At 42.1% G+C, this 72089-nt stretch overlaps 2 protein-coding genes across 6 annotated transcripts; one reads left to right on the top strand and one right to left on the bottom strand.

The window, feature by feature from the left end:
• Positions 1 to 5110: 5110 nt before the first annotated feature.
• Positions 5111 to 18702, top strand: SIRT1 (sirtuin 1). Its single transcript, XM_056849983.1, has 8 exons — positions 5111 to 5222; positions 6854 to 7095; positions 8946 to 9098; positions 10361 to 10508; positions 12351 to 12430; positions 14408 to 14594; positions 15201 to 15770; positions 17794 to 18702. The coding sequence occupies exons 2-8, from the start codon at positions 6883 to 6885 to the stop codon at positions 18111 to 18113; spliced, it is 1671 nt and encodes a 556-aa protein (XP_056705961.1). The 5' UTR covers positions 5111 to 5222; positions 6854 to 6882; the 3' UTR covers positions 18114 to 18702.
• A 16068-nt stretch (positions 18703 to 34770) lies between these two features.
• Positions 34771 to 71039, bottom strand: HERC4 (HECT and RLD domain containing E3 ubiquitin protein ligase 4). Of its 5 annotated transcripts, XM_056849451.1 has the most exons (24): positions 70761 to 71039; positions 68818 to 68977; positions 64731 to 64807; positions 63970 to 64191; positions 63438 to 63529; positions 61049 to 61179; positions 59558 to 59718; positions 59071 to 59147; positions 55391 to 55512; positions 53597 to 53656; positions 53374 to 53485; positions 52715 to 52904; positions 50964 to 51136; positions 49174 to 49293; positions 46275 to 46298; positions 45759 to 45857; positions 40717 to 40884; positions 40013 to 40156; positions 39021 to 39187; positions 38516 to 38582; positions 38253 to 38335; positions 37467 to 37650; positions 36658 to 36760; positions 34771 to 35414 (listed from the first exon to the last, which is right to left on the bottom strand). In XM_056849451.1, exons 1-24 carry the CDS (start codon positions 71008 to 71010, stop codon positions 35206 to 35208), a joined length of 3195 nt encoding a protein of 1064 aa, XP_056705429.1. In that variant the 5' UTR covers positions 71011 to 71039; the 3' UTR covers positions 34771 to 35205. The 5 variants fall into 5 exon arrangements, 2 of the variants coding, with proteins under 2 accessions (XP_056705429.1, XP_056705430.1); XM_056849452.1 differs by lacking the exon at positions 46275 to 46298; XR_008933325.1 differs by lacking the exons at positions 34771 to 35414; positions 36658 to 36760; positions 37467 to 37650; positions 38253 to 38335; positions 38516 to 38582 and having other exon boundaries at positions 39052 to 39187; positions 40013 to 40143.
• Positions 71040 to 72089: the final 1050 nt, after the last annotated feature.

Here is a 72089-nt window from a genome sequence, read left to right as displayed (position 1 = left end):
CTGAGCTTCCCTCCCCGGAAGCCCTTTTTTACACCTGTAAACCCTTGTACGTTTTACAGCTGTCAAGGTTCGTTTGCAAAACAATTCGCTGCCTGATCCATATTCACTCTGGAGTAAGCCCCACTGGCTTCAATAGGATTTCCTCCCCGGAAATAATGGCGAACAACTTTAAAGAAAAGGGCAAGAGTCCAGTAGCACCTTAAAGACTAACAAAAATATTTTCTGGTGGGGTATGAGCTTTTGTGAGCCACAGCTCACTTCTTCAGATACAGCTAGGATGTGAATCCATCTGTCTTTAAGTAGAGGAGAGTGAATTCAGACAAGCATTAGTATGTAAATGTTAACAGTCTGTAAATGTGAATAGCAGGCGTGATGGGATTAGGTGTGGTACGCAGAAGAGTCTGTGATGTCCAGGGGAGAGATGGGTGTGGAGAAATCAGCATTGGTAATGAGCCATGAATGCAAGGTCTTTATTCAGCCCAGGTAAATGCATTGTCTTTAGTTTGAATATCAACTGTAATTCAGCAGTTTCTCTTTCCAATCTCCCTTTGAAATTCCTTTGTAAGAGAACTGCTACTCTTAAATCTGCAACAAAATGTCCTGGAAGGTTGAAATGTTGTCCCACTGGTTTTTTAATATTGTGGTTTCTGATGTCAGACTTATGTCCATTTAATCTTTGTCTAAGAGACTGACCTGTTTGTCCAATGTAGATTGTGGAAGGGCATTGCTGGCATGTGATGGCATAAATCACATTAGAAGATGAGCAGGAGTATGAACCTGAGATAGTATGGCTGACATTGGTGGGACCAGAGATGATGTTCCTAGAATCTATATGAGGGCAAAGTTGGCACCTTGGTTTGTTGCAGGCCTTGGTGCCAGAGTCCATGTTCCTGTTAAGTAGTTTATATCATGGGTGAGAAGTTTTAGGCTAACCTAAAACAACTTCTCAGCCATGATGATAAACTACTTAACAGGAACATGGATTCTGGCACCCACTAATGTCAGTCATACTATCTCAGGTTCTCCACACCCATCTGTCCCCTGGACTTCACAGTCTCTTCTGCATACCACACCTAATCCCATCACGCCTGCTATTCACATTTACATACTGTTAACATTTACATACTAATGCTTGTCTGAATTCACTCTCCTCTGCTTAAAGACAGATGGATTCACATTCTAGCTCAGGGATGAAGAACCTTAGGCCCGGGGGCCATATGTGGCCCCCGAGGACATTTTTTGTGGCCCTCGGGAGCTCCGGGGCCCTGCTGCAGAGGCGCAGTGCAGGGCAGCCCTCCCTGAGGGTGTTCCTGGGGCCAAGGCTTGCAGGAGCACTGCGGCACCCTTTGGACCTCCTCTCGCCGACTGACTGCTGTTGGTCGGAAGGCTTTTCTCTCTCCCTCTCTTTCTGTCTCCCTCCGTCCTTTTCTTTCTCCCCCTCTCTCCATTTCGTTCTCCCTCTCTCCCTTTCCCTCTTTCTCTGTTTTCCTTCCTCCCTCGAAAGCGGGCTGTGCCCCCCAGGTACCTCGTTTGCTTGGGCCCACCGCTGGCGGCCCTCCCGCCTTGGAGGAGGGGGAGCGGAGGCACCCTCCAGGCCTTCTCTGCGTGGCCTGCCCTGGGGTTGCCAACCTCCAGGTGGTGGCTGGAGACCTGGCAACCCTAGCTCTCCCCCCCCCCACCGGGAGATGTACACCTGGTACGGCCCCCGAATGATGTTATAAATGTGCAAATGGCCCTTGGCAGGAAAAAGGTCCCCCACCCCTGTTCTAGCTGTATCTGAAGAAGTGAGCTGCGGCTCGCGAAAGCTCACCCCCTGCCAGAAAATATTTCTGTTAGTCTTTAAGGTGCTCCTGGACTCTTGCCCTTTTCTACTACTGCAGACAGACTTAACACGGCTACCCACTGTGAATAACCTTAAGGGAAGCCGCGACTGGCGCGGCTGCGGCCTCCGCCTTGCGCGCCAAGCCGTTCTAACCGCACGGGCGCTTCGTTCTCGCAGGCTGAGGCGACGGGCGAGGGTCACGTGACGGGGCTCTGCGTCGGCGGCTCGCGCTCGCGCTCGCGCCCGCCCCCTCCCCGTCACGTGACCCGGTTTGTTGTTGTTGCGGCCCGGAGCTGGGCGGCTGCCCGCGTGGGCGTCGGCGCGGTCACGTGCCGCGTTTAAATCTCTCCCCGAGGTGGGGGAGGGGCGGGGGCTGCCGACGGCGGAGGCGCCGCCGCTGGCTGGGCCGGGGCCGGGCGAGGGGCGGGGGAGCGGTTGCTCCGGCTCCAAGATGGCGGACGGGGAGACGCCACTCCTCCAGCCCCGGAGCGGGGGCCGCGGCGGCGCCTCGACGAGCCCCGAGCCGCCTCTCAAGCGCCAGCGGCGGAGCTCGCCTGACAGTTCCGAGCCGGGCGGCGCGGCTGAGGAGGGGACCGGCCCGGCGGCGGAGGCGGCGGAGGCGCCCCTCCCGGGAAGCCAGGCCCGACCGGAGAGGAAGGAGGGCGGCGGCGGCGGCGACCCCCTCCGCCACACTGAAGCGGCGGCGACGGGCGGGGAAGGACGGAGCGACGCGCACCACGGGCTGAGGCCCTGCGGCCCGGCCCGAGAGGAGCCGCCTGCGCCGCGCCAAGCGCAGCAGCCGCGGCGGCGGCCGGGCCGAGGGGAGGGAGCGGAGGCGGCGCCCGCCGGAGACGCAGCGGAGGCGGCCATTGGCTGCGGCCCGGCGCAGTGTTCAAACGGGGCCGCCGCGGCTCCGAGAGCCGGTGAGAAGCAGTCGCGGCCCCCCCCTTTCCCCGCGGAGGTGGGCAGGGAGGCGGCAGCCCCGCTGCGTCCCGGGGACTTCTTCCCTCTGCTAGGCCTGGGGCGAGTGGGGGGGCGGGGGGACGCGGGCGGGGGGGGTTCGGGGCGGGGGGACGCGGGCGGGGGGGGTTCGGGGCGGGGGGGCGCCGAGTCATCCGCGCCTGGCCCCGCCCCTCCCGTCCACCTGTCGCGCAGGGGGGGGAAGGGAGGGAGGGGTGGTGGTCAGTTGAGGCCGCCCGGCGTCCAGCCCGATCTTGGACGTCGACTCGTCATTGAGCCTCGCTCGGTTCAGTGAACCGCACCCGGTAAAGTATTGCATAGACCGACAATCCTATACTCCCCCCCCCACTAAAATGGAAGGCGACCCTGAATGTAAGATGATCCCCCCCCACCCTACCCTGTAACTATATTCACAAAGATAATTCACAGTGGGTCGCCGTGTTAGTCTGTCTGCAGTAGTAGAAAAGGGCAAGAGTCCAGGAGCACCTTAAAGTAGCACCTTAGTAGAAAAGGGCAAGAGCACCTTAAAGACTAACAAAAATATTTCCTGGCAGGGTATGAGCTTTCGTGAGCTGATACAGTTGATATTCAAACTAAAGCCAATGCGTTCACCTGGGCTGAATAAAGACCTTGCATTCATGGCTCATTACCAATGCTGATTTCTCCACACCCATCTCTCCCCTGGACATCACAGACTCTTCTGCGTACCACGCCTAATGCCATCACTCCTGCTATTCATATTTACATACTGTTAACATTTACATACGAATGCTTGTCTGAATTCACTCTCCTCTACTTAAAGACAGATGGATTCACATCCTAGCTGTATCTGAAGAAGTGAGCTGTGGCTCACGAAAGCTCGGACCCTGCCAGAAAATATTTTTGTTAGCCTTTAAGGTGCTACTGGACTCTTGCTCTTTTCTATATTCACAAAGGTTGGACATAACTAACTTGTATAATCCCATTCTTTTTATGGCATACCTAGGGAAAAATGCCCTGACCTGGATGGCCCAGGCTAGCCTGATCTCGTCAGATCTCAGAAGCTAAGCAGGGTCAGCCCTGGTTAGTATTTGGATGGGAGACCACCAAGGAAGTCCAGGGTTGCTGTGCAGAGGAAGGCACTGGCAAACCACCTCTCTTAGTCTCTTGCCAGGAAAACCCCAAAAGTGGTTGCCAGAAGTCGGCTGCGACTTGAAGGCACTTTACACACACACACACACACACACACACGGAAAATAGTCTTGCATTTGTGTAAATACTGTAGTAATTTGTAACCACAATGTGTTTTTTTCCTTATGGTTACAGTTACTAAAGAGTTCTCCAACGATGGGCTCTGCCCTCCCCCCATCTTGGGAGCATGAGTAAACTCCTAATTGAATTCTGGGCTGCCTTGTGAACAGATATGCATATAACTGGTCTATGTAAGTTTGGAGGAAAATATTAGGGATTTGTGACCATAGGGCTAGGAAGTGGTACCAGCTTCACATTAACCATTACAGTCTCCAAGGGTGTGAGCTTATAGATGCATAGAGTGATTTATTTAATCATACCTGTTTTGCAGCGTATGGAGATAAGTACTCCTCCCACCACCCCTTTTTAGTATGATGACCTAGGGTGCAATCCTAAACAGAGTTACATTCTTCAATTGATAGCACTGTTAAGCAGGTCTACTTAGAACCCTGCACAGTGAGGCTTACTCACAGGAAAGTGGTTTTAGGATTGCACTAGTAGGTGCTAGTAGATGAAGCTAAAAACCACAGATCAGGCTTCTGCTTGAGCAGCTGTGCATCAGAAAATCTGCTTTTAAGTGTGTTGAACAAAAAGAAGTTATGTATTTATTAGAGTAATCTGTGGCCTCAGTCAATAGCATTTTGAACTGTTCTTTAAGGGAAACTTAGTGAAACTTACAGAACTTCAGGCATAGTTTTGTTTTTTACGCTGGACTTTAAAATCTGGTCAAATAACCTTTGTACTAATGAGGTTCTCGGTTCTGCTACATTATAATGATAAAATACATCTGCCAAATTTACTTTCATGGCTGTAGAGGGACTTGTTCTCTTTACCCGCATACTGATTTCTCCATCTCTCTGTAAATACCTGCTTGCATTTTTCAGTATGTATACCCAGAACTCTGGTCATATTCCCAATGTTTTCCCACATAGTAATTCAGCTTCAGATGCGTCTTTAGGAAATATGTGCTTATGTAATGGTAGTTAACATATGAAAATTTAATAACTGAAACATACTTCTGAATATTAAATCTGACACCCGAGATAGTTTCTATCTGATAACTGTTTTTTCTCTGCTGGGTGCTGTTTTACAGACAACGTACTTCTTAGTGATGAAATTATTGCAAATGGTTTCCATTCCTGTGAGAGTGATGAAGATGACAGAGCCTCTCATGCGAGCTCTAGCGACTGGACTCCGAGGCCACGTATAGGTGGGCATTTAAATTATATTTTTGTGTGTGGAAAGTGCTCCTCTCTCTTCCCCCCCACCAGTCAAATAACCCCCAGGCATCTGTGATATTGTTATCCCCTGTACATAAATCATGGTACACTGTATATTCTATACATTTTGCTATTCACTTTGTATGAGTAGCAGCAGACCTCAGGTGAGCTGAATGACCCGATGCATCTGGCCCCACTATAACTTACTAGCACAGAGTTGTGCCTGCTTCTGTCAGGATTTGCTGTTGGGACTCTTGGCACTGCTGGATGGTGGCTGTGTGCTCTTTTTCTCTTTTGCCTCTTGGCTTTTAAGTGTCACTGATCATTAATCTCAGAGGGAAAACACGTGCAGAACTACCATACAGTGATATTTTTCTGTGTCATTAGTACTGGCTTGAAACTGCCATTTGGGGTCTCAGTATGGAGAGGCCATAGGGAATCGTGATCTGTATTGTGAAAGAGGCTACCTTCAAACATCACAACCTTTATAGAGGATGGACACTGACTTCTTGCTCACCATATTCACAGGTGGAATGAAAACAGGGCTTCCTGAATGGGAAAGCCTTCAGATGAATTCCAGTTTGCCTTTAGATTCCCAGTTTATGGGGAAGGAAACAAATTTCCACTTTGCTAGGTACCTGCGTTCAGACATCACTGCAAACTGAAGTTTAAAATCTCTGTGTTTGGAAAACCTTCACTCATTCACATTCTGGATGCAGGGGGAGGAAAGGGAGTATGCAGTTAATGACAAATGGTCTTGTCCTAATGTTTGAACACAGACAGAAGAGGTGAAAATCCACATTAGCAGAGAGGGAAGCATGTGATTTTTCTCCTGAATAGCTATTTACGTAGCTGTGTTCTCAGTTTGAGGGTCTAAAACACAATTGAAAGGCACAAGACATAGCATGAGTGTAAAAATATCATATTTGGAATAAAACATAACAGTGAATGTAGGGCTGATTAATTGGAGCTGTAACAGTTACATTTATGGTTATCTCAATAGAAATTAAGCATGAAAACATTGAAATTTAAGTTCTAAACAACTAATGAAATTAAAACACTGCTAAACAAGTGGAATCTGCTGCATATGTTCTGCTCCATTGTGAACTTGGTTTCTATCCTTGTGAGCAACTTATCGAGTCGCTTCTGAAGAAATGTACTATTGGAAATGATGAGGGGCTGGTTCGTTATCTATTGAATTATTTTAGGCCGCACATCACAGTGGGGGTCGCCAGATTTTTGGGAACTGTTTTAAAATTTTGAATGTCGACTGGCCACAGTTGACGGGTTGATATTTTATTGATATTTATTGATATGTTATTGATATTCTCCTTTTGTTTATGAATGTTAATATTTTGCTTCTATGCCAATAAAGGTTTGGATGATGGATGAGGATGAAATTAAAACACATACAAATGATTGTAATAACCAAAACATACAAAGCAAAAGAGAAAAATCAGTTCTCATTGTAGGTGCGCATGTGAAATAGATTAAGATCCACTGTATCACCTCTCTGTTAAAAATGAGACCACAAGTGCAGTCACAGAAGTTGCTGCAACATTCTCATTCGATTTGAGCATACCGTATCAGCCAAATCACGTGTATTTTGTTTCTATGACAGGACCCTACACTTTTGTCCAGCAACATCTCATGATAGGAACAGATCCACGTGCAATTCTGAAAGACTTGTTGCCAGAAACTATTCCTCCCCCTGAACTGGATGATATGACATTGTGGCAAATAGTTATTAATATTCTATCTGAACCTCCTAAAAGAAAAAAGCGGAAGGATATTAATACTATGGAGGATGCTGTGAAACTCCTGCAAGAATGCAAAAAAATAATTGTTTTAACTGGAGCTGGGGTATGTATTTCATATATTTAATAGAACAGATCATTACTTGAATTTTGAATTAGTCTCATGTAGCTCCAAGACTGATTGCTCATCATAGCCTACAAGAGGGTCTGTGTGATGATTTATACATAAAATAAAAATAAACAGAATAATAATAATACAAAACATTAAAAAAAAGAAAATACAAAAGGGTATCTATATAAACTTATCAATACATTTACAATTACAGAGTATATAAAACTGGAAAAACTAAGATACCCCTTTGACCCTCCTTAAAAAAGTGACCCATCACCCGACTTCCATAGAAGTGTCTTAACAGTATTGAAGATATTATTAACTATAAAATATAAATTTATTAAATCTAATTTCTACAACTCTCTAAGTAAAATAGTAAAGTCCATTTTTGCCAGTTTAGTCTTAAAGGTAAAAAGGTAAGCAAGCACCGGGTTATTACTAACCCATGGGGTGACATCACATCCTGACGTTTACTAGGCAGACTATGTTTACGGGGTAGTTTACCATTGCCTTCTCCAGTCATCTACACTTTACCCCCAGCAAGCTGGGTACTCATTTTACCTACCTTGAAAGGATGGAAGGCTGAGTCAACCTTGAGCCGATTACCTGAAACTGACTTCCGGCGGGATCGAACTCAGGTCATGAGCAGAGCTTTTGACTGCAGTACTGCAGCTTACCACTCTTCACCACTGCACCTTCGTAGGTCTTAGTCCAGACTAATTCTGCATAGGATAACACTTGAAACTTTTGATCCTGCTGAGTGAAGCAGTGTTGAGTTCTGTATCCTACCCTCAGCACCTTGTTTCCTTCCTCTCATTTTGTCTTTGATTCCTTTGAAGCACCAGTAACTGCCAGTTTGTTTCCCAGAGTACTGTACAAGGAGCTCTTTCAGAATAGATTACAGATGAAAGAGGCTGAGTATTTACAGACCTGCTTTTCTAGCATTGGCCAAAAACTGTGACAAGAGCAATTGAAAGGATTTTAAAAAGAAAGCAGGGCAGAACGTGGCAGCTGTATCAGTTTGACTTGTATACTATGCCACATTTGCTCAAGTTGAAAGGAAATGCTTACACTATGACGTGCAGCGCAATCCTAAGGGTGGGGGGGACACATGGCGCAGCCACAGTGCAGCTGCGATTGGTTTGCTGCGTTGCGGCGAGCAAGCCAATCAGGAAATCCCCCCAAGACCTATGGCACTGCTCTATGCAGTTCCATGGGGTTACGCCAACATTTTTGCAGATGTAAGTTTACACCGGCAAAAGGGCTTAGGGAGCTGACTAATGTCTGCCCTGCCCCTTTGGTGCCAGCGTGAGCCCGTGCTGGAGGAGTGCTGCCACTGAGACAGTGCCGGTGCCTGTGTGGCAGTGCCATGTTGCTCCCCGGCGTTAGTGCTTATTTGCACAATGCAAGTGGCACTAATGCTGGTGCAAAGGTACACCAGCTACTAAACTAATCCCCCCCTTAGATTGCACTGTAAATGCCCTAAATAAGCTCATGCTGTAGATTTTCTTTGGAACTGAGTTGATATCTCTTAAGTAGGTACAAAAAATAATTTATGTGGAAGTGGTTGGACTGTGCTTTAATTTTTTCCCTGTGGTACCGTAGTCTACATGTTCTTTATACTAGATTCTCTAAATGGTTTGACAGTGCGTACAGATGAATTAGAATTTTCTTCTGTGTAACCATATAATAAAAAAGTTGTGAAGAAAAGGAACATTTCTTTTGTCAAAAGAAAATGAGCACTTACATTTTGCAGCATGTTATTCCAATTTTCAGAAGTTATAAGCAGCAAGTACAATTGCATCTAAATACACATTTGATACTACTTTATGAAAATATTTCAGGTATCTGTTTCTTGTGGAATTCCTGACTTCCGATCTAGAGATGGTATCTATGCACGCCTTGCAGTTGATTTCCCTGATCTTCCAGATCCTCAAGCCATGTTTGACATTGAATATTTCCGAAAAGATCCAAGGCCATTTTTTAAGTTTGCAAAGGTGCGTCTTCTTTTTCTTTGATCCTGCTTAGCATGCAAATAGACTTTTAACTTGTCTGCACACTTACACTGTATCTAAACCAAAGACATTTCCGTCCTTCCCCATGCCTTTATCACTACACTATGCCAACTAGTAATGCTTAGGAAGAGAGCCTATGTGTAGGATTATGCCTGAGGAGAGCCAATTTCAAATCTCCACTCGCCATGACACATTGGGTGACCCTGGGCCAGTCATTCTCTCTCATCCCACCCTATCTCACAGGCTTGTTGTGAGGATAAAACAGAACTATGGAACTCTTTGTAGGAAAGATAGGAGATGTACTAAATAAATACAAAAGGTGCATGCTGTGAATGATACTCGAGGGTAATATTACAAATAATCACATTAAATGTTCATTGGAAAGTGTCTGAGAACAATGTTCTGTACAATGCCATGGGGTAAATAACAGAATTCCCTCAAATAGCCAACTTCATGGTCAGTGACTATGAGGCAGTGACAGGGGCCCACCAGCAGGAAAAGTTGAGGTTTTTCATTATTGGAGACTTTCTCTAGGTATACCGCCCCCATTTGTTTTGAAGAACAATAATCTACTCTGGTGGGCTGCTAAGGACTGCATGCATGCTCATGGCCCACAAAACATTGAAAACTAGTGAATCATTTAAAGGGGCTAAAAGAAAGGCCCTCAGCATGTGCATCAGTGTTTAAATATTGTTGTGATTTATGCCCCGATACAGCATACTCTTGAGTTTTTGTTTGAGGGAGAATATTTAACTAAATAAAATGAGAGTAATTCCTCTAATGCTAGAAAAAGTTGAAGGCCGTAGGAAAAAAGAAAGACCCAACATGAGATGGATTGATTCTATAAAGGAATCCATGGTCCTCAGTTTGCAAGACCCGAGCAAGGCTGTTAACATTAGGACGTTTTGGAGGACATTGATTCATAGGGTCGCCATTAATTGGAAGTGACTTGATGGCTCTCAACACACACAATTCCTGTAATCATTTGCATTTTAAGCTTCAGATTATGCCAGTATTGGTTAGTTATCTCCATTCAGATATTGTATTACAACAGTACTGAACGCAAGCCTAAAGCTTAACACAAACTGAAATTAGCCTAACGTATTTGTTGCTAAAATCTTGACACTAGAATTTTGGCAACAATCGCTATTGTTGAGTGCCTGATAAGAATAACTGACATTTCTAGATAGAAAAGAAAGGGGCAGCCGCCAAGTTATTTACATAATTCTTTCTAAATTCTATAGGAAATATATCCTGGACAGTTTCAGCCATCTCTCTGTCATAAATTTATAGCGCTGATGGACAAAGAAAGAAAACTACTTCGCAATTATACTCAGAATATAGATACACTGGAACAAGTTGCAGGAATTCAAAGGATAATCCAATGTCATGGTCAGTCAAGCTTCAGTTATTTTCTATTCTAGCTCTAGGGGTTATGTTGATGTGCATGATGGTGGGTGCAAAGTTTGGGTGCAAATGTGTCGTCCTGCATGAAAAAAGCATTCTGCACTCATGGAAAGGCTGCTTTGTACTGTGTGCCTGAATAAAGCACAGGGAAAGGGAAACTAATTCCAAAGATGTATGCTTGGATGTATACGAGAATGCACAACAGGTTTGTTCAGCCTCTTCTACAAGAATAGGAATTTTTGTATAATCTACTCTTTATAGTGTGAACTCCTGCATAAATTCTTGTGCATACTTTTATGGAACAGCATCAGTGACTGTTCCTTTCCATTCACAGTTCTCTGGCTCCAACCTAGTTAATTTTCCAATTTATTTCATAGAGAATATAAGGTAGGATCAATATATTGACCATCCTGTTTCTAAATTTGGAAAAAATTGGGCCATACCTCCATAACGATGAATTGTTTTGTCATTTCTTTGCCTTGAATTTTCAGCTTTCATTTAATAAAAGTCACTAGACTTTCAGCTTTATGGAGAGAAAAAATATGTAGGCAGTATTTTGTCCAGCTGCTAAGTAGTAAACCTTCTTCCAACTTCTAGTGTTCTGGCAAGCAAGAATGAAGCGTTGAAATAAAAAGTACTCAGTAATTTTCTTTTTTAATTTGTTGTTTTTTTGGTATAATATTTCCCCCTCCCCCTGTAGCCTTATGCTGCCTCGCATCATATAATTTATGTTTGTGGGATAGTGATATAGAAAGTAGCCATGCTTAGAACATGTACATGGTCACATTATGAGAAAGTTGAGGGCAGCAGGAAAAGAGGAAGACCCAACAAGAGATGGGTTGACTCAATAAAGGAAGCCACAACCCTCAATTTGCAAGATCTGAGCAAGGCTGTCAAAGCTAGGACATTTTGGAGGACTTTGATTCATAGGGTCGCCATGAGTCGGAAGTGACTTGATGGCACTTAACACACACAGATGTTATTTCCCAATTTTCTTGTTAGTGTGCCTTAGAGCCATTGTGGCTTTTGCAAAATCCCATATCAACTGAGCCTGTGTTTGTTCAGAAGTGGTATGTTAATGTTGCATTGTTTCTTATTGTTGCTACCCACCTAGGATGCCAGGAAGAAAGGCAGGTATATTAGTATTTTAAAGTATATAAGTTCTACTGATTTAAAAAGAATTTCCACTCAAGGAAGGAATTGAACCCTTGGATAGTGAAATAATGGGGGTTACTGCACTTGTATTAAGAGTTTGAAAATGTTATAAAAAATACTGTTCGCACTTTGTTTGGCCCCTTTAGCTGTGAAGACGTCTTCCAACCCTTTAAAAATCCTTTTAAAGCGGTGTTTTTTATAACATTTTCAAACTCTTAATACATTGCTGGGAATACAAAGTGCAGTAACCCCCAATGACTCTTAAAATAAGCTGGGGGGAAATTAAGTGTTACATTTGATGGTACTTCCAGGGTCCATACTAAAACGTGGCAGATAAGAGTCTCCTGATGGGCAGAGGTAAAAGGAATTCACTGTAAAAGGAATTCTCTGAACAAACAAAATACCAGTAATCCTCTTTATCTGTGTGCAAAATCAAAGCAACTATAATATTGCTTCCAGATTCTCTGACCACAAAAAGCTAAATGTGTCTTATGCTACAATCATATGCACATCTACTTAAGAAGTAAACCCTATTGAACTTATTGGGCCTTGGTTCTGAGTAAGTATGCATAGGATTGAGCTGTTAAAATTGTTCTGGTAACTTGAATACTCAAATTTGTATGATATTTCAGTAAGGGTCTAATTTTTCACTTTGCTTCATGTATTTTTCAGGCTCCTTTGCAACAGCTTCTTGCCTAATCTGTAAATACAAGGTTGATTGTGAAGTTGTTCGTGAAGACATTTTTAATCAGGTAAGACTAATACTGTCTTAGAATTATTAAGGTTTTTTCTTTGAGACTTACAACTTAAATCTCTAGAAATGTAGGGTTCTCTGGGCTTCCATGTTAACCCTAAAGCCAAATTAAGTGTAGCAGTTCAAAGATGCATGACTCCATTTACAAAAAACTAATTCTAAGACCAGTAATATTCTTGATAAAACCTTAACAGATGAGAAGTGTTCTGCAGAGTTGTGTGCAAAAGACCTAGCAAATCATTTTATCATGAGCAATTTTGTTTCTGTTGGCTTGCATAATTTTTGAAATATGTAGAATGCTTTACACTTTCTTTCTTATAAATATTATTTACCGGAATATCCCATTTTTCCCAATTTGTTGTTGAGCTGAGATTTGAATCCTGGTCCAAGTCAACTGTAACTATTCACATCATTTTCTCCTTGTTGTCCTGGGACAGTCCCAGGGTTGCCTTAGTGGACATGAAGTTCTGAGTAAGGCCAAACAAAGAAGACTGGGCATGGATATTGACATCTCCCAAGATAAAAAATGTAGGCATCTCCCAACACCAGTCCAGCAACTCTCTGCCAGCTCACTTAGAGAGTTTAATGGGAAGACTGCCAGACAGTATATACCAGCAGGATCACTGATCCGTCCCTGGAATGCCACATAAGGTACAAACAAACTCTGTCCAAGCAATTCCTCCATGGATTGATGGAATGCACAGAGAGGGAGGGCACGCATGAATGCACTGGCTTGCCTGCGCCAGCTGATGAGTAGAATGCCTATGTAGAGGCCCATAAATACGCTTCCTCCCCATGAATTGGCAACATTCAGAAAGCAGCATCCCCATGAGGGAGCATACATGTGGACACTGCCTCCGTACATTAGGGGGCAGGGCCAGCACATGACAATTGGATCCAGATACCATCTGTACTACGTTAGCCGCAAAAAAGAGAAAAATTCCTAGAAAGCTATCACCAAACCCCTTCCCCCATCCCACAAATCAAAACTGATCAAAGACTGAGCACCATCCCAGAACAAGCTGTGATAGAATTTGACTACTTGTGTCTTACAGCCAGGTTTTGACTGAACTGGAGAGATTCATATTTTCCTCCACAATCATATCATGAAAGGGAGAGATACTGTTCTTTATAGTCCTGGTTGTACCACTGCAGAGTAGGCAAGTTATTAAAAATCCAGAACCTAAGGGAAGGATAAGCAGAAGAGGAAGCAGTTTGAAAATAAGGACTGAAGAGACCAGGAAATGAGAAAGAGAGGCTAATGAGTAAAGGTGATGCTTGGAGGATTGTAGGGTAGGACTTATGAGACATAGAGCCTAGAGCTTGTCACAGATGTGCTGTCAAGGATGGTTCCGTATAAAGGAGTTGTGTCAGTTGTGGCTTGTGATCTGGCAACCCTTAAGGGCCAAGAAATAATGGATTTGACGTAACACACTGGTTAATTGGAAGTACCAGCTAATTTCTTGGAAGCAGGCTTTCAGTTCTTTTAAACTTAATATGATCATGAGAAGCAGTGGTGTCTTTCTCCTACCCTCAACAGGAAAGCTCAAGTGACACTTTTTATGCAATTTACTTTTAGAACTTTGTGAAACTATTATCTACACAATTTGAGATTAATGTGTAACATCAGTAGGTTATTTCTCTGAGATACCTTCCAAGAACTGTCAATGATTTTGCTAATAATGCTTTTAATGTAGTGTGTATGCATGTAGAAGAGGTCTGATGGAAAATTAAGTTGTAAATTGTTCATTATGGATGCTCAGGTATTATGAATAAAATTCCATAAAATGTTCAGGACTCTACTGGGTGTAATTAGTGTTGTAGCAGCTGAAATGAAATCTAGAGCAGTTGTGTGTGTTACATCCTCAAAATATGTTATGGAGGTTTGATCTTCTCCACAAAAAATCTGTTGCAACGAATGCACTGAAAGAATGTGTTTATAAAATTAAACACTAATCCAGCCGTCTGTATGCAGGTTGTTCCTAGGTGCCCCAGGTGTCCACCCGATGAACCCCTCGCCATCATGAAGCCAGAAATAGTGTTCTTTGGTGAAAATCTACCTGAGCAGTTTCATAGGGCCATGAAATATGACAAAGATGAGGTTGATCTTCTTATTGTTATTGGGTCTTCACTTAAAGTAAGACCTGTAGCATTGATTCCAAGTAAGTGCTCATTGCTTACTTATTTGGGGGGGGGGTTTCATGCTGTAGATTAAAAATGTATGGGTAACAATTCATACAACTTGTGTACTGTACAGTGCAGAGAGACAAATGGATTTAGGGAGCTTCCTAGATTGAATGTAGTGGTTAAGAGCAGTGGTTTGGAGCAGTGGACTCTGATCTGAAGAACCGGGTTTGATTCCCCACTCCTCCACATGAGCGGCTAGTCTGGTGAACTGGATTTGTTTCCTCACTCCTACACACAAAGCCAGCTGGGTGACCTTGGGCAAGTTACAGCTCTGTAGAGCTCTCTCAGCCCCACCTGTTGTGGGGTGTCTTGTGGGGATCCATAGGGTGTCTGTTGTGGGGAGGGGAAGGGAAGGTGATTGTAAGCCAGTTTGAGTCTCCCTTAAGTGGTAGAGGAAGTCGGCATATAAAAACCAACTCTTCTTCCACTGTAGAAGCAATGAGTGTATTTGTATATATGTATCTAGTATACTCTGGAATGTAACAAGTAGTACTAAAAATTGTTGAACAAGCTGATTCATATCAGTTGCCATAAAACTCATTTTAAAATTAATGTTAATAACTTTTTTCTTTAAATTGTAGGTTCCATCCCCCATGAAGTGCCTCAGATTTTAATTAATAGGGAACCATTGCCTCATCTACACTTCGATGTGGAACTTCTTGGTGACTGTGATGTAATTATCAATGAATTATGTCATAGGATGGGTGGCGAATATACAAAACTTTGTAACAGCTTGGTCAAACTTTCAGAAATAACCGAGAAACCTCCACGAGTGCACAAGGAACTTGAAAAACACTTAGCTGAGTTACCACCAACTCCTCTTAACATTTCTGAATATTCTAGTTCACCTGACAGAATGGCACCACAGGATTCTCGGGTGGTACACTCAGAGCACTCCTTTGAATATAAAGCAGGAAATTCTGATGTTGCCTTGGTGCCTAAAGAGAACTGTGTAGAAGGGAAAACACATGAAGTTCAAAATTCTTTAGAAAACGCAGAAAGTCTTACTGACCAGTTAGAAAACCCAGAACATGTAAAAGAAAATGGATCTAACCAAAGTGAAAACAAGGAAAGAGTTTTATCTGTTGAAACACTGAGAAAAAGTTGGATTAACCGATGTGCAAAAGAGCAGATAAGCAAGCGACTTGATGGTAAGTTTTGACTTCTTCTAAACACAATGAGTTGAATACTATGAAGTGCTCGCAGAAGCAGATCTTTCCTGCCTCCCCCTTCCCAGAGCAGTCCCCTGAGCTCTCAAGAGAGCTGATAGCAGAAGGTGCAGGTTGTACATGGCCAAAAAGACTACGTGGTCCAGAGAGCTGCAGTAAGGAAGGGAAACAGAAATCTCACTTGTGCCCTAATGAACCCTTTTGCACCAATGGAAGCATCACCAGCAGAAGAGGATGGTGGGAATATGGGAGTGATTTCACCTGGTCCCCTCTCCTTTACTGTGGTCCCCCAGGATGTATGGTTTTTTTGCACAGGTCCCATGAACTCCACCAAAAGTTATGCTCTTGCTTCACAGGATCCAATCCTATGAGTTTCCAAACTATAGGTCCTTAGCTTGAATAATGTCAAGATAACAAAGTAAGGAAGGAACAGCACTGTTAACATTTTGTCATTTAGTAGTTACAAGCATTAGCAAACATACCTCCACACACAGGTATGAACCTCTGGTACTTGTGTTGGCCCAATGTTATAGGAAACAGAGAAATTATTTGACTGAACCAGCTAGTTATTTAAAGGTTTGCAAACTTACAAGCTACGTGTAGGCAATATCACACAGTTAAAACTGACAGCGCCTTCCTAAGTAGGTCTGCTCAAGTCTGTTATGTGGGGCTTTACTCCCAGGAAAGTGGCATTGTAAGGTTTGCAATTAACCAGTATGCTTTCCCAAATAATCTTCAGCTTTCCTAATATAATGACTGGTTTATCTCTACTTTTCTCTCTTGCAAGACTCTAAATACAAATGAAATGAAATGAAGATAATGATTTTCTAGTGTTCATGTATTCACTTGTTCTACTTTTCTTATTTGCTACTTTGCCTCTGGTGTCTCATTGGCCATGACTCCAAGGAAAATGCAAATTGTAATTAACATAGTCTGTTGTAGAATTGTGGTGTTCTAATCTAAATGAACAATCTTATGCCCAAATTTTAGCTCTGTAACTGATGATAAACATTTTCATTGAAAGCTTGTACTGTTTTAAGTGATTAGTTTGTTCAGTAAAAATTGTTTCATCTGGCTAGATCAGTGGTTCTTATACTTTTTGAAGTGGTTCCCACTTCAAAATTTACTATATTTTTCAGGACCTACTTCAGAATTTAATGTAGTTGTTGGTACTCACTTGCAAAGGAACTTCATGGTACTTCTTCTAAAAGAAAAAGGAAAAAAAAGAACGCAGGAGTCTAAAGTTTATATTATTTTCCATGATTAGTAATTCTAAATATATAGCTTTATTGTATTTTATGGTCATTTTGCACATGCAAACCCAAATTTGCATTTGAGCTTCCTGTCCCGGCTCATTCTGTTCCTCCTTCTCCCTTCTGGCCTTGTGTCCTACCTGTAAGAGAGTTGCAACCCACTTTTGGATCCAGAACCACAGAACTGATTGGCCTGATGATTGTAATATACTCTGTGTAGGGCTGCCTTCTAAGACCTCTCAGAAACTTTGACTTCTCCAAAATGCTGTGATAAGGGTGCAGTGATAGCATTATGGCGGTTACTGCTTTGGTTTCCTGTCCCTTTCTAGGTGTAGTTCAAAGTGCTAGCTTTGACTTGTATAAAACCTAAGCATCCTGTGCTGAGAGCATCTGAAGAGCTGTTTGCTCCTTCAGCTTGCTGTGAATCTGCCCTATACATTTAGATCCTTTGGAGAATTACATACATGAATTAATAGGAGAATTTTAAAGCATCTATTTAGATTCTTCTAGAAGGGGAAAGGAAGTTATGCTGTGGTAAGGATGGGCACACCACACCATGCTGTAGGACTTCTTCACTGGAATCCTACAGCCCTTTTACCAACAATTCTACATCACTAGGCTTTTGCTTACAGCAATTCCCTTGCCTAGAGCCAACAGAGTGTATAGCTATTGCATGTTTCAAAATGTTATATAGGGGGTTTTTTTATTATTCACTCTGAAATAACTGTTCTTGCTGATCAAATGTGTTTCAGGTACTCAATACTTGTTTTTACCCCCAAATCGCTATATTTTCCATGGTGCTGAGGTATACTCAGATTCTGAAGATGATGTCATATCCTCCAGCTCCTGTGGAAGTAGCAGCGATAGTGGGTCCTGTCATAGTCCAAGCTTAGACATAGAAGATGAAAGTGAAATTGAAGAATTCTATAATGGCATAGAAGATGATGATGTTCCTGACAGAGAAGAGGAGAATGGCTTTGAGGAAGATGGAACTGACCTTCAGGAATCTGTTGATGAGTCAACTTCTGTAAATGACACTGTAGGACTTGAGCATCCAGCAGACAAGCTGTAAAATAATTACTGATTCCAGGAACTTTTCCACCAGCATTAGAAATTTTGGCATGTCAGAACGAATGTGTACTGAATTTAGTGCAAGGGATAAGGATGTAATGTTTATACACAACTAGAATAGATTTTCATGCATAGTTTTCTAACTTTTCAAATCAATTCTATAAAGGCACACTCAACACTAACTGATCTTATGTTTTGAATTTTGAAGAAGGTACTAAGTATCTTTTACTGTCACTGCATTCAGGTTTATTAAGTTAATCTGTGTGATCTGCGTGTATATATACAGTATTTTTGCTTAACAAATTTCAGCATATTATTTTTAAACAGTTTGAAAAAGCCATTGGAATGTTAATGTAATATAAAGGGAACAGCTAATCTAGACCAAAGAAGGGTATCTTCCACTCCTCTCTTGCTTTGTTATATTTAAAGCCCGCTTATATTTTTCCTAATTCTCTTACTGCATAATCTGTTCAACACTGGTATTTCCCCAGAATTTCTATGGCAGCTATGTTTGTTTTAACATTGCTCTTCCTATTGAGATGCATGTGAGCATACTGAAAATTAATTAGTCATCACAGCAAGCACCTAATTTTTTTATTACTAGAAAGTGCTTAAAAAACTTCCTGTGGATATGTGCTAGTGCCTATGGCTTGCACAACTGTAGCAAGAAAGTGTTCAAGTAAATGAAGTCATCAGACTTGTTTTGATTGAAACAACAGATCTTGATGCAGGATGTTAATACACAAAGATGCTTAGTGTAAAAGATCCTTTATATACACTGCCAAGATGTGAATATGCAAATGTACTGAAAGTGTATATAATGAGGAAGTAATGCTACCCAAATACAAAAGTTGCTTCTGTACTTTTAACACCTTACACAGGCATTGGTAATGAGTTACTTAGGCTTCCACTGTAATACGTAAATAACAGTTTAAGCATGATTTCAAATGTGCTGCCTGAAGCCCTTCCACTTTGGTTTGGAAGCCTTAATATCATTTGTCAGTACAGTTCTTTTAAGCAGCTTCAGAATCCCCCCCCCCCCCCATACTGCCTAGAGGCTGCCTGGACATGGATGTCGCAAATGTTTCCAACTGCAGACTGTTTGCACCCATAATTTGTTTCCTATTTCTGCATTAGAGAAGTTTTGCATTTCTTCTGAAACCACTTTCAACCGTGTCCCAAAAGAGCTCCACCAGTCATCATTGAAGTGCATTGCTTTAATATTTATTCCATTTTGAAATATGTATAGTAGCTGTCCTTTTAAGCAACTAAAACATCTGTTTTGTAACACAGCATTAACAAAGTGTTCAGAATAGCCTTCTGTGTTCATCTATGTTGGCATGTTTTCTCATGGCCCAGGTTCTAAATGCCAGAACTTAGCGGGCTACACTAAAGAATGCAATATGTTTAGCTTTGCTTGCATGTCAAAATGTATTTGTGCTATAGGAGATATTTTAAATGGAAAGATTTTGTTTTTAAATTATTTTTACAGTGTGGATTGTTTTCTGCTTTTATATTGTATATAGTGTCTTTTATGTAACCAACTGGCAAATGTTTTGTAGAAGACGGTTTAAAAATGACTGGCTCTCTTCCTGCAACTTTTGAAATATAAAACCAGTGTTTTATACTCGTACAGTTTGTTTTAAAGTCTATTAAATTGTCATTTAACGTTTGGTTTCTGTTAAGAATGTGTGTGCAAAGACTCTTCTCATGAAAGCTGTCTTGCCAGTGAATATGAAATAGAGTGCAGCTGGTAAAAAGCTTTAGAGTGGCGTGCTTCCCCTGCCACCCACCCCTAACACTGAATACTGTTTCCATATTACTCAGCAGGTACTTGGAGGGGCACTTGAGTGCACTGTGTGGTGGGGATGCCAAGATGGATTAAGGATTCTGTAGCTATATCACCTATACTGTTGTCAAACAGTCTCGCTTCCTGAACTGACCTCAGGAGATGTGTCTCCTCTTCCCCTCCCCCCCCCCTCAACAACTGTTTTGGTAAGCTTCAGTATCCATGTAGAAGCTCATTCATAGGGGAGAATGATCTGAAGATGGAAGAGCTTTGTATAATTATTATTGGACTGGTGAATTACCTGCTGGAGTTTAAACTCCTAGGAACTTAACAATAAGACAGCTTCTGAAGAAGCCTTCCTTGAACTCTACAGATCTGGATCACTTCCAACCATGCTCAACTATCCCTTATTTGTGCATATTCCTGGTATGGGAGTCTCAATGAGTCTCTTCAGTGGTATTTACTTAGATCATTTTTGGACTGGATAATTTGATCCTTTTTACCTGCTTTGGTTACCCTTAGGTGATGACCTACACTAATAATTGGACAAAGTTCTGAACCTCTGCCATTCTTAAACTGCTGACCATGATATCTTTCTGGATTGCTTAAATGGGGTGGGAGTTAAAGCATGGAATTAGAGTGGTTCTAGTCATTCTTGGAGGATAGATTCCTGAAAGGTAGTACTGGAAGACTATTAACAGTAATTAACTAAGGACTTTCAATTGAAAATGCTTTGAAAATATTTTTTATTTAGAGGTTAGCTGAGTCCATGCACGAAAGCAGTTGATCATTTTGGACAAGCCTCTACCAACTGTACTGACTTTACATTTAAAGAAACTGTTATTAAAATTGGTTCAGAAGTAATGCACAGTGCTTATGAGTCTCCTCCCACCCCCAATCACCTCTCATTAGCAAATTATGTACCAATGTTCCTGATAATTGAAAATTGTTATAAATACCACTCACTATCTGACTTCACTGGTTAGCTCCCAAAAGGCAGAATGATTCCATTAAATAAACTGATCATATGCACAATCAGTAAAACTGTAGCTTAGGTGTCAGGCCCCTTACCCTTGTAGTATCCAAGGCAGCAACAGTTCTAGCAATATATTTTTGTTCATCGTTTAATAATCTAGAGACAACAGTTACTTGAACAGTACCTTCCTGCTGTGTTTCATACAACTTATAAAACAGATAGTGAACTGGATCTTCTACCGTCCAATAATTGCATGCACACAAACAATCCTCAGATGAATTTTCTTTAATCTCCCCTGTAAAACTATGGGTTCATAGCCACAAGTCTTAAAATGTTAAAGGTATCTGATCAGGCAGGGTTCACAGCAGCCATCTGTTTTTATTTTTCCACCTCCAGAATTTCCTCTTTTATTCTGTGATTTACATGTAGGCTGCTTTCACAAAGATACATTTCTCTGTGTAGCTCTCACAGGAACAAAGGCAAATGCATTTGCAGTAGCAATGGAGCACCCACACAGCACTTAAGCCCATATGGTTAATAAATGAGGAATTGCTACCTGCTGTAGTATTATATCATAACATCCTAGCATCGTTTACTAGTTCCCAGTTGTTTTTTAAAAGCCTCTATAGCCTTTTTCATGTCAGGATTATAAGGGGAAAGGCACAGGCTGCATTTTTCACCTTAACTGGACAACTACATTTATTTACTTCATTTATACCCCACCTTTCTCCCTAATGAGGACCCAGAGTGGCTTACACTCATCTCTCCTCCATTTTATCTTGATAACAATTCTGTGAGGTAGGTTAGGCTGAAAGTATGTGACTGGCCCAAGGTCACCTAGCAAGTTCCCATGGCCAAGTGGGGATTTGACCATGGGTCTTCCGGATCCTAGTCCAACACTCTAACTACTCCATTATATTGTCTCTAAAAGGATTAGACCTACGTTTAAAAAAATGGAATCTGGGAACCAGTGGATCACGGCAATAGATCATTACAGCATGACAGCGATCTACCAGTTCCTGCTTTTTTTTCTTTTCAAAACCTAAAAACATCCTCCAGTGTGTGTGGGGTATAGCTGTGAGTGCTTAAGCAACGAAAATGTGTCGATGTGGGCAGGACCTGCAAAAATGCACACCTTCCTGTCCCCATGGAATCCAAAGGTGGTTTTGACTGCGGTCTTTCCAAACCAAGTTTGGGAAAAATCGTAGCAAAACGGGGAGGAGGAAACAAGCAAGAAAAAGGATGGCACCATGTGGCAGCTCCTAAAAATAGCGCTGCTGCAAGGAAGTCAAGGAGAAAGAAACCTAGATTTGTCAATTTTTTAAAAGTTCTATAAAACTAAGCTAGCATTTTTAATTAAACCAACTCCAAGAGATCCTTGTTCACCAGTTGTACTTATCGATTTCCCTAAAACAGACCCTTCAGGAAGCTGTCTTCAGGCAAATAACTGAATCTCAGATAATTTAGAAAGTTTAGATAAAGTACAAAGAGAGTTCAATACGGTCCAAGACCAGCATAAAAACATACCAGATATACATACATAATATAACACATATAAAAGTGCATCAGGTGTGAGCCCCTATAACATCTTACAATCTCTCACTCCTAGAAGCCATTAAGCGCTTAATTTAAAATATTACATGTTTGGAATTAGTATAAACATAAATATAAAATCGCTCAACCATTAAGTTTGACCCATGCACGCCTGATCCTCATTGCTTGCCACCCAAATTTTGCCACTTTAAAAGTTATCTCCATATCCTTGTCTGAGAGCATGTTAGAAAGACTAAAAGCTCTGGATCGCCCTGGGAGGTCCGATAATACAGAAAGAATGGCTTCTCGTATCTTGTTGTAGATTTTGCATTCAAACACAACGTGCTCAAGGGTCTCAGTGCTCCCATCAGAGCAGGGGCATAGATAAACTATAATTGTAAGCATAGATGGAGGCATTCCTAAGTTTGCATGTATGCACGCACACACATCCCTTGTACCTGCCCCGTAAGAAGGACTATCTGTCTGATTTCCATACATATCTGAAGAAGTGAGCAGTGATTTATGAAAGTGCATATTGAAATAAAAGTCTTTAAGGTGTCACTGGACTTTTGTTTTATATTACTAAAAGTGCCCTCAAAAACCAATTCTGCATTGATTCCAAAGATGACATTAGAAAACATAAGAGCATAAGAAAGGCCCTGCTGGATCAGACCAAGGCCCATCAAGTCCAGCAGTCTGTTCACACAGTGGCCAACCAGGTGCCTCTAGGAAGCCCCCAAACAAGACGACTGCAGAAGCACCATCCTGCCTGTGTTCCACCTTAAGGCCTTTTCCTTTGTGCATTGTAACAAGCTTGTGGAGGAGTGCTGAATTCAAAAACTTGTAAAGCTGGCAAAAACTGATTTGATCCCTCAACTCTTTAAAATTTAAGAAACAGTTGGAAACTATTTACTGTAGACATCTTGATCTTTTGGTATTTTTCTTCCAATTGCCTGTAGATGAAAAATGAAGGCTTAAGATATGTGGAAGACTGAACTTGTTCCAACATATTTCCCTCCTAATACTAGCTGAAGGACTTGCACTTCTCAGCAAAGACCATAATTTTAGATATCTTATAATTTATTTAAGTTTATTTATTTAAGATATAGGAATTATTTAAAGTTGAATAATTGAATCACCTGCATCAACCCTAAGTTAATAAGCACTAAACCTGCAGATGAGCAGTATTAAGGTAAAGGTCCCATGTGCAAGCACCGGGTCATTCCTTACCCATGGGGTGACGTCACATCCTGACATTTCCTAGGCAGACTTTGTTTATGGGGTGGTTTGCCAGTGCCTTCCCCAGTCACCTTCCCTTTACTCCCAGCAAGCTGGGTACTCATTTTACCGACCTCGGAAGGATGGAAGGCTGAGTCAACCCTGAGCTGGCTACCTGAAACCAACTTCTGTCGGGATTGAACTCAAATCGTGAGCAGAGCTTGGACTGCAGTACTGCAGCTTACCACTCTGCGCCACGGCAGTATTACAGCAAAGCTTTTTTTAAAGACCTCAACAATACAATTTTCAACAGGTATCTCAAGGACTGCCTATAATACAGTCACATCTTATTTAGGGGAAACAGAACAGACACACCACTTTATCTTCTGTTACACAAACTGATTCACCATGCAGGTGCAACTTAAAAGGGGGGGGCATCACATCTCAACAAGGAGATGTAACTTTAAGCCATTCACTTGAAATCCCTGGCCTTGCGAAGGGGATTTTAGGGCAGCACTGCGGTTTCCATACCTGCCACTCACACTTACTAGACACTTAGTACATGCTTGTGTCACAAGGGCTGAAAAGTTGCAACTACACCTACTCAACATAGGGAGCCCTAACAGGAAAGGCCATGGCAGACGAGACCATGTACCTAACGTCCACTAAGGCCTCCCCCACCCCAAACAAACAAAACTTCTTTTCCACTTGAGGCACCCAAGCAGGACCTGGTATTAACCCCCCCTCCCTTGCAAGGGCCTCCCCGCCTCCCGAAGACACTGTTGCGCCTTCCCCACCTGCCTGACAGCCAGAACTCAGGAGGAGCAGCTGTGCCCGTCGCTGCATCGCCAGGTTTGCAGATTATGTTAGAAGGCTCTGCAGAAAAATGATTGCTGGTGCTCGGATCAGGAGCGCCAAGAAGTTTCCGTCTGACTCTCCTGCGTTTGCATTTTAAATGTTTTATTCGTTCAAGTCCAGTGCGTTGATTGGTCTCGCCGCAGGCCGTTAACCAAGTCTCCTACAACATTTGCAAAGCGCTAAGAAAACTGATTAAAAATGAATTGCAGGATAAAAAGTAAAACAAGAGTTATTGCACGATCACAAATCTATAATCTTACAATAAAAGGGGGGGACCATTAAAACTTGTTTTAGTTTAAACTATTGTGGTGGTTTTGTGTCCGACTGGGAGTTCTGTAAGGGGGTGAATAGTGGGCTATAATTTTTGTGTGTGTGTGTGCGTGCGTTAAGTGCCGTCAAGTCATTGCCAACTCATGGCGACCCTATGAATTGATGTCCCCCAAAGTGTCCTATCCTTAACAGCCTGGCTCAGATCTTGCAAATTGAAGGCTGAGGCTTCCTTTATCGAGTCAACCCATCTCTTGTTGGAGTAGAAAAGGGCGAGTCCAGTAGCACCTTAAAGCCTAACAAAAATATTTTCTAGTAGGGCATGAGCTTTCGTGAGCCACAGCTGTCTTCTTCAGATACCATCTCTTGTTGGGCCTTCCTCTTTTCCTGCTGCCTTCCACTTTTCCTAGCATGATTGTCTTTTCCGGTGACTCTTGTCTTCTCATAATGTGATCAAAATACAATAGCCTCAGTTTAGTCATTTTAGCTTCTAGGGTCAGTTGATTGGATCTATAACCCACTAAATTGTTTTTTGGGCCGTCCAGGGTATCCGTAGATATAACTACTTTAAAACCAACACGCGAACGGTGCGACCGCCTGTGGCGCAGCGGCTGCGACCGAGCGGCGCGGCAACCTGACCTGGAACGGAGGGGAAAGAGCGCCTCTGCGCATGCGCTCGTGCCTTGCCCTCCCTTCTCCCCCCCCAAAAACTCTTCCAAGCAGGCCGGGACTCTCGCTCAGAAACGCGGCGCTCCCCCGCTTCAGCCTGCAGAGGGCGCACTCCCGACACGCAGCCGCCCCGTGTCTTGTGGCCGCTCTAGCCGCAGCCTCCCCAACGGCGGCCGGGCTGCGGCTGCGCGCGGGCGATGCGGCCCAGGCGGCGAGCGGGCCGCGGGCCTCGAGTGGGGGCTGCAGCCCCTTTGGGGACCGAGAAGGGGGGCGGGCGAGGCGTCGCTCTACTACCTGGTGACGGAGGCCCCTCCTCAGGCGGGCCTGCTCGGGGGGGGGGCGCGTCTGAGTGGCTGCGGCCCCCTCCCGCTCTACCCTCCGGGCCCCGCCTCTCCTCTCCTCTCGGAGGCCGCGAGAGCGCCTTGGGCTGATGACGGAGGGAGCGAGTCAGGCCGACAAATGGCCTTAAAATAAGGAGAGAGCGTGAAGTTGTCTTATAGAGTCCAATGAAGACAACGAGGAGGATAAAAATAAGCAACAGTCCTTTTATTTAGCTCAACAGAGACCCTGGGGGTGAAATAACCCACAAATAAGATGCAGAGTGCCAAAGCAGGACTACAGCTGAACATCAAGAAAACAAAAGTAATGACTACAGGAGAGTTGCACAACTTTAAGGATGACAATGAGGAAGTTGAAATTGTTCAAGACTTTCTATTCCCTGGCTCCACCATCAACCAAAAGGGAGACTGCAGCCAAGAAACCAGGAGGAGGTTGAGACTGGGAAGGGCAGTCATGAAGGAGCTAGAAAAGATTTTGAAGTGTAAGGATGTGTCCCTTGCTCACCAAGACTACATGAATTCATGCCGTCGTATTCCCTATTACTATGTATGGGTGTGAAAGCTGGACAGTGAAGAAAGCTGATAGGAAGAAAATAGATTCCTTTGAAATGTGGTGTTGGAGGAGAGTGTTACGGATTCCGTGGACTGCCAAAAAAACAAATCAGTGGGTTATAGATCAAATCAAGCCTGAACTGACCCTAGAAGCTAAAATGACTAAACTGAGGCTGTCGTATTTTGGTCACGTCATGAGACGACAAGAGTCACTGGAAAAGACAGTCATGCTAGGAAAAGTTGAGGGCAGCAGGAAAAGAGGAAGACCCAACAAGAGAGGGATTGACTCAATAAAGGAAGCCACAGCCTTCAATTTGCAAGATCTGAGCAAGGCTGACAAAGATAGGACTTTTTAGAGGACTTTCATTCATAGGGTCGCCATGAGTCGGAAGCGACTTGACGGCACTTAACATACACACACAAGATGCAGAGTTACTTACCTGAGAAACAAAGGAAAGTCAGTCTCATTTATGCATTTGCATGGGGCAGGCCCATGGCTGCTGACAAGCAGATTGATACACAAAAGCGCCAATGCACATTAAGCATCTACTTCACTCTAATTAGCATAACCTATAGATATTGGCCAAAGGCGTCACTTAGTGAGTGCCTGCTCTTGTGAGCTCGGTAACCAGAAACCACATTCCTGAAGATGAAGGTAATTCAGAGCTCTCTACTGGTGAGAGGCCGTACCAGGCACAGAGAGCATGATTTGTTGGTTCATGGCTCCCGGATGCCAACTTCCCCAAAGCTTCCATGTGTGTGTGAATGAATACATAGTGTTCTAAACCAGCCCTTATATCGGCATTACAAGTGGGGCAGGGAGAAGCTTTTCTCCCTCTCCTGTAATACTAGAACGCGGGGTCATCTGCTGAAGCTGGAGGGTGAGAGGTTCAAAACAGATACAAGGAAGTATTTCTGCACAAAACGCATAGTTCAATTGTGGAACTCCTTGCCCCAGGATGTGGCAATGGCTGCCCGCTTGGAAGGCTTTGAGAGGGGAGTGGACATGTTCATGGAGAAGAGGGCTATCCATGGCTATTATCAGTTCGAATGGATATTAGTCATGATGCAAGCTTATTCTCTCCAGGATCAGAGGAACATGCCTAATATCTTAGGTGATGTGGAGCACAGGCAGGGTGGTGCTGCTGCAGTCGTCTTGTTCGTGGGCTTCCTAGAGGCACCTGGTTGTCCACTTGTGTGGACTTGATGGGCCTGGGTCTGATTTAGCAGGGCCTTTATTATGTTCTTATGACACCAACTGTAAACCTTGAAGGGCGGGGGTAGGGTTGCCAGGTCTCTTGTTGCCACCAACGGGAGGCTTTTGGGGTGGAGCCTGAGGAGAGTGGGGTTTCAGGAGGGGAGGGACTTCAATGCCATAGAGGCCAATTGCCAAAGCGGCCATTTTCTCCAGGTGAACTGATCTCTATTAGCTGGAGATCATCTGTAATAGCAGGATATCTCCAGCTAGTACCTGGAGGCTGGCAATCCTACCTTCAGTCAAGAAGTGGAGTCACGATAGTGGGGCAGGCGATGGGCCCAGGGGAGAAGGAGCCCCACAGCCATATCAGTCAAGAAGTCAGAAATGGTCCAGTTCTGTCACTGACAGATAAGCCCAGTTTGTAGGGTTGCCAGGTCCCTCTTCGCCACTGGCGGGAGGTTTTGGGGGCAGGGGCTTCAATGCCATAGAGTTCAATCCAATTGCCAAAGTGGCCATTTTCTCCAGGTGAACTGATCTCTATCAGCTGGAGCTCAGTTGTAATAGCGGGAGATCTTCAGCTACAAGCCTTCCTCATGACAGATGTGATATTATTCACTGGCATTTGAGTCAAATATACTAGCTCAAGCCACCTTAAGCCCAATGGACAAAGCATCAGCGAAATAGGAAAATACCGGAATCCTATTTCGGGCTTAAAATATTCTAAGGAAATTCTCCTCAAAGTAAAGGGCAATTTAGCCCCAATTTTTGTTACAATTTACTTTAAAATCAAGTTTTGGCTCAAAATTCTTCGGCTACATACAGCCAATATCGATCTGCAACTACCTTTGCTTGCGGTACCTGTTTCATTTGCGGCTTGGCATGCCGCTAGTGCCGCCCCAGTGAACGGATCTCCAGCCTTCACCTGGAACTTGGCAACCGGGAGACCTCACCTGGCGAAAATTATTTTCACCACGGGACTTTGTTTGCTTCTGTTTCACTGTATAAGGTTTGATTTTTATGACTGAATTATAAAAAGTCTTATTGATGTTTCCAGTAGCCATCAGTGCTCGTTATTTTCCTTCAGTACTTGGAGGTTGGCAACCCTAGGCGGGGGAGACACCTGTATTAATACCGGGTTAGCTAATAAACGGCTGTCAGAGTAAGTGAATGTTTTAATGAGCCTCCAGTTACTTTCCTTTTTGGCTCTTTTATTGGAAGCCAAAGGTTGAGGCTACGTGTGGTACCCGCCCCCACCACCGCTGATACCAACTAATTTCAACATGTCAGGGACGGTTACTTGAGTAACTGTTACCCAACAAAGGGGAGGGCAAAGTTTGCTTTCTTGTGTTGCGAGCCGCACACTCCCATCAGGAGTTTGGTTTTTTTTTACTGTTTCTAAACTCTTTGGGCAAATACCTTCTAGTAGATCTTAGCTTAATATTTCATTAAACTAATGCTGCAATCCTAAACAAATTTATTGAAAAAATAAATCTCAGTCACCTTGATGGAACTTTCTTCCAAGAAAGATGGGAGGTTCTTCCAAGTAGATTTCCACTACAAGCTTACAAACTACTTTGGCCTACTGTAACAGCCACAGCTATGTTTGTAGATGGGGGACCAACACTTGGACTTGTTCTCCAGCTAGAAATTGCAGCCATAATCCACATCAAATTAATCATTGTTAAATTTATATATTTGAATGAGAGTTAAGTACATGCTTAAAATCTATACCTGCTCTGCTTTAAGATTCTTTATTTTTCTTCCATTGACCTCATTTATTGGCTTGACATTACATAGTGAATCAATAAATCCATTTCAGGATAAAGGAAATGTGTATGTCATCAATATCACCAGTTCCTGCCTTATGCAAGCAGAGAGTTCTGACTGAGCCCTGTAAGAGTAAGCCATGTTCCTTTGTACTTGATAGGTATGACTCACCTTTTCAGTGCTGATAGAAAAGACATGGCAGGTCTACTTAGTTAGAATAGTGAGGTGGCCACCAATTGGGCATGAAACTTTTTTTGGGGGGAGGAGGTAGTATCTTTACCCGACCCCTCTGTTCTGTGCAATTAATTTGCATATGTTTTATGTTTCATAACTTCTGTAGTGAGCCTTCCTCTGTTGGTCACTCTGACAGATTTGGCATGTGCTTGGACCGATAAATGGCTCAAACACTTCCTAAGAGATGTATTCACTTTCCAATGGGTGCATTGCAAAGCAGGTAAAGTGATTGGCTCCTTGTTGGCTGCTGAAGTTAGAAATCCAGATCTTTAAAACTATGTGGCCCTAACCCTACATTTCAGCAGAGGACTCTTACTGGGAGGCTTTGTGCACAAGGGTACCCTTCCGCACGTGTTGATTCTGTCCTACAGGTTTCCAAAAAGAGCATAATTTATTACAAAATGTATTATTACATTGATGTCCTGTCTGTATTTTACGGAATGCAGGCTGATTTCAGTTCCTAGGTCTCCCATGTAGACGCCGACTAGACCCAAACCTGCTTATCTTCAGCAAAGTTGCTGCATTCTGTGCTTACAGCCTATTGCTTCCAGAAAAGCCTCCATGCTCCATTCATGTCCAACCTTTCAATGTTGATACCAGTTGTCCTAGTTTCCTTGGTAGACAAGAGCCTGCAGGGTGTTGGCAGAGTAATGAACACAGCGAAGGTAGATAAAGGTTTATTCAGGAACTAATATACTTGTTGGTGACGAGGAGAAAGATAATGCTCTAACTAAATGACTAGTTGAGAGAGAGCAAGAGTGGGACTTCCAAGGAGGAGGAGATTGCCCTACAAGTAGCAATCTGGAGACAGACAAGGAATTTCACTTAACAGGAGAGAAGGCGCTGACATAACTATCCTGTCTAACTGCCCCCTTGCTGGGTTGTCTTCTTCTTTGTACACCAGACATTGCCTATTCCAACACAATGTCACTCATCTTCATTCTCTCTCCTGGTTCTTGTCTGGGATCCAATTTACATGTTTAATTCAACTGACAACCTGAAACGGTAACTGACATTTTTGGCTTTAAGAAAAAGTTCCTTAGTTCTTTACTACTAATAAAGCCTACAGCTGGAAGATTGTTCTTTGAAATCCAACTATCCAGTCCAATCCTTGACCAAAGAGTCTCACATTTGTCGAAGGCTTTCACGGTCAGAATTCATTGGTTCTTGTAGGTTATCGGGGCTGTGAGACCGTGGTCTTGGTATTTTCTTTCCTGATGTTTCGCCAGCAGCTGTGGCAGGCATCTAGATGCTGGCAAAACGTCAGGAAAGAAAATACCAAGACCACGGTCTCACAGCCCGGATAACCTACAAGAACCAGTCTCACATTTGTTTGGCTGATTTACACCCTGCAAACTGGCCTATCATTTGAAAACCACAAATTGGGCTAACACCACACCTCACAGCTTAAAAGGTTCTCTGTCTGCTCACATGCTGAGGTTTTTCCCTTGCAGCAGTTTCTACATGGTTCACTCGTACAAGCAGTCAACCCTAAATTTTAGAGCCATTACATTCAAGCAAGTCAGGCTAGAATACCCAGCTTCCTCCCTCCTTTAGAACTCCCCAGGGAAATTTGTCTGTCTCCATTTGGCAGTGTCTTTCACCAATAAGTGAAACTTTTGTTTCATCTGGCATACCCCCAATAACAGGTACTGACCTTCCTTGTAGTGTGTTTAATTGAATGATAACTGTAATTGTATTTTTAATTGCTTAAATGTTTTAATATTTTTTATGTTCCCACCTTGAAAACCTCGATCAGGTGGAAAGGCAGCATAAAAATGTTTTAAATAATTAAACATTTTATTACAAAATTCTCATAACAATACTTTGTGGAACAACTTTGATTTTTAAAAAATGGCTTCCAGTCAGGTTGAGTAAAAATCAATACTTTAAAAACATTGATTTAATTTTTAAAAGAACCTGACTTAAAATCAAATTATATTTCATATAAACAAATCAAATCTATGTTGACCTCTTAAGATGGAACCCCTGGCCCTCTAATCAAGTCTACTGGCCAGACAGTACAAAAACAGACCTGCTAATGTCATTTACTTGCTTTTGACATTTACATTGCCATTCTGTGTCTAATTAACTCTTCTCTACTTAAGGATAGATGGATTCACATTCTAGCTGTATCTGAAGAAGTGAGCTGTGGCTCACAAAAGCTCATACCCTGTCAGAAATTTTGCTAGTCTTTAAGGTGCTACTGGACTCTTGCTCTTTTTTACTTCCAATACCCTTAGTGTGGGGTTTACTACAAGTAAATCATGACACCCCCCCTCGAGAACAGAAATCGTCCAATACATTCTGCATTTAATAACAAGTGCTAGCCTGCAGTTGCATCAAGCTTTGTTCACTCACTGCATCTAATGCTGCACTCAAAAGTACGTGGTGAACTGGCAAGAGCAACACACCACAGTCCTCCCCTGCTCCATATCAACTTCCAGGCCTTTAAGCTCAAGGAAAATTGACAATACATCATTGACTTCGTTCTCAGTGATAAATCGTTATGAATGGTGCTCCATCTGTAGCGTCTGGGAACAATCCGGCAGACTGAAGAGAGGTAATATTTGCAGAACAGTTCCTCCCTTATTGCCACAGTGACTCTAGCCTCTAGGCCACTTTGTTAGTGAGACAAATAGATAAATGCAATAAAGGAGGAACACTTGCTACAGGAAACAGCTTGGGAAAATTGTTCCTTGGGGAAAATATTTTAAACTCTAGAATGCATGAATTCTACCTGCTGGAGAGGAAGAGCACACCCTGTAGTGAAAAATAATTTTTAAATATTAAAAGGGAACCTGGCAAAGCATAGGTGTGCAGGGTTAGAGCGGTTGCTCAGTTGGAACAGGCTTCCTTGGGAGGTCGTGAGATCTCCTTCACGAAAGGTTTTTAAGCAGAGGCTAGATGGCCATATGTCAGCAATGCTGATTTTATGACCGTAGGCAAATCATGAGGGCGGGCAGGAAGGTTTGCATTAGTCTTTGGCTCTCGTTGCCCTTTCTTGCATGCCCAGGGTAGTGCTGATCGCCACTTTGGGGTCAGGAAGCAATTTTCCTTCAGGCCAAATTGGCCAGACATCCTGGAGGTTTCCCCACCCCCATCTTCTGGGCATGGAGTGGGGGTCACTGGGGGTGTGGGGGGGGAGGTAATTGTGAATTTCCTGCATTGTGCAGGGAGTTGGATTCGATTACCCTGATGGTCCCTTCCAACTCTATGATTCATGGGGGACAGACATGCATTCTTCCTCCCTTTTAAAAAAGCCACATAAACGTTTCCACATCCTTTACTTCATTTGTCATATTACATGAGAAGTGTGTGTGTGTGTGGGGAAACAGCACAATTTACTTACTTGTATGAGCAAGTCTTCGTTCATTAACAGCTTGCTTTATCCATGAAAAGCAGTTTATACATGTACAACCATTTTAAGGAGGCCAGCTATTAGAAGCCGATAGCTGGCCATAAAATCCCCCATTTCCCTTGCAGATACTTTTTCATGGACTCATTGCAATAATCTTGCAAGCAGCAGCACTGCCTAGAAGTTAGCCAAAATGAAATTGGCCAACTTCTAGGCAGTAAGCAATGCCTGCATTAAGCTACGTTTGTGTCCTGCATTGCCATAATAGTACTGTCTGCTGTTTGGATTGCCTTCCCTAATCCAGACAACTATGCTGGTGTATTCCTAATGAAGTACTTTGAAACAGAGGACTACTGTGTGCATTTTAATTTTAGACTAAGGACAGAAGAACCTACATTCCCTATCATATGTCGGTAGGGTAGATGAGGATTACGAACATTAAGGACACAAGCATCGTGTTCTCTGAGAACCAGCATGGTGTAATGGTTAAGAGCAGTGGACTCTAATCTGGAGATCCGGTTTCGATTCCTCACTCTTCCACATGAAGCCTGCTGGGTGACCTTGGGCCAGTCACAGTTTTTTCAGAACTCTCTCAGCCCCACCTACCTCATAAGATATCTGTTGTGGGGAGGGGAAGGGAAGGTGATTGTAAACCACTTTGAGACTCCTTAGCGGTAGAGAAAAAGTGGGGTATAAAAACCAACTCTTCTTCTTCTATGGTGTATTAATCTCTGCGTTTATAGACAGGTAAGTGGCTTCAGAAGAACTGCATACAAAATTAGCATACACAGTATCGACTGCTTATACAGCAGATCCCCACAACTGAGAGCTCTGGAAATGTCCCTGTTGTCCTCACCTATGGAACCCCATCAGAGTGACTTCAGAAAGTGTATCACGTGAACTGCAGACATGAACCGGCGATGACAAAACCAGTGCATGTCTGCAGTTCATATGTACTTCTGATGTCAATCTGACGGTGTTCCATAGCAGATAATGGAGCAAGACAGTTAACGGAGATGAGCACATGGTGTCCGACTTCTTTTGATCCTCAGATTATTCACACATGACATTGCTCTTGGCTAATTCCTATATCAATCAAGTTAACTGAAACCACTTCCACATATTCAAATTTAAGACTGCTGAAAGAATGAAACATCTACAAGCATAAATGTGTACATAGCCCAGCACTTTCATTCAAGAATTTTTATTTTATGCTTGAATTGATTTCACTGCATTTTATAAATCTAAAAAAAATAAATATTTGTTCACAGCTGAAAGTCACATACTATCAATAACACAAAAACATTCAGGAACTGAAGCCAGAGCCCCTCCCCCATCAATTCATATGTTCAATTCAACATGATCATCTCAAAAGAAGTCCTTCTGAAGTTCTAAAAAAAGAGTTCCCCCCCCCAAAAAAAAGACGGCCTTTGAAAAATTATCTGATAAAGTGAAAATTCAACCAGAATTTTCCTCCAGCATTTGAGAATGAGAACAAAGGATTATATCCTGGTTTTGCTGAAATTATGGGCAAAAAATAGAGATTTTGCCAGCAGGGTGGAAGGTAAATAGTTCTAACTCCTAGATAATTCTAACTATACAGCTGCCAAGCACTAAGCTCCAATATTAAATGATGGATCTCGTCATAATTTTTTATTTATTGTTAGTTTCTCCATATATCCATGGGATGTAATGTCCTTTGAATCATCTTGATCATCTTTATGTTAACACAATTCATGATGGTTCCACCATGAAAAAGCTGCTCACTAACTATTTCTGGCGTCATGGTTTTCATCCTCAGATTTTCACATGAAACTAGAGACAGATGACCAACTCCAGCCCAAGAAGCAGTTTCCCACCCCACCCCTTTTGGTTTATTTTCATGAGTGCATCCCCAAGTGAGTGATGGGCAATAGAAACTCTACTGCTACAGGAGCTTAGCTGTTTTATTACAAAAACCTTATTTACAAAATAAAAAATAATCTGAATGTGACTTTGTTGCAGTGATTAAAAAAATTTAAGCACATCTTTTCACGCACACAGCAAGTCAATTTGCAATATGTGAAGTACTAGAATTTATCTAGGGAAACTTCGGCTTTTATTCAAAAGTTGCATTTTTATTGTTAAATGGAAAATGTGGCTCCAGAAGTTCCTATCAACAATACATTTGTGTAAGGGTTTTGGGCTCCCATATGGAATCCGATAACAGGATATGATTACAAATAACTTATACCATCACTGTCAGCCATATCATCGAACTTGCTACTGCAGATCAGATACAGCAAATCAAGTGTTTCCACATTATACAAAGCTAGTGAGTTCTCATCTTCAACAAGTTATACTAAATTGAAGCCTTCATAGTGATCGATAGCCTGGATCAGCTTAGATTGGAGTAGTGCTTTATCTGCGTATTTTGGAAGATCAAGAAGATTAAAACATGTGTGAGCTACTGGAAGATAGTCATCTCCACCTCCAGTTGGCTGAATAACAAGACTAAGACTCTTCATCCCAAGAATAGGAATACGGTCACTGCCTGTCAAAAATACTACCAAGGAAAAACATTAATGAGACGTCCCAGTATGAAGACCAACACTTTATCACAGACTAGAACTATACAATACCTAGTACTTTTCTGCATGCTAAATATTCAGTTTGCTTTCTAGACTAAAGAGGCACAATTCTAAAATAGCAAGCTACTAAAAATATAAAGCAAATAGTCACTAGGTTGGATCCAAACATCTTTTCAGCTGATAAAAAGACAGAAGAAGGAGGGGTCCCCTCTGACCACAAAAAAGACTATGCTTGATATGAAAGGCATCTGAGATGAGCTCTGCAGTAAGGAGAGGGGCTGACTGAAAAAGCTGGCAGGATCCATTCCATTTTATGCACATATACACACACACTCACAAGGCAAATAAAGATTTTGTAGTCAATGAATCACTTTGCATTTATCACATCTCAGTAAAGAAGGTGGTTTTGAGGCTAATGAAATTTAGAATCTCTCAGCTAAATATAGACCATCCACTCTTTGAAAACACAGTGGATTAATCAGGAAACAGATACATAAATGGTTTAAGCTGAATGTAAAAATTCTCCAATCTCAGCTTTGATTAATTATATCAATCTAATCGGTGGAACTGTAGGAGTGCTTTCCACTGGTGTGATATATGTGTCCATGGAAACTGCTACAATGAACCTCTTCCACCATGTACACTAGCTAAGGTACTCCATGCACACAGAACTCACATTCTTTCGCATACAATGAGAGCATGTGAATGTACCCTTGGCCAGTCTCTCAGCCACTTCCAAATTCAACCCTATAACTAAAATGAGCGCTCTTGCATCATGTACTCCGACACATACATTACCTGAGAGTTAAATATAATTTTGTTAGAAAGGTCAAAACCTAATTTCCCAAAGGTTTGATTTATTTATTTGTTTTCTGTTCTGCCAAGCTATAAATGATACTTTCCCAAGGAAAAAACAAACAAACTCCATTTCATATACTAGTCAATTTATCTTAATTAAAAGAAAACTTTGCTGACACATACGTTATTTGGCTAAATATAAAATTACCCTAACCAATTTTAACTCTAGCTAATCTTAAGTGACTGGCCAATGTTTTCAGGGAAGGACCGCATTCGTGGTCCTTTCCTTTTTATTCCATACTCCTTTACATCTTCTCATACCTTCTCATACACTTCCCATACTAAGGAAGACACAAAGAACAAAAGACATAAGAAATCTAATCAGGTCTATTTCTATAAAGAAAAGAGTTTCACACTTACACAAAAACTGTTTCTTCTTTTCCAATGGTAACTCATGAAAAACTTCCCAGAAAATTTTAATTGTTGGATGCTCTGCCCAATATTCACCCTTGTATTCAGTGTTCTACAAAGGACAATCACAATTGCACAGTCATTCCCACCTATTTACCAATACAGTGAATCTGGAAGTGCTGCATTCTCAACATTCATATATAAACATATTATTCATATAACAGAGAGGACCACTGTTCTTACCCATGACCCAGAATCTCAGGGATTTCTGCTCTCTTAATTTCTATGACGAGGTTTATCTGTTTTTCTTTTCACCCAACAATTAACAGCTAGAACACAGACTGCAAGACAGCAGGTTCAATGAAATATTTTTAAAGTTTATAACCTAAATACAGTTTCATTTTTAATCAATGTATAAATGTTCATCACACCAAAGCTGGTACTATAGTGAAGTCAAGTAGAGTGGCGAGTTCATGGGCATTTGTGTTGTCTTTCATTTGGCAAGATGAATGCCTTTTTAAAAAAAAAAGTTTACAGCACCTCCTTTCAAATAAAAGGGTGAGGGAGGACTGGGCATGTTAGGTATGTTATCAGTGTATCACAGCACAATCCTAAGGCGGTTTACTCAGAGCAAGTCCCACCATGTCAAAAGGGACTAATTTCCAAGTAAGTGGGGATGGGGTTTCCACTTTGGTTGCTAGCTCTTGGAATAGTAACCTACCTTTTCTTTCCTTTATCCCTTAGAAGCTCCTTGATCCACTGATCAGTGGATCAAGTGTAATTTTAAATCTAATGTTTGAGGGATATAAGGAACCTACCTTTTCTAGCTCCTTCCAATCGTAGTTTGTGTTCCCAATCACCATTGCCTGCAACTCATTGGGTTGGAAGAGCAGGAGAACTTTACCTCCACACACTTTGTGAAAGCCTGCATGGAATGCATCATAGAGAGAAGCCACGGATTTATTGAAGATGTAGTCCACATAGGCATCCACAAATTCTTGCCTAAAAATTGAACGAAAAGAGAAGCCACCACATTTTCAAAAGATGAGCATGTTCAAATCACAGTCTCTCTAGAAAGAAACACCAATTTAAATGCTGCTATGATAATTGGGGGGGGGGATCCCTGGTTGAGAACCATTAGGACTACACAAATATCACTTGGCAGCAACAATTTTTCTTTTCTAAAAGGGAATGGTTCCACTAGAGAATTTCTTGGTGGTTGCAATGGTAAATATTAGAGCCACAGATCTCCCCTGGTTCCCAGCAAGTGAAACTGAAACCCTCTTAAGAATTCCTCCAGCCAAAGGTCCAAAGCACAGCAGTATTCCCTCCAGAACAGGGAAGAAGGTAAACCTCACTTTTCAGAACTTTTTGCCTGCTTGCTACCATAACAAAAAGTAACATCTTTGCAAGTACTAAGTAACATAATTCTGAATGAAAAAAAATGTGCATTAGAAGGGCAAACATGTCAGCCTCACTTCTGCCCAGACCCCTTTTAAATTCAGTTTTGAACTGTACCCTTGTCTGTAGTGGAATAGCCTTCCTCCCTGATAAAATAAAGCCAAAATTAATTTATTCTGTCTACATGCACTGCCAAAACTCACCTATTCTGTTTGACAACTGGAGTATCCGTGCCATTAGGAATTAGCTCTTTTACTTCCGTTGCACCAAAGTTTTCAACTGTGATCTGTTTAAAATACAAGAGTATGTTTTACTTTTTGCTATGGAAACAGCATCCATCATTTCATAGAGATGACGCCACACAAAATCTACATTTATAATTCTAAACAGGAAAAAAGAAGACCAATTATACATTATTTATCACATTTGCACATAAAAAGGTGCCAATGGATGACCTAAAGCTTACTGTGAAGTTGAGGCAGAAGGTATCCTCAATATCATCTTCTGGATAATCCAGCAACTGCTGCATACTCCTGCAAAGGAAGTGGCATCATCTTTCATCTCCTAGTCATACCTCAGCAACACTGCCTGTATTGAGAAGCTTACAGAACAGAGAATGGTTTGGCATTTTGCTGCAGAAATCTTGTTTAGATCATTAACAGCTTCCAAGAACAGACCATCTATTCAAGTGTCACTGATTCTTCAAATACACCTGCACTGATGTCTGTACAAATGCCCCCTGAAATGCTGCTCCTGGGGGAACACCCCCAAAACAGTGTGAGGGGGGAGTCGGTAAATATTCCCCCTCCTTCTGTCAGCTGAAATTTTCCACTGGCCACAGCTTGTTAACGAAAACAACCTTACATCTTTATTTTCTTATAGTGGGGTGTGTTTTTTGGCTGCTGTTGAAGTAGCTATAGTACCCACAGATGTTAGTCTAATTACTCTATTTCCAACTATAGTGTGCTCACCTTCCAACGTCAGGCATAAGCTCTTTGAGATCTTCCAAGGTAGGTTTCTTGTTCAGAAGCTTCTTGTACAAAGCCAGGGGAAAATCAAGGTCTACAATAGTAAAATTATATATTGCTAGACCACAGACAACACCAATCAGATGAAACAAGTCACATTCTTCAAAGGTCTGTGAATATGAGAAAAAGTTGAAATTAAACAAAAATAATTTTTTAAACTACACAGGACAATGAAGCCATGCATATTGCTTATTTTTATAAGCCACATTTATATTCAACTCTTATAGAGCTAAATCACCATGTTCTGATAGCTTAACACACCAAAAAGAATTATTCACAGAGGTGTATGATAGCTGAAAGACTGGCATCTATGAGAAGTGTCAAACTAAACATTCAGATCATAGAGAATAGGGTGTGTAGCTGCTTAGTATCTGTGATCCTCTCTCATAAGATACCTAAGAAGGTAGGTAATCAATACACACCCTGTGAAGGTAGGCGATGCATCAAAGACACACACTGCCTTCTTCCCAACCTCTGAAGCAAAGAAAGGAGGAACGAGGCAGTGCGCTTCTGACTGCTTTGCTCTCCAAGCCAAGAACTAGTTTCAGAAGATAGCTAACAGTATCTATGTACAAGAACAGGGCAGGAATCACCAACCATATCTATTACGTGCGAAGGCTCTCAACTCTCACAAACTCCACATAAAACAGCTGGATTAACAATGCCAAGCCACATGTCCTTCATAAAACAGACTGACACGCATGTCCAGACTGTCAAGGAAAGGGAACACAGAAAAGGCATTTGGGAGATGCACGGTGGACAAACCGCTGACACAGCGAATGCCCCAGCACCATGACCAGAGGATGCCAGCGTGCGTGCTCTGGGACAATGCTAATGCTCCAGTAGATTCCCTTAGCCAGCCAACAGTTCAGCTGGAAGTGAAACAATAGTTATTACTGACTGTCACTATTTAAAACACACACACAATTATATACCTTATCTGAGAACCAGATGAGCCTGGATTCTTCATAATACCTAAACATTCCATACTTGGGATCTAAAAGTTCTCTCATAATAAGTAAGAAGAATTCTTTGCGGACTCCTCCTGCATCAACAGCTTCTTCCCCTACAAAAATAACCTAACATTGGCAATGCAGTTAGCATAGTGTTTTGTTTAAATCACACACAATACAGATTTGCTGCTTGGGCACCAAAATCTAGAATCTAGTTTACACAAAGATTTGCTATTAGGGTATCAAAATTTAGAATCTAGCTTAACGCTTACATTTAAACTGTACTTGAAAAATATTTTACATGTGCACATAAAAATCAGATGTATAAAATCATGACTAACACATACCAGGAAACATGTATACAAGCATACTATCCATCAAGCTGCTATACTTAAATGCGTAAAACAATGCTCTGATAAATTTTGATTTTCTAAAACTGAAAAGGAGCCTCAAAAGTCTGCAATTTAAGTGGAGGGAAAGAAGATTCTTAACCCTTTCCCTACAAGCTGGTTTTCCACTCAACTCCCCAGCTGCTCCCCACCCTCCACCTCCCCAGCGGCTTATTCTACTGCAGAGTTCCCGGTTAGGGTTTACAAAGGTAAATTGGGGATGACGATACACAGCTGAAGTGACTCTTGAGGCTGTTGCACAATAACACAAAGTTAAACATACATACAAGATGTTACCTTAAGAGGCTTCTTGTAATCTATGTTTTTTGTTTTCCTTAAGACTTCCATGGCATCTCCCACAATATTTTCTCTGCGCACTATTAAGATCAGACATGGATTGACAGATTCAAATACTGGGAGAAAAATAGATGTGAAATTCTGTCTGTGAGCCTGGTCAACAGCCACCTGGGGAAAACCAAGTAAAAGCCTTAGTGGAAGCAGCAGTACTGATGAACACCGGATGCATCACAGGCTCAATGCTCAAGGTAATCTACAGGCGGCTGGCCACATGGCTCACTTCTGACAAGGCCCACGCCTCATTCCACATGGCCCAGACCACCAGTTAAGATCTGCCTCACAGACCCTGCTCTCTGTGCCCTACCCCACACAGGGCAGGTGGCAACCAGAGACAGCGCTTTTTCTTTCAGTAGTGGCCCTTGACTAAATGACCAATGCAGTCATTCTCATACCTTTTGATACCTGGGCTTCTAAATTCAAACTGGTAACCTGCTTCACCAAAAGTATGTTTTTCTTCTATCAACTTCCAGAACAGGTAGCCATCATTCCTGGAGGACAGCCTATGTTCATACCATTTTGTGGTGTTTAGCTCTCACCTTTGCCCGGCCAATCATTCTCTCTGATCAACAGTGACACTTCAGGGAGTCCCTGACGCTTCAGGGAGCCCACCTACACGAGCTGTTGTACAGGCTGCAGTAGGGAATCCCAGTGCATTTTTCGTTAGAATGATGTCTCTGCCACACATAAAGGGCGGAGTCAGTGCGGCTCCAAGGGGCATGGTGTAGGGCAGGGGTCCCCCACACAGTGCCTGTGGGTGTCATGCCACCTGTAGACCCCTTTCCTGGTGCCCACCAGGTCTTTTGGGGCCAGGCGGGGCACTTGTCCAGCAGAGCTTCTCTCGTCTTCCCTGCATTTAGGCTTCCTCTGTGTGTGTGAGGCTCCGCCTCCCGTGGCAGCCATTTTGTGGTTACGTTCACCAGCCTTTATCTGAATTCCAAAGGTGCCCACATGCTCAAAAAGATTGGGGACTCCTAGTGTAGGAGGTGCATCCTCCATAAAAGCCTAAATGCTTCAAAGGCATGCTTCAACCCCTCCTGTGATACACAGTTCAATAATTAATACTTGCAAGTCCATCAAAATCATTTAGCCATAACAACCCTGAATAATTTTGACCTTGACACAGCCATTCATCAAAAGTTGTTCATGCTGGGTTTCTCACCTGAGTCTCTCCAGATAATAGATAGATCAAGCAAAGGCCATAGTCAAGCAGAGAATGTTTGATATTGAGACAGAATGATATTGCGATGGTTCCATATTTTCTAGCTCCCCCCAGAAGAGACTGGCTTTACCAGTTCCCTACTTATCGAATTTCACAGTTCCGACATATAGAAGACAGTTTTCTATGGCCCGATGTGGCTCCTTCCCTTCGGCGGTTCTGGAGGACCGCTACAAAAAGGTAGCGATGGCAGAGCGCGTCTGTTCGTGTGGTCCTGGCAAATTATAAACTATTCAACATATCCTGTTGGGGTGTGGGTTCTATAAAGAAATTCGTGATAAGTATTCTCCCTCTCCCATAATACTCGAACACGGGGTCATCTGCTAAAGCTGGAGGGCGAGAGATTCAAAACAGATAAAAGGAAGTATTTTTTCACACAACGCATAGTTAAATTGTGTGGAACTCCCTGCCCCAGGATGTGGTGATGGCTGCCAGCTTGGAGGGCTTTAAGAGGGGAGTGGACATATTCATGGAGGAGAGGGGTATTCATGGCTGTTAGTTAGGATGGATACTAGTCATGCTGCATGCCTATTCTCTCTAGTATCAGAGGAGCATGCCTATTATCTTGGGTGAGGTGAAACACAGGCAGGATGGGGCTGCTGCACTCGTCTTGTTTGTGGCTTCCTAGGGGCACCTGGTTGGCCACTGCATGAACAGACTGCTGGACTTGATGGGCCTTGGTCTGATCCAGCAGGGCCTTTCTTATGTTCTTATTTACAACCCCTGCTACAGAGACTTTTAGGTCTCCCAGATTGTGAGTTAGGAAACCTGCTTATAGTGGATTCTAATCCTCAGGTTTCTCCTGGGTGTGCCAGATTTCGGGCTGCAGCTGTTAGGATCCGTAAAGAACTCAAGAAGGAAGAAGATTAATGGGTTCTAGGTTTTCTGGGTCTGTGTTTATGTATTCTGTCTTATAAGGGTGTTTTTTAGGTATATAGTGCTAAGTATTGTTTTGTATTGACAGCTGTGTATTTTGTGTGGGGGGCTATAATGGTCTCACTTGACTTCTGCTGGTTATGTACCGCAATAAAGCTTGACTGACTGACCTTGACACACCTTTTGAACCAGGAGCTTTGCAAATAAGCTCATGAAAGTAACTGCCGCACTAAAATGTCTAACTCACCTCTCTACCGATACCTCTATTAGACATGGGATTGAGTTGGATCCAGTGATCCGTCAGTAAAAAGCACTGTCAGTTGTGAACTCTTCCTGCATCCCTTCTTCCCAACACTCTCTTCCAACCCCCAGGAAAGTTGATTCCCTGGATCAGTGGGGACCAATTACCACGTGGCTCAGTGACCTGCACTCAACGCTGAAGGCAAAATTGCCCCCCTGCTGCTTCAGCAAAGGTGGTGCGTGGAGGAGCAATTGTGCTCCCCTCTCAATGCAGCCCCCCTTGGCCCATGTGGCTATTAGTCCCAGGGGTCCCAAGATCCAAGAATCTGCTTCCCTAGGGTGAGAAGGAACAGGGGGAGGTGAGCACAGGAAAATCCCTGATCTTTGCACCCATAGATCGCAGGATCCAAGCCTCTGCCTCCTAAAAGTAGCGGGGGGGGGGGAACTCCTATGAGCTTTTCTCCATAGTTTTCTCGAAACCATCTGAATTGCTACAGGCGCTCAGGGGAGTGGCTATTTGCCAGACTACATAGGCAACTCTTCACACTGAAATTGGATACTTCTTTAAATTATCTTTGACAGGTATTTATTTATTTCGCTTTCCCAGGTAACAAATAAGATATCTGCCTAACAAAAGATAAGCAAAGTGTCAATAATTAACAACTACAATTCAAACCAGATTTGAGTGCCACTTTGTAAGTCACACTTTTCCTTTATTGAGATAAACAGCCCACATGAAAAAGCATGCATGTTGTCATCACCACATATTCAGTGTGAGAATGTTTACCATTACATTCTATGGATCAGGCTTTTGCCAAGGCTGAGATTACCCCATTTTGCTGTCATCTATGAGTCAGTGGCATGTCCAGAGTGCTCTCGCAGCCCCCTGTGTGGAAGCCTGGTCCCTTCAGAGGTTGGTCAAGGCGGGCACGCTGCCCGAGCCACCAGCCAAGTACCAGCCGCACCTGCCACAAACGGAGGTGCCACCGTACAGGCTGACCTGTTGCTGGCCAGCCCCTTTCCAAGCGGCTAGGCCCTCGAGGAGAATTCCACGGCAGCTGGCCACGTGGAAAGTGGTGCCCTCCCCACCGCTCTGGATGGCTACTCTGGTCCCCAACAGCATGATAGCCTAGCACCTGGCCCAACTGCCTGTGCCACATCTGGATCTGCCAGATATTAAAGAAATCTCTCGGTACGAATGAAGGCAGACAAGTGACGGGAACTTAAAGTTGGGACTAGCCACTCTGCATGACCAAAACTGAGCACCCTGAGGCAGTGGCTGGATTATCAAGGAGCCAAGGCCTGCAGACCTTTGGAACAGCCAGTGAAGCGCGGTCAAGGTGACCAAATGTTGTCTATTTTGATCTAATCAAGTACTCAGGGCTACAGTCTAACCAACAGCTGCCTTCAGTCCCTTAAAAATAGCCAATCAGATTCCTTCACGTGGGCTCTTGTTCATATAATATAAGCTTCTCAAACCTTTCCAATCTCTGATTTCTCCTCTCCTTCTCCAATTGAAGAAGTAGCAGGCTTTCATCTGCCTTGCACCAATTATAAGTGGTAATTCTGACCTTCCCAGACTGTGCCTCCTGGCAAGCCCACACACGTCAGCTTTTGTTATTTTTCGTAGTTTACCCCATAAATGCTTTACCCCTTCCTAGTGCCAACTTGCACACATGCCTGCGCTCTTGCTCACCTCCTGTCAATGTGCCCTGGATTCTGACTTGATAAATCAGATCCAGTCTTGCTCTTTGAGGTTTTTTGCCTGGATTTACAGCTGGATCATCCATTTGCCCTGCCAAGCTCCCTTCCTCAGACCCCCAAGCCCTAGCTGCTATGGAATTAAGCCACCCTAGACAATCCCCCTTCTCTCTCTCCTTTGCTTACTTCTTTCTCCCTCTCATTCTCTGAGGTTCACAGTGCAATGGGTGGTTGTCAGGCTTTGGTATTGGTATTGATGGGTGCTTGTGATATTTATTTACTGTAATGTGCTGAAATACTGCTCTGACTTCTTGCCTGTGATCATTACCATTGTTTACAGCCTCTTGTTTTCCTTTCTTAGCCTGCTTTGGACCTCCCATTGCTTTTAATTTCAACCCCAAACCAGTGGCAATGCACTATTCAATTCCTCTCCATTTGAGTCTGGACCTGTTTGCACAGATAATGAAATTTACATGTCACTACAAGCACAATGAGTACCCAGCTTGCTGGAGGTAAAGGGAAGATGACTGGGGAAGGCACTGGCAAACCACCCCGTAAACAAAGTCTGCCTAATAAATGTCGGGATGGGATGTCACCCCATGGGTCAGGAATGACCCGGTGCTTGCACAGGGGACCTTTACCTTTACCTTACAAGCACTTTAGTAACAAGACAGTTACTATACATCAAGGTTGCCTGACTGCATAATCAGAGCAAAAGAAGCTCTTACACAGCTCTTCATATGTGATTATGTAGAAAATTCTCTCCTATGAAACACTGTTTGTATTTTAAGAAGGGTGCATCATGGTGGCAAACACTGGAGATACCCACGATAAAAAGAATGAACGTACACTTTAAATTCTGTCAGGCCACCAATGACAAAGTGGCAAAGCATTTTACAGTTTGTTCCATACAGCACTTTAAAAATATCAAAACAAAGAGCTTTTTTACCTGCATCTGTAAGAATGCATCTGTTTGCAAGAGTGTTGTCTTTGCCTGTGCGTCAAACACAAAGGGGTAGGTACAAATTGTGACTGGTACATCTGCTAGCTGGAAAAAACAGGGGGAAAAAATCAGTGTAAGCAATATCTGCAACAAGTTTCCTTAAAACTGGGATTCTACTTCTCTCCGCTCCGCTGACTGTAAAGACTGGCCAGTACAGGGACCTTAGATTATGCTGTCATGTCTTAACAGATCTACTTTTGTAATCTTTATTTGTCAAGATGTAATACAGAAATGTGTGATTCAGTCTCTGAAGGTATTTAGATTTTGGTTTCTTCTTTAAAGGCTCTGTGTGGCCGGACAATGCATTCTGTATACAACCTGATCTCCTTACATAGTATATCCAGTACTTGGTATATCTTTCAAGATTATATAACTGCCCTGTTAGTGCCAAGGCTTATAGACAAGTCAAAAATGTAACATCTGATCCCAGAACTTTTGCTGTGAAATCAGATAACCCCTTACCTCACTTAATCCATGGCTGATGTCCTACCACAGCAGTGCAGAAAAGGCAGCGGTAATTCAGAGGAAAAAGCATAGTTAATTGCTGCATGTATATTCCTCTCCCCATATCCGCAAAAAGTATTAGCCTGACCTTTTCTTTTTAATAGGCACAAGTCAGCTCCTGTACCCCTTTTGTAGACAGCAGAGGCCTGAGACCATCGTATACCTAAGGGGAATCTTAGGAACAGCATATGCCATGATTACATCCAAACCCAGACTCAAAACTAACACACTCATGGAGTCACAATTCTCCGGCAAAATACGAAGAAGCTCGTTGTAAGTTAATCATTCCCCTGCTCAGCCAAATCAGTCAGCTCAGATGAAGGGAGAATTAAGTGTCTCCTCTGGGAAGGGAATGCCCAAATGGCAAAACAGGTAGCCAAATTTTGTGCAATTGCATATAAAGTTCGATGCCTTATGTTGGGCAATTGATATTAGATTAAATCATAATTTGGTCAATTTTAGACTATCATAAATTATTTGGAAATTTTAATTAGGAATGTTTTTGGCTGAACTGCTATAGTTTTTTAACTTTTGTATAAACGATACATGTGTTTTACTGGCTTATGCTGTATCAATAAATCTGAATCTCCTGCAAAATAACTTCAAGTGCAGAATCCAGTATGAAGTTGCTCAATTATAATTCATTAAGAGGTGTGATTCTATCTTCCCCTCAGGACTGAACAAAGATTTGGGATTTCTTACTCACTAAAGTTACTAAGTTTCAGAAGGCAGCCATGTTGTTCCACAGTAGAACAGCTAGATTCGAGTCCAGTAGCACCTTAGAGACCAACAAGATTTTTTGAGATATGAGCCTTTGAGAGTCAAAGCTATCTGATGAAGGAAGCTGATTCTCGAAAGGTTACACCCCAAAACTCTTGTTGGTGTCTAAGGTGCTGCTGTGGGCCCGTATCTAGCTGTTCTAGAGTTAAGTATCTTCACAAGACAGGGATTTCCCATCCAGTACAGACATTACCTAGTTCTACAAAACCAGTGAATGGTCTCTATACCTGCTAAACTAGACTGAATTTTACAGAATTACATTTCACCTTGTACTTCCTGCTTTTGATTCTTTTCTTTTTTTCATGTTCCCACATAAGAGGTCTACTTAGTGAGGAGCCACTGCATGACATCTGAAAAAGTGTGCTCTAGTCCACATAAGTTTACACTCAAATAAAACTGTTAGTTTTTAAGGTGTTTGCTATACTTCAAGTCATTACAAAAATACCTCCAACTGCTGTTGAGATATATGAGCAGGGAAAGAGACACTTCTGATCCAAAAATAAAATAATATCCTCAGAGGATGGATTTAAACAATTACAAAGGAAGGGCTCTAAGAGCCACTGATACTGAATGAGTGAGTCAGACAGATGAAGACATATTCCATACATCTCTTGCAATGGTGCATCTGTGTATCTGATGAGTCAGGGCCAAGTATGTTCTTTTTCAAAGAATTGAGTTGGAGGAACATTTCCCTGCAGTCATTCAGCAGCTGTGAGGAATGTCTGTTAAAAAAATAAAGGACAGCCCATTTGGGCTTGGAATGCTGTTGAGGGGGGGAGCCTCCTGGTTCCCCTTTTTCCTCACAGGGAAATACATCTCTTCCCACCCCCCCAGCACTGTTTCGGCACAGGAAACTGGCTGGTGGAAAAGGAAGCTCTTCCCACTGCCCCCCATGGTGGCATTCCAAGCCCAAAATGGTTGTCCTTTATTTTTTAACAGACACCTCCTACAACAGATGTGTGACCACAGGGGAAACTAGCTGCAGGAATCCTGGACCCAACTCTGGGGGGCGGGGGAACAGCATGTCAAGTTTGGCCCTTAATTCATTTCCCATGTCAAGTTTGGCCCTTAATTCATTTCCCAAGGAAGGGGAAAGCATTTGAAGAATGCGGGCATTTGTGTTTTGATCACTTTGCTCTAATGTTGAAGGCATCTTTTCTAAATAGTTTGCAATTTTTTTTTGTTTTATAAATAACTTCCAATGATACCCTTCGGTATAAACTCAAAATCCATGTTCTGACCTTGAACAGTACCTCTAATAGTGTTAGGCAGCAAAGGGCAAACATACCAGAAACTGAGATACACCATTTCCAATAGTAAAAAAGGGCAAGAGTCCAGTAGCACCTTAAAGACTAACAAAAATATTTTCTGGTAGGGTATGAGCTTTCTCTTGTTCCATTTCTTTCATGTTACAACCCTGGGATAACTTAACCTGAAAAGACCAATGCTACACTGTGGGGGATACAAATACAGGTATCTCCATTCCCCCACCCTAGTGCTTTCAGCTAGAACACTTTGTATTTTACACAAATTAAGGTCCCATTCTATAGCTAAGAACTGGTATACTTTTATAATATGTGAAGGTGTACATCACCACATCATAGTGCCCTGAATCATTTGAGCTTGTATTCTCAATGCCATGTAAAAAGGATGATCGCAGACTGCCTTTTCACTGTTCATGTGCTTAACAACATACTTAACTTTATGGGAAAATCTCAAAAAAGCACATTTTTGGGGGGGGACGACCCCCACAGAACTGAAAAGAAAACTAAAAAGTACTCTCCACAAGCAACTCGCTGCATGATACGACTGTTCCGGGGACACTCCAACAGTAGAAAGAATATCCCTTGACACAGAAAAGCCTTTTGCAAAGGAGAAGGCGGGGTTACAACCCTTCTCTGTGACCTCAAGCTTTCTGTGCACAGGATTTTTTTATATGCAGGGAAGCAATGAATCAGTGATTCACCCGCTCTCAGTCCAACAAAGAATACTTCCAGCACATGAATCAAAATCCATTAGGCATGCAGAAATCTAGATATGCATTTTAAAAGGTACGGACAAAAATGGGAATACCTACCATGCCATAAGCCTGCTGCTGAACCCAACTTATGTAGTCATTTCTTATGTCTATCAAGTCTTGTACTTCGTGTATATAGAATTTATCATACTGTATTATTTGTCCCTCTTTTTCATTCACCTAAATTTGAAAAAAGGTATTTGTCACTAAGAATATTTTATATCCCATTCCACTAAGACTACAAACATTTTCAGGCTCTTAGACTTATCATCTATGGGAGCCGTGCCATCTTTTGAGGCAAACATGTTTGACAGGACAGACTCAAGGAAAGATCATTCTTCTTTACAAATATCATAAATGCCAAAGTGTGTAAGAACACAGACAGGTACCGAAAATTCAAAGCATGTACATTTCCTAGAAAGAAAGAGCTGAGTAGAGGCAACCTACACTAAACTTGCACAGCTTTTAAAAATTCAGCACAACATTTCAGTTTAACTAGGCATAAGAACTGAGACATTCCATTTCTTTATCATTTTAGAGCACTGCACTGCAAAATCACAGTTACTTTAAACTATGGCATGTTGCCTATTGCTACACTCATTTATTTTATTTAAGTGCTTTTAACCCACCTAGCTCCACTCAATGAGGACTCAAAGAGGCTTATACCATCAAAAAAAAATTAAAAGGCTGTACAACAGAAAAACATTAAATTCTACAAATATTTATAACACAGGCTAAAGGTAAAGGTCCCCTGTGCAAGCACCGGGTCATTCCTGACCCATGGGGTGACGTCACATCCCAACGTTTACTAGGCAGACTTTGTTTGCGGGGTGGTTTGCCAGTGCCTTCCCCAGTCATCTTCCCTTTACCCCCAGCAAGCTGGGTACTCATTTTACCGACCTTGGAAGGATGGAAGGCTGAGTCAACCTTGAGCCGGCTACCTGAAACCAACTTCCGTTGGGATCGAACTCAGGTAATGAGCAGAGGTTGGACTGCAGTACTGCAGCTTACCACACTGCGCCACGGGGCTTAATAACACAGGTTATTTAACAACAAATCTACCTGCCATCAACCCCCATCCACAAGGGGGGGGTCAAAGCAGGTGATAACAACTCCTTTTTTTGCCATCAAGTCACAGCTGACTTATGGCAACCCCACAGGGTTTTCAAGACAAGAGACGTTCAGAGGTGGTTTGCCATTGCCTACCTCTGCATAGCAACCTTACACTTCCCAGCTGGTCTCCCATCCAAATACTAGCCAGGGACAACCATGCTTAGCTTCCAAGATCCAGGTCAGCACGGTAACAACTCTGCCCTTGATGAAAACAGTCTCTCTCCATGCAGCCAGGCAAAATTAACTCATTAGCTTTGAAGCTATTTGGGTATTGGCAGAACTCTTAAAATACTTACTTCAAATTGTATCCTATTTCTTCCATTATAAGGTGTTTAGAATTGAAGTTCTGCAGTTTTGCCTGTAGCAAAATACTATTGAAGCTAATTCTTCACAAAATAAAATTTAACTCAGTCCATGAAACAGATGTAACTCTTCCCACTGTGGCTTCAGTGTAAACATGGGTAAATGCCCCATTTGCTAACATCTTGATGTACAGAATCAGGTATCCTATTAAAACAGCTAAAAAAAAAATCCTATCTCACATTCTATTTCCTTTTCCGTTCATGAGAACACAAGAAAATGCCCCTTTCAGTGCTCAAAACGCAAATGCCAAACCCCAGACAGTCCAACCGCAAACCCCAACACAGCCAGAAAGTACTGCAGAAGAACGTTTAACTTCAGTTCTGTTAATGCTAAAATGTCCTCAGTGATTTAAATATGGATACACGGTGACATACCCTGTGCAAAATTTCCAAAACTTTGAGGGCAGTATGTAAACAGCTAGTGAAGATTCTCTGCTCTGAAGGCGGAATGCCTATCTTATTCAGTTTCAAAAGATGAACCACAACATCCTTGTAAAGTTCCACTACTTTGAGAAACAATGGAGGCTCCAATAAAGACCACCAGTTTTCTGTAAGTACAGGACAAAAAAAGTTGAGCAATTTGCAGTTACAGACAAAAACCATTGCACAACTTAACTGAACTTGTATATAACTAATATTTGTTGTATCAATTCACCAACTGTTCTGCACTATCCAAGGTAGAATATTCCTTACAGCAGAAGTTACCAAAAAAGGGAGGGGCTGCTTCCTCTAATCTTATACTGTATTATGAAGAAGACAAGAACGAGACTTGATTTAAGATCAGATGCTACATGCCCTTGTACTCTTGAATACTTTTGCCAAAACCCTAACTCAGGAATTTCCTCTGAACGTTCAATTTTTAATTGAAGACAGCTTCTTTACACATCATTGAACACTTTTGCATGGCTGGCTTGAGAAATCTGGTTTAATAAAATCAACCAGAAGGTATTTTCAGGAAGGCAGCATTGTTGGTCTGCAGTAGAAGAGCTAAATTATAGTCCAGTAGTGTCATAGAGACCAAAAAGACTTTTGGGGTATAAGCTTTCAAGAGTCAAAGCTTCCTAAGGGAAATCTTGTGGGTCTCTAAGGTCCTACAGGACTAGAATCTCCCTCAGCCAGAGGATTATACCTTACCAGTTGCTAAGAAAACAGGACAAATAAACTTAGGCCCAGCAATCTCTTTTTTGGAACTATTTTTAAGGAGCTTAAAATCTAGTCTGACAGCCCATTCCTGAGGATTGGGCTGAAAGTGTAGTGGAGGTGGTATGACCCCGCTGCCAGCATAAGTGCCCTCTTATCACAGAATAAGAGGCACTTACGCTGGCAGCGGGGGTAGTTCCATCGGTGCTTGGGTGCCGCAGAGCTGCATGGTGCTCCTCTGATGCCGCAGCTTTTCCAGGACCTAAATCCCGGAAGAGAAATGCAGCACCGTGGGGGGGGGGGGGGCGCGTTCCTAGGGGCGGGACTGACTGTAGTCAGCTTCCTAAGCCCCTCCAGGCTGGGAATGCCCCCTCCAGCAACAGCGTTGCTGCGCCAGGTTTATCTTGGTGCAGCATCGCTGTTTTCAATGGGGCTTTCTCCCCCATTTTTTATTTTTGTTTTAAAGACCTTTTTTTAGCCTTGCAGCAGCCAGAAAACCTCTTTGGAGGTGCTGCCGGGGTAACTCGGCCACGCTGTCCTTGGCCATTGCAAGGCTCAGGAAAGGGCTGTGAATGTTAATTTTCAAGACCTTTCTAACTAGGAAAGACTGTATTTCTAAATTTAGGAGTGTGATCATCAACAGTTCCTTTATTCCACAGGTGGCAATGGGCATAAGAGCTCAGGGATTCTTCCTTCCTCTTTGGCTGCGGCATTTTACGTTAAGACACCACCTTGGGAGAACTACTTAATTTAGATTGAGAAATAATCAGCTTGGAAGGTGATGGTGCTTAATAATTTGAGGAAGAGAGGTGCACTCTCAAATATTCACAGAGTTGTGTGTTATTTTTATTTTCTCATATGGATATTTCTCATATGAATATATCAAGGTATACAGGCAGCAACATTTCTCTTTAGTAACATAATAAAATGAGGGTCCACCTTCATAGTTGAAGGGTTTTTTGTTTTTTTTTAAAGAGAGAGCTTACCAAGTACTTTCAATGGAGCTTTTTCTAGATTTGCAATCGCTGCAGCAAATGGGATTGCCAGTGTCATGTAATTGTTTGAATCACTCATCAGTGGACATTCTGGTAGTGTTAAAAACAGTCTTAGGGCTTCAACATCAGGCAAGGCACTGGTCAGTTTAGGAATAAGATTCTTCTCCAAACTAGCCGCCACCTAGGAATGTTGTGCAAAGTAAGATTCTAGCTTTAAATTTAAAACACTTTCAAGAAAAACACAAACTGATGCACATTATCAATTATGAATGAAAAACTTGGAACATAAACTTCATTTGCACAGCAGTGTTTTCATAAAGAGAAAAAAAACACCAGAGACCTTCAGTAAGCATCCGCAGAACAAATGTTTCTTGACCTTACAAGAACAACACCTAGCAATTATGGCCATTTCTGCTCTGGCCTATAAAGCATATTCTGTACATATTACAACTCAAAATAGTAGAAATGCAGCACTTAAAAATCACAAAAATATTTCTTACATAACTACATCAGAACCGTTATTATAATTTTCATTTTTAAAATAAATAATACAAACACTGCATTACAAGCCTAAATTTACAAATTCACAGTATAAAGAAGGATCTGCAAGTTAATATTATGCAGCATCTAGGAGGATTTACAGAACCAACCTGTTGAGATATGCATGGATACTCTGGCTGTATAAGTTTATGAAAAAGAAGTCGAGCAGCGTTCATATCAATTCCTGAGACTCTGGCACTAGTTCTGTAGTGATCATCATTACTACAGAGAGAAAAGAAAATTCAATTTTTCAGACTTTTCATGCACTTATGTAGAAGCTAACGTTATAATTTTAAAGTTAGGAGTTCAAAATAAGACACACTACCCACGCACCTGATAGCTAAAAAGCTCCCGTTTAGGCAGCCAGTGGAGGAAAACGTTCCATCTATTTCACTATTTAAAAAATAAGAAAATTTAAGTATAATACAATGCTGAAATAGTTTGTAACTCTTATTGCTGGAATTCTATTCATTGACTGATTTTGCCCATGTTACTATCACTAAAAGAAACTGGACAGACGACCTATATCCAAAACTGTCTATGTTAGCATATTTCAGAGAGACTATCCACTATGCTGTGAAAACTTAAGTATGGTTCATGCCAGAATCAAAAGACACAATAAGAGCAAGCTGCAGGTTACATTTAAACTTGTTCAGTCTTATAAAAAGCATACCACCCAAAATCAAGTTACACATTTTTCAATATTGTATTCCACTTTCTCCACATTTCATTGCTGCCTACTTGGATTTACCAGTACAAATTATCTAAATCTAAAAGGCTGTTAAGAGGCATCCAAGTTTAAACTAGAATGATCTGTTACATTCAACAATTCAAAATTTTCCACTGTCCACAGACAGATCCACAAAATGGTCTCATAAAACAGATTCAATACAAAAAAGCCTAGTTAAGAACACAGGAATGACCATATCCAAAATTACAAGAAAATGTAACTTAAAATAACCTCTTGAGGGACAGCAAGCAGTGGAGGAGGAAGAGGAAGAGTTGGTTTTTATATGCTGACTTTCTCTACCACTTAAAGAAGAGGAATCAAACTGGCTTACAATCACCTTCCCTTCCCCACAACAGCAACCCTGCGAGGTAGATGAGGCTGAGAGAGTGTGACTAGCCCAAGGTCACCCAGCTGGCTTCATGCGTAGGAGTGGGGAAACAAATCCAGTTCACCAATTAGCCTCCGCCGCTCATGTGGAGGAGTGGGGAATCAAACCCAGTTCTCCAGATCAGAGTCCACCGCTCCAAACCACCGCTCTTAACTACTATACCACACTGACTCTCAAGGGAGGCTTGTACAATGCTGTATTCAAATCTTACCACGTTCTGATCAGGAATCTAACCAAAAAACACTGTTTAGCAGGACTTTTGAGATGATCAAGTGAAACAATCCCCCAAATCAGCCCCACACAGAAAATAACAGGAGTGCTGCATTCAGAAGACTATAAATATTGGCTGGGTTTAACAGCCAATAATTCTTTCTAGTAGCTAGCGAACTGAGGAACTCACATGTATTGCTACATATATGCAAAACAAGTGCATCGATTGTTCTTCTGCTCTCTAGCAGATTTTTACAGGGTGAAGGGTAGGCTGGATCACTTGCAGCAACTTTCCCATCTAGCCCATGAACTGATGTTGTGCCTCACCACAAGATGCAACCTGGTACTATTTTTTCAGAGGAATCCCCTGCCTCCATGAGCTGCCAGCCAGCTTTTAGAAACTGAGTTAATCCTGTGGCAGAGGGGTGTTTTTTAGGCTTTCCCTGCTGATTTTCAGAATTACTGGCAGCTGCTGGAGACTACAGTTGTGGATCCCATCAGCATTCAAATGCAAGAGAATTTTCTTGCACCCTCCCCTCTGCCTCTGAATGGAGGACTCTCATTTCCATTATTTTCTTTAAGCAGGCAAATAACAAAATAAAATAACTGGATCAGTACTTTGGCTCTGACCAGCAAAAAAACTTTAGTAACGTAGATGCTTTGGGACCCTAAAAACCAACTACCAAGTTGGAGACACTATCACCACATAGGAAGTCACATTAATAGCTCAGTAAAAGAAAAAGAAAAACGCCAGTGGTTACAAAACTGGCCAAAGTGCAGAAACAGAATGAGTTCTTACTTTACTATCTCCACAGGAAGTCTTCCAGAACAGCTCAGCAGTCTCTGAATGAAGCCTTCATTCACAGTCCAGATTTGCTTTGAAGCATTAGGACATCTGAAGTCATCTGCTGGTACCAAATCCTACATTTGGCATATTATACATATCAATAAATCTGGCTTTTTGAATAACAAACCAATATATTTAAATTGTTACCCCCTTATGTTTTTGAGTTTTATTCTTCCAGTCACTTGGCATCTTGACCTTTATTCTACACTTCTTGCTTATGAAGTATTACATATAAATAAATGTTCCCTTTTTTTTAGGTTAAGAGCACAATCTTGAAGGGGAGGGCGAATCGGCATTGGAGCCAGCATGACCCCACACGGACGTAAGTGCCCATTTATCCCAGGATAAGGGGCACTTACGCTGACACAGGTGGCATTCATGCCAGTACCAGTAAGCCACACCACTGTACAGGACTCTGCCACCAGTGCAGCCAAGCTGGAAGCCAAATCGCAGAAGTGGGAGCCCTTGCTGGCAAGTGGGTCCAGGGGACAGAGCTGCCTTTAGGCAGCATCCTATCCCCTTTCGCCCCAGGTACGGCCCCTTGAGTTGCAGCATTGCTACACCACATTTTTTGGTGGTGTAGCCTCGCTGTTTTCTATGGAGCATTTTCCTCATTTTACATTTTAAATTGTTTCATTTTCTCCGCAGCGAGAAGCCTCTGTGGAGACGCCATTGGAGATTTTCATTACATTCAGTGGAACTGGCTGTTCATCTGCATCAGCAGCCCAAGAGTAAAACAAGCTCTATCAATAACACCATGCAATTAAAGACTGATTCTCATAATCAACAGACTTTAAAAAATATTTCACAGTACAGTAAGTCATGATCCTATAAAGCAGTGGTGTCAAACGTGTGGCCCGCAGGCCAGATGCGGCCCCCGGAGGGCTTCTTTCTGGCCCGCGAGGGAGCCAGCCCCCACCCCCCCTCCCGGGCTTCCTGGGGTTGCTCCGGCCCGCGAGCCCAGCCAGCCACCTTCCAACATCCCTTTCTGGGCTCCCCAGAAATTGAAGATTGTGTTGTCTCCCTGCCGGGAGGCAGCGCAATCTTCAGTCCTTTCCCGCCCCAGCCAAGCCCGACGTGGAGCTTGCTTGGGGTGGGGGACTGAAGATCGTGCTGTCTCCTGGCCGGGAGACAGCATGATCTCCAATCCCTCCCATGCGGAGCTTGACTGGGGGTGGGGGGAACTGAAGTTGTTCACTCCTTCCCTGCTACAGCCCAGAGGGACCTGTCTGTGTGTGTGTGAGAGTGAGTGAGTGTGTGAAGTGCCATAAAGTCGCTTCCAACTTATGGCAACCCTATGAATCCATGTCCCCCAAAACATCCTATCCGTAACAGTTTTGCTCAGGTCTTGCAAACTGAGGGCCGTGGCTTGCTTTGTAGAATCAATCCATCTCTTGTTGGGTCTTCTTCTTTTCCTGCTCCCTTCAACTCTTCCTAGCATGATTGTCTTTTCCAGTGACTCTTTGTCTTCTCATAATGTGTCCAAAGTAGGACAGCCTCAGTTTAGTCATTTTAGCTTCTAGGGTCAGTTCCGGCTTGATTTGATCTATAACCAACTGATTTGTTGTTTTTTTACAATCCACTGTATCCGTAACAGTCTCCTCCAACACCCTAAATATGTATTTCCTAAATATGTATTTCCCTCCCTACATTGCACTGCTCAAATTATGCAGCAAGATGAGCAGCTTCCTGCTCACCAAGTGTAAACCTCAGCAGCTGGAGCTCTAGGGCAACTTCTGAGGGTTAGGACTAAGTGAGCAAGATACTGATCTCCTATCCTCAAGCCTCAGCAATCTTGCACAGCTGCTCTATAGGCAGGAAGAACTGCCCAAATGTTAATTCTCCATGCAATTCCTAAAACAAACAAGGGGATGTACTAAAAGGAATGACAGGATTGCCCATTGGAAACAATGGGAGAGGCTTACAGGCCCACTGGAGATAATGGGATTATTACAGCCCAAAAAAGTTGCAAAGAAAATGCGGAACAGATTTTCCATTAAAGTCTCTGAGCCCAAATAGTAGTCACTCAGGGACTGGAATGACAGGTCGCAGAGTGGAATGACAACCTCTGGGTAGCAGAAGCGTTCTGGGACTGGAATGACAGTCCCCAAGTGGAATGACAGCACCTAGAAGTAGCAGAAATGATCTGTGACTAGAATAACAGGTCAGGAGTGGAATGACAGCTACTGGGGAGTAGCAGAAGTGTTTGGGAATGGAATGACAGGTTGCAGAGTGGAATGGCAGCCCCTGGGAGTAGCAGAAGTGTTCTGGGACTGGAATGACAGTCCCAGAATGCTTCTGCTACTCCCAGGGGCTGTCATTCCACTCTGCGACATGTAATTCCAGTCCCAGAGCACAAATTCTGTTCCCAGGCAGCCACCACCCCAGTCCAGATCAAATTTAATGCCAGGGACCAGAGATATAAACTGTAAAGACGACACAGGCAAAGCCAATTAATATTATTTTTTACTTAAAATACAAACATGCTTAAAACAATAAGAAAAATAATATCATTAATTGACTTTGCCTATGTCTTCTATGAAGTCCGTACCTCTGGTACCTGGCACTACATTTTATGGTATTTATTTATTTATTTGGTACACATGGCCCGCCCCAACCTATTGACATTTATGTCATATCCGGCCCTCATAACAAATGACATCAACACCCCCGCTATAAAGAGTACACTGGAATTATACATATCAAGTTGGCAATACCATCAAAGACATCCAAATCTACTGTGCAGTCCAGAAGGAATCTTATCTGTATGAATTTTTATTTCCAGTTTATAGCTTTTTGTAACCTAAAGAAATGATTGTTTCTGTATTTAATGGGAGGAAACAACGGTTGTCTTTAAATGCCAAAGCCTGCACTTGTGAACAATTCAAACAGAATGTATCATATATTTTCTAACATACCAAAGATGTATGATTCATACCAGGGCCCCCCAATGTGGTGCCCGCAGGAACCATGGTGCCTGCTGACACCTTTTCTGGCGCTCGCCAAGTGTTTTTAGGAAGTGAGGCAGGGTTTTTTCCCAGAAAGGGTTCTGAATGGCTATTGGAGATCTGATTGGCTATGTAGATTTTTAAAAATGTTGCTTTTGCAGCAGCTCCCACCACAGCACAAGAATCTTCACTGTGTGAATAAAGTAAAGCTATGGTAATCATTGGTGGATGACTCCACCTCCTGCAGCAGCCATTTTGTGGCAGCCATTTTGAAGCTGTGCCCACCATGCCATGTCAGAATTCCAAAGGTGCCCACAGGCTCAAAAAGGTTGGGGACCCCGATACAAACTAAGAATCTTACATGCTTCAAATGCTGTATACTTTGTACAATCAGCCAGCAACAAAGCAAAGTTTTTATATTCAACTTATAGGCCACAACTAGATGATTTATCACCAAATTCTAAAGCATCAACAACTGCAGATCTGGGAAACACGAGGTATAACAAGGTAAAAAATAAATACAATTGAAATTATATGACCGGAGCTATAGCTTAACAGTACTTCAATAAGGTAAAGGGTAAGTGATGTTAATGTAAAGTTGAGGCTCCTGATATCAAACAAAACCCAATACCCCATACTCAACACAGAAGGCAGTTTAGAGATTTTAAAAACTAGATGAATTACCTGTGGAGTAAAATAATGTGAAAAGCTTTGATCTCCACCAGAGAAAATCCTCTTTACACAATAATATTGTTCACCATCTATAATTAAAATCAGATATGATTAAAACCAAGTAATTTAAATAGACCATTACACTGACATTGGTACTTTAATCACATAGATATAAATGAACTTGAAAAATGCAAGGAGACTATCATCAGATAACTTTGCTAAGAACAAGCCTGTATGCCGGCATTTACCATCACAATCAGAAACCTTCTGTTAGGAGTTACATTGGCAATTATGATTTGGCACTATTACAGAGGTGAATGCATTCAGCAAGAAACTAGATTCCTCTTGTAAAGGAGACACTATTTATTACAGCAGATAGAGCCTCAAAATCTGATGATGATATCTATGAATTGATTCCCTGACTCATAGTAATGACACATTTAACAATGACTCACTGGCTTAATAGGCAAATAGATGCTTGACATATATATGCAGTTACCTGAATCTGGTGGGATCTGGCCACCATAAGGAAGCCAATTTCCTTTTACTGGGAAGGGGCTTTTCCTGTTACTGGTTGATCCTGTGCCTAACTGTCCATTCCCTCCCAGACCGAAAGAATAGATTCTTCCAGTTGAAGGAACAAATGCAGACGTGTGCTGCCTAGGGCAGAGAGAGAAATAATATGACATTCAAAAACAGCCTGAGAATGCTGTGGTACCTACACAGAGCCATTCAAAATACAATATAAACAGAATGCTCAATTTGCCACTGTAAGTTTGGGAGGGCCCTGAGACTCCACCTCCTCAAGATAATGAAGTAGCAGAGCAGTTGAGTAGAGCAGCATGTCTGTGTTCCAGCTAATGCCATAAACAAGACATTCATTCACAGAACAGCACGGCAGTGGCTGGAACTCCGACCATCTAGTCAGCTGTACACGTGCAAATATCAGAGGATGGATGGTTACAAGGAAAAAAATGATGAGCTGCCATTTTCATTCTCTGCCTTTACTTACCTGTAGCCATTACAGGAAATAAATAACTTCAGAGGAAAAAAGATTCAAGACAGTTGCAACAGTTGGAACTTCAAGAGAGAATTATATGGGATCCTATGAACTAGGGATGGGCCAGGGCACAGTGTTAGAGTATCCGCTGCACACACAGAAGGCCCTGGGTTCAATGCCTGGCATCACCAGTTAAAAGGATCAGGCAGTAGGTGATGTGAAGGACCTCCACCTGACGCCCTGGAGAGCCTCTGCCAGTCAGGGCAGACAATCCTGACCTTGACAGACCAATGGTCTGACTCAGTAGAAGGCAGCTTTGTGTATTTTCTGTGCAACTGCAAGCAGAAGGAAATTAGAGGCAAATTTCCCAACTCTTCCCCTTTTCCACACTTGTTCCCCGGTGACCTCCAAATGCCAGTGGGTGAGGGACCAGGAGTGTGTTGTGGACACAATGCCACACAGCCCAGGGGGCTTCAGTGTAGAATGGGAATGGGGTGAAACTGCCCCTCTTGCTCTTACACAAACAAAAAGCTTGCTCCACCCACAGAAGAGGAGAGCCATTTCACCTGATTCCTCCTCTTCATTGAGGCGCCTCATGCCACATGGTGTTTTGTCCACCAGGGCAGCTGCTGTGGGAAGAGGAAAGGCTCACAATTTTTAAGATCCAGACCTGCTTTCTAAAAACACAATCCAGACACAGAAAGCTACTGTACCTGTAGAACGTGTCTGTTTATTTAAATAAGCTCTATACTTTTCTGCTTTCAAAGAAGCATCCTAGGCAGCTATCTGCCAATCCAATTAAGCAGTTTTGAACTGCATTAGGGTCAACCCACTTAAGTTATCCCTTGGGTCCTATAAACCCAGAGTTGTCTAAATCACAGTTCCTTTTCTTTACAGCATATCGCCATGCCCTCTGTGTTAGGGCATGCAACGGGTAAGGATTACTAATGGAGCAACTATTTGTAGCCCCACTCCAAGATAACACTTTACCTTCCACAGGCGATTTGTGTGACCGTGCTCCCCATAAGTTCAAACACCTTTCTTGGGTTTATTTCATGGCCAGTAGAGTTGTGACCCAATTGCCCATAGCCTCCAGCTCCAAACGTAAACACCCCTCCTTGCTAAAAAAAGAGGGGGGTTAGAAGGCAATAGATAGGCGACAAACTTCACATGTTCACAAACTGTCAGTTACAGCTTTAGGGGGAAAAAATACTAAAAGCCTTTCCTAATTAACTGCTCACACAAAGATGTTAATCTTTATACAACAGATACTACACTGATCATCCTCATTACATGAAAGTGTAAAGAACAAAATAGCTCCATAGTACTAAATTTTAAAGTGTCTGAGTAATCTGCAATTAAAAAAAAAAAAAAAACAGAATCATCAGATTGCTCCCTACATCCTTCCCACCTTGGCTGAGGGGTAGGAACGCCAGCAGCAACAGAAGTTCCACGGCCAGCAACCTGGCTCAAGATCAACTGAAGAACCCTGAAAACTTGTCAGGGATGTTCTACGCTGATCCTGCACTGAGCAGTGGGTTGGACTAGATGGCCTGTAAGGCCCCTTCCAGCTCTATGATTCTATGAAGGATAAGTGAAGTCTGCAAACCTCCCCAATTAAGTTTGCAGAAAGTCTGTGAAGAGTGGGCTTGAATTCATATCCATGGTTGTAGGAGTCAGTGGTGGATGAGGAAGGAAGATTTGTCTCTGGCTTGCTGCTGTCATGACAACACAATACAAGACCTGAAAAATCTTACAGATGTTAGGTTCGGGTTCTTGGGGGCTGGTTATTGTCCATGAGGTATTTTGACCCGGATGGACTGTTGTAAGCTTTGCTATACAAGCCACTTTGACATTTGTCTTCAAAGAAAAGGAGGCTCTAAATATTTTCAGTAAATGAACTAATTCTCTTCCAGTGCTGGCTGCAAGCAAAAGACAGGATCATCCTCTTCGCTTGTACCAATATAAAATTATTGGGCAATATTCTTTTATATTAACCTGTCTTCCCCCTTCTCATTTGCCGGAGACCCAGCTGATGGTAGAAGCAATAAATAGCAGCATTGTTGGAGAAAGGCAACAGCCTCGTTTACTACATTTTAACAAGAGGTTAGAAACAGCTTATCTGATCTCGTTATGGTTCTGAATGGATAAATCTAATCTAAGTTTAGGTCAGCATTTTTAAAGAAAGAATCATAGTCAGTACATAATTGAGTTTTTATTTAAAGGCTTATTGCCAGTGAGTAAAGAAAAAGAAGCTGTCCTACATTACTAGTAATATCTGATTGAGAAAAGGAATGGTTTAAAAAAACTGTGTGTGGATATTGTGCTTGATCTTTAAGAGGACTGTTGTTTTCATCTCCAGGTTTTATTTCAAGAATAACTTCAAGAACTGCAGAGGAATATTCAAAAGATCACATAAATTATTTCTACCTGCTACTAGTTAAACAGTTTTAGAAATTAAATAAGAGTTCAAGTTCTTATAATATAAATTACATTTACTGTACAGAAAAAGGGAAACCTGTGGTATTTGTTCATACACAACAGAAACTAAGTAAAAATGTACTTACATTTACATATTCACTTGGAATTTAAAAGAGAGCATATATAGTAAGAGCTGCTTAAAAATGGCAAGTATGTTACACAACCACACACTTAAGCATGGAAAGATAGACCTTAGCCTCTGGCACTACCAAAAAGGATATCCATCACTAAGGGAGCCACTGGCAAAGTTACTGGAGCCATGCATGGAGAGGGAAGAAAAAAATTAATCTTTGTAAGCTAAGGGACCTGGAAGCAATACAAGCTCGAGCTCACCTATCTCTCCCCTCCCCCAACAGTTAGCACTAATTTAATCATTATCTGCCAGCCACTCCAACTAATGTGAGTGCTGTTATAACACAGCAACTTGGGGAAAATACCAGCCACTGAAATGCCAGGTTGCTGATTCACGCTCCCATGTGTTGAACACTAGTATGCAGTGTGGGGGGGGGGGAAGACAGGGGGAAAGTGGCTAAATATAACATGCAACTCGTACTTCTCAAGAAGGCTAATGTGGGGGGAGAGTTCACAACCCATGCCCGCCTTTACAGGGAATGGTATCTGAAGAAAAGACCCACTGGTGAGTAATGGTGGTGGAAATGTTCTTCCTCCCCCTTCTCTATACACAGCTGCTGTTCACCATTATGCCATGTGAGGCAGCTTGGCAGCTTTTGACAACAGCCTTCCTATTTGTGAATGAACACGTAGCCCAGCAGCTTGAACTGTGCAAGTTTCAGCACAGGTGAACACGTCCCTTGCCGCCGCCGCCCGCCCCCCCACTCCATCTATCTCTAATGCCTGACACTAAAGGCTGATAAGAGCTTCGTTTCTAGTACGGTACCTTTGTAAGAGCTGCAGTATGGTCTTCTCCACAAGAGATGTAAACAATTTTGTGAGATCTTAGTGACTTTAGAAGATTAGGAACGTATCTATCTGAAAGTTGCAATAATTCAGTACATGTAAGATACATGTTGAAACAAACTATAGGCAAAACCATTTCAAAATAATCAGCTACTGATCTCATTTTTCAATATCCGTGTTCTCTTATAAGGAACCTTCTCCTATTTTTTGGCTTAAAAGTTAGAATTTCTATGAAACAGTGCAGGACAACTATTTGCTTTTTTGAAAATGCCATTGTAAAAATAAATAAAGCATCCATAGAGCTGCAGGGCCATCAAGTAACAGATCAACAATCTTCAATCTTCACTGCACCGAGAACCACAATTTCCTTCAGCAACTTCCTGTGTTTCAGTGGATCTCCCAGTTAGCATGCAGGAGCAAAGCATCGTTATTTGTCCTTGCTTATTTTTTAAAGACAAACAATTTGCTCATACAAAATAAAGAAACAACACAAAGGAGTATACTGCACTTACCAGTTTCATCGTTAAGACCAAGCTGACCAAATTTGTTGCGTCCCCACCCAAAGACAGCTCCGGAAAGAGAAAGTACAAAGCTATGGGCGCCACCTGCTGCAATTTGGGCAAAAGGTATTCCCAGTAAAGATTTTATCAGCTGTGGAGAAGTCTGCTTTTTAAATTCATAGCCTAAACCTAGTTGACCATGCTTATTCTGTCCCCAGGAAAAAACTTCACTCCCTGTGGAAGAAAAAACAAAGACACATTTAAAATAAAGAATCATAACCATTTCTCATTCTAATAATTATTCCATTATTTTACATCACAAAGTTCAAGCGGCAGCAATAACGAGTGAGCAAATACAGGCATTTCTGAATTTGCAAAAAGACTATGCTGTTGCAAGCTGCAGCTCACCCAAGATGCCTTTTTGCTCAGGGGTTAGTGTTACATGAATAACTCAGCTCTCGCACACTTATAGATATAAAACTGTTAGAAAAGAGGGCAAGCTCTTGCTGGGATGGCACTCTAATCACCCACCCTACTATATCTGAAGAATAAAGACTTCCACTTAAAGCCCATCCCTATGCTACGATTTCTGACAGAAGTAAAATGTCACTGATACAACCCCTTCTCAGTCTGACAGCAAGGAATGAAAGAAACACAATGATGTCCGCACACACCCAAAGTGTGACAGGCAATAAGAGAGAGAGGGGTGTGTGTTACATTCTTATTTGTAAATTTAAAATGAGTTGCAACGACAGCCCAAAAGGTTTGGTTACCTTTGGAGAGTGCAAGTGAATGATAGTAGCCACAGGCAACCTGCACTATTTGGATGTCTGATAAACTTTTAATGTTTCTATGGGAACAAGAAAAGACTGGATCAGTCTTTCAAAGCAAGAAATGAAGGAAAACAAACAGAAATGCATGTTAAGCATTTAAAGACTACGCGGCTAAAGGCATTTTAAGTATTACACAGTACTATCGTAACTTATAACATCATAACATCATTTTAAGTACTACACAGAACCATCATAAGAAGTGCTGCTCTGTAACTTCCAATCTATCGCTTATTAAAGCATGGAGGTCTCCAAAACAAGTTACACATTGTCTGTCTGAAAGAAAACAGCTGAAAATAAAACATATTTATAGCAGAACAAATCACAGAGGAAGGTTTAAGAAGAGTTTACTCTCCTCTATTTGTCCAGATTTCAAAGAAAATATTTGCGACACTCAAGACATTTTGATTCTATCACCATGGGCTGGATCTAGCAGTAATTTTCTGCTGATGTCATTTCCATCAGTAGAAGGAGAGTTTCCTGCTTCCCACCCTCCAGCCACAGTGTACTGTGCTCCCTAAAAATGGTGTTCCTGGGGAACAGAGCCCTCCCGTAACAGCAAGAGTGGCAAATGGGAAGGTCTGCAACAGGAGGGGAAAATCAGTAAAATTGCCTCCCACTTCTGCTGGACGAAAATTACTTAACAGATGCAACTTAACAGAAACATTTCTCCAAGATGAGGCTACAAACACTTAACATAATAGAAGCCAGTTGACAAAGAATACACACATTGGCAAAGTTGACAATGAATATATACATCTTGTAATCCGTTTGGGCACATAGAAAGGTTTGCGTGCATTCAGTGGGACTTCCATCCTTCTACCCATACACACACACATATACATACAAGAGCCCTCCACTCCAACCCAATGGCATACTACAGACTGTGTTTGAAGCAGCTCAAGTGCTGCTTGGCTAAGGGAAAAGAAGGCCCAGTTGAGGACACAAAGATAGTTTATTGGGCAATAATTCCCTGGTCGAGACTTGTTGTCTTTCTTGTAAATTGGAACTATGATTGCCTGTTTCTTAGGAATTAAGCCTGACTCCTTTATTCTCGTAAAGGCCTCTGATAGTACAGGGGCTGACCATTTGATCTTACTGGGGAAAAGATCTGGAGGTAAAAAATCAGGACCGGAGGCCTTTCCCAATTTTTATTTATTGATCAGATTTTCTATCTCTAGTGCAGAAACTTTGGGCCAAAATGGTAAATTCTGGACGCAAAACTGAAACAGAACAACCATTGGGTGTGACTGAGAAAAAAGCTCAGAAAAGAACCCACTTTTGAGAAGAAAGGTCTCCACTGTGGGTTGATGACTCACTTTAGAGATCAGGGACCAAAATCGGTTTGTGTCCTTTTTCCTAGAGGTGTCAATAAGTAGCTCCCTCTCTTTTTGGATATACTTTTTTATTAGTTTTATTAAGTTTCTACATTTTCTTTTAACATGGAGTAACAGTCTCAAGTGCTCATAATTTTCAGAGGACCTAAAATTCCTGCCAGAACTTTGGAGAGCCTTCCTTAACTGATGGCACTCCCAGTCTCACCAGGGATGCTTCCCCTTAAATTGGAAGGGGTACAAGGATCCTTCAAATAGTGGTTTAAAGGCCTCCAAGAGGTCCTCAAATGATTTTAAAGCAATAAGTGGGTCAGGTGCATTAACTATTTCTGGAATTAGCCTCTTAAATAAGTTCAAAGCTAGTAGAGTATCAACCTCCATTCCATGCTGAAGAATCCATTTTCTTGGTATTCCAGAGAAGGTTTTCTGATATGGGGTCAGTTTGGACAGACTTGCTCTCTGGGGATTAGTTGATAATGTCAAAATGAGTGGTAGAATGATCACTCATTAAAAAAGGCTCAACCCATAATCTCCTAACCGCTGAGAATAAATTAAGAGAGACTAAAAAATATCAAATAAACTACATCGATTTTGGGAAATAAAGGTGTAGTCACCACATGCATCTCTTCCTCTCCTGCTATTCAAGATGACCAAGGTATGTCTGCATGACTCAAAGGCGGACATCAAGATTCATTTAACCATTCTTCTACCACCAACTCACAGTAATAAATTCTCAAACCACTTTTGTCCTGTATTTCAGAAGCCACTTTAGTAAGCTGGCAGAGGAAATTGCTTGGGCAGGGGGAGGAAATGGCCTGACAAACGCTCAAAAAACTTTAATATGTATACTCCACTTTGCCAGGTTAGAACTTCTATTTATTGTAATTAAATAATTAAAGGAATTGTCAAAATCAAGAACAAAACCGAGACATTTGTTTTTAAAATCCCTGAACATTATTTTGTAAATTAATGCTCTGCCAACTATGGCATTCAAATATGTATTAATGTACTGTTTTAATACTGCATAAGTAATGAGACTAACTGGTGAAAAACATGCTGCTTATACAACTATACAAGTTATATTTCTCTGCTGGTAACTCCATGCTTCAAGTTCAGAATAGACAATCAAATTACAAACATATACCGTATATACTCATGTATAAACCGACCCGTGTATAAGCCAAGGGTGCCAAATTTCACCCCAAAAACGGGGAAAAATTAGGCACCCGCATATAAGCCGAGGGTCGGCTTACACAATGCCCCTGCCCCAGGTCGCCCTTCCGCCAGGCCTCCCGGGCCCTCCAGACCCACCCCGACCCCAGCGCCACCCCCTCCCGGGCCCTTCACACCCACCCCGACCCCAGCGCCACCCTAGGGGGGAGGGAGAAGAGCCCCTGAACCCCTTACTCACCGGGAGGACGAGGCCCGCTGATCAGCTGGAGGCGGCGACAGGGAAGGCGCACGGGCCGGCAGCAGAGGCAGCCGTGGGGCCCTGCCTGCGTGCAGGAAGGCCCCGCTGACCGCTCCCAGGCTCAGAAAAGGCGCGCGGGCCAGGGGCGGCGGCAGGGTGTGCCTGCATGCAGGAAGGCCCCACTGGCCATTCCCAGGCTGCAGGGAAGGCGTGCGGGCCGGGGGGGGGGCAGCTGCAGGGCCTGCCTGAGCGCAGGAAGGCCCTGCTGGCTGCCCCCAGGCCGCAGGGAAGGCGCGTGGACCGCCAGTGGTGGTCCCCTACCGTATTGACCCGCATATAAGCCAAGTTGGCCCTTTTCAGCCCTTTTTTTGGGCTGAAAAACTCGGCTTATACGTAAGTATATAGGGTACATCTTCTTTCTTACACCTGGTAAAATTAGTTTCAATTCAAAAGGATTCCTAACTTAATTTTGTAAAAATTAATTATATCTATACACTTAAGGTTTAAAAATCTTAGCCTAGTTTTAAATTATTAGGACCCATGCTAGTTCTTTTGTCAGAGTTATGATTAATACAGCATAAGTCAGTAAAACACATGTGTCATTTATAACACAAGCTAGTTCTTAGAAACAGTTTTCTTCTGATAAGAAAAAAGTAATACTTAGCATTTATATAGCTCTTCAGAGTACCCAATGAGTTTCACATACATTCAAGGCCCCCTATGGATACTATTAACAGAAGTTTAAAAGAGACAAGAGATCCAACCATATCTTGTCTAACTGCATCCTGTCATCCTTATGATTATAGTAACATGAACATTAAAGAGTTAAATTTAGATGCTTCTATTCTGGACTGGAGCTAGAATCCACCCTTTGGCCTTTTCTTTCTTATCCCTTTCATTTTCTACATCTGTGTGTTATATTAATTAATAAAATAGCTGTGTTGTTCGTCTACAGTAAGTTAGTACTTCCATTTGATTTTAAATACAGGGACCCTATACAAAAATGACAACCATGCAATGCAGACAAATATTACCCCCATATGGCAGATGGGAGCTAAGGCTGAGAGACAACAGTGTGCTTATGGCCACCTATCATGAACTGGGGGGGGGGGGGGGACACTTCCTACCACTCCTCTGGAATTTACACATGCAGCACATGTTGTATAAAGTGAAACCTGAAATATTTTAAATGTGTACTGATGGCGCAAATACAGCCTTTTGGCAATGTTAAAACAAGCATTCTCCTAAGAGGTGCACATAACCTGATATTATGACTATGATTTACCTGGGCACTCTAATCAATTCTTCGGTTCCAGGCAAGCCAAGCTGTCCATCTACTGCAAAACCCCATGCATAGACTTGTCCCTTGTCATTTAATGCTAATGTGTGGGCTTCTCCACATGAAACAGCTACAATATTTTGAGCATCCAGGGCAACAACCTGCTCTGTAATTACCAAAGAAAAAAGGTTACATAATTTTTGTACTGCAACTGCCAAGGCATTTTCAGAATACTTAAAACAGCCATAACATCACCCCACCACGTAAGAGTAACAGCAAGATTATTACTGGCAAAAACTTGACTTATTGCCTTCAGTGGATAGCTGACTAAAAAAAAGTCAGCTCAACACACTTGCGGCTAAAATAGAACTATGTAAGTATCTGTGAGACAGAAATTTTTTACGCAGAATGCATTTACTCAAAACTGGCAGCTGTTCATTGTATACTGGAACAAGGTCAGAACTAAGGGAAATATAAGAATGAAGGTGGTGTCATGGCTATAAAAATGTTCATTTGTCAATCACATGCTTGATATTTGTGTTACTGCACATCTGTTCTTTGTTTCTTGATATGGATGTAATTTCCCATTTATATAGATTTTGAAAAGCAAAAAAAGTACACCAATAAATGTATTAAACCTCCTTTACTCATCATCAGATATTGCATAACCCAAAAGGCACAATCCTGGAAACCACATTATTATTTCCTGGTGCTCAATGAGGATTAATTATTTTTTTAATTATAGAGAACAACACACACAGAGTTGAGGGCTGAGGAGTCAATACATTTCCTGAGGTAGAATGCATTTTTATGTCTCTAAATTTCTAATACGTTTGTTTCAATACAACTAATGGGTCCTCTGCACCAATGGAAGACAAAAGCACCCACGTTTATACAACCACTGAAAGTTACGTTTCTATTGTCATAATAAATAATTTAAAATATTAAAAAAACTTTCAAGCTTCCTCATGTAGTACACAAACCCTCCAATGACAAAAATGGCAACTGTACTCTGCTTTCATATAGCAGACTTTCTCTAGGTAGCAAAAATAACCAAAGTCCACATTCAAAGCACACCAAAACTGCCATACAAATTTTAAGCATTTTTGCAATTTTACGTATGTGTTAGATAATTCCCTCACGCAGTGTGACAACAAAGTCAAAAAGGACATCTGTTTATCTTCTTGAAGCTCTACTAATTATGGAAACACTTCAGTAATCTAGGCAAAAGTTTCTGCAGTACTCATTCCATGAACTACCCTGAGACAATTCATGTGACCATTTTATGGAGCAAAGCTATCTCAAGTTTTATTTTGGTCACTACCACTGGTATTGTGCATGTTTCAATACATATGAGTATTGCTTCACATGTAAGATTTTGTACTTGTGAACAGGTACACATGTACATTTAAAATAAGAATTACCTTAGCCAAAAATGATGCTACTGTACATCAATTGTGGCTTGTCAATTCAAAACTCACTGTGCTACTGAATGAGAAAGATTTTAAACTGAGATATTTTGTAGGGGGAACAGTTCAAATACACAAGGATCCTTCATACCTATATAAGTACAAAACTTCTCATATAGAGCAGTTCTCGCATGTATCAACTGGGACTTGCCATCTCTCAACTTAAACAACATTTCAAAAAGATTTGAAGGACACAGGCTGCCACACTGTAAGTTCTCTCTAAAGTGTGTGAATATGGCAGGCCACACAAGATCTAGATAAGTTTTTTTTTATATGAGCTACTTTCTAAAGCTTTAAGCTTCATGATTTTTGAAAATCAGTTTTAAGGAAGCAGTATTAATCACAAGCACTGTTAATTACTCTGATGCATCAAATTAAATATATTAACTTAAGCAAATACAACTGTCACCCTCTATCATACACACGCATCCATCACACCTAAATACACATAATATCCACCAGGCACTGCATTTAACTTACCTGGTCTTTTTCTGGATTTTTCATGTCCTAATTGTCCTAAATCATTACATCCACATGTATACACAGTCCCATCATCCAAAACAAATACAGTGTGCCTTAGTCCACAGCCTACATCTTGAATCTTTTTGTTTATGAAGAAGTGACATCTTCTGGGTTCAAGTACAACCTCTTCATCGATGCCCCCCAGTCCAAGCTGTCCAAATGAGGCATTTCCCCAACACAACATGTTGCCACTCCTCTCAATGATCATCAAGGCTTGGTGCTCAAAGGTATTCTTTCAGCATCACTGTTGCAAGGAGAAAAACAAACTAAGTCAGGACCAGAATTCAGGAGGGTTACTATTTTACAGAAGAATTCACAACTTTCAGCTCTCATAATTATTTTGACTGGCCCAAATAAAAAACTGTGGTAAAATGGTCAGTTTTCTTTGTAAGGCTGGTAGCTCTAAGACTGCTGAAAAATTATACTTTAAAAATTTGATTTCTGTATATCTTCTAGCTTTGAAGAACTTCCCTGCTTCTTTTGATATATGTAGAGCTCAAAGCAGCCAACATCTGTTAACTATGTAGTTGTTACATTTTCCCATCCCCATTGCTTTGGGGATAACGTATCATGTGAACCATTTACTGAACCAGTCAGGATGGCAGTATAGCAAGCCAAGAATTTAAAAGAGTATTGATTTATTCAGATATTGACCTGAATAAAAATTTACCACGGCACATTTTAAATGTACTGGGTGGTCAGCTTGTTCCTTAGTTATGGAAGCAAGGTATTTTGAATATCCTCGGTTCAAATCACTGATCGTACCAGGGGACTTCAATATCCATGCCAAGGAGACCCTGCCAGGGCCTGCTAAGGATTTTTTAATCTCTTTGACTGCCTGTGTTAGCCAGAATCTGGAAAACGCAGGCAAAATCCGCAGGGAGAGCGAGGCAACCTCTGACAAGCAGAAAAAGCATGCATAATCAAAAGAAAGCCCCGAAGCAGCTGGCAAGGGTGACCTCAGGGAAAACATCCCTGCATAAAAGGCCAAAGTTACTTGGATAAATTATTAGGGATTGTGGTCTACACTAACATGTATAGTTTGCTGAAACTAAGATCATACTATGTAATTTCTGAATCACTGAATGTGTCTTGTTAATACGTATGCTTTGCTTCAGTTCTGATTTTAGACTTCTGGTTGGCTCTATTGCACTGTTTACTGAATGACCCATCCTGTCAATTGTATTAACCCACTCTGTGTAATCCGCCTTGCGTCTGAGTGAGAAAGGTGGACAAAAATAAATAAAAAAATTCTTGGAGGATCAGGAGTCAATCTGCAGAATATTA

This window comes from Euleptes europaea, chromosome 5, assembly GCF_029931775.1.
Source record: "Euleptes europaea isolate rEulEur1 chromosome 5, rEulEur1.hap1, whole genome shotgun sequence".
Lineage (NCBI taxonomy): Eukaryota > Metazoa > Chordata > Lepidosauria > Squamata > Sphaerodactylidae > Euleptes > Euleptes europaea.
Note: the sequence above shows the minus strand (reverse complement) of the source record. Positions and strands in the feature narration are given on the sequence as shown.

Coding starts and splice junctions, on each gene's coding strand:
- SIRT1 (XM_056849983.1), top strand. CDS start 6,883: ATGATAGGAACAGATCCACGTGCAATTCTGAAAGACTTGTTGCCAGAA. Junction 10,509..12,350: donor AAGGATAATCCAATGTCATG/GTCAGTCAAGCT, acceptor TGTATTTTTCAG/GCTCCTTTGCAACAGCTTCT. Junction 12,431..14,407: donor GTGAAGACATTTTTAATCAG/GTAAGACTAATA, acceptor GTCTGTATGCAG/GTTGTTCCTAGGTGCCCCAG.
- HERC4 (XM_056849451.1), bottom strand. CDS start 71,010: ATGATCATTGAGAGGAGTGGCAACATGTTGTGTTGGGGAAATGCCTCA. Junction 64,808..68,817: donor GAATTGATTAGAGTGCCCAG/GTAAATCATAGT, acceptor TTGTTCCCATAG/AAACATTAAAAGTTTATCAG. Junction 38,336..38,515: donor CCTTCTGCCTCAACTTCACA/GTAAGCTTTAGG, acceptor TATTTTAAACAG/ATCACAGTTGAAAACTTTGG.